The following is a 64,791-nucleotide window of genomic DNA, read 5'->3' as shown; positions in this document are numbered from 1 at the left end:
CAGCCTGGTATGGTAATGTGCATGATTGTGGCAGGAACTTTGTGTCCTGGTCAGTTATTGGATAAGGCAGATGGAGACAGCCTGGTATGGTAATGTGCATGATTGTGGCAGGAACTTTGTGTCCTGGTCAGTTGTTGGATAAGGCAGGTGGAGACAGCCTGGTATGGTAATGTGCATGATTGTGGCAGGAACTTTGTGTCCTGGTCAGTTATTGGATAAGGCAGATGGAGACAGCCTGGTATGGTAATGTGCATGATTGTGGCAGGAACTTTGTGTCCTGGTCAGTTGTTGGATAAGGCAGGTGGAGACAGCCTGGTATGGTAATGTGCATGATTGTGGCAGGAACTTTGTGTCCTGGTCAGTTGTTGGATAAGGCAGGTGGAGACAGCCTGGTATGGTAATGTGCATGATTGTGGGCAGGAACTTTGTGTCCTGGTCAGTTATTGGATAAGGCAGGTGGAGACAGCCTGGTATGGTAATGTGCATGATTGTGGCAGGAACTTTGTATCCTGGTCAGTTATTGGATAAGGCAGATGGAGACAGCCTGGTATGGTAATGTATGTGATTGTGGCAGGAACTTTGTGTCCTGGTCAGTTGTTGGATAAGGCAGATGGAGACAGCCTGGTATGGTAATGTGCATGATTGTGGGCAGAAACTTTGTGTCCTGGTCAGTTATTGGATAAGGCAGGTGGAGACAGCCTGGTATGGTAATGTGCATGATTGTGGCAGGAACTTTGTGTCCTGGTCAGTTATTGGATAAGGCAGATGGAGACAGCCTGGTATGGTAATGTGCATGATTGTGGCAGGAACTTTGTGTCCTGGTCAGTGATTGGATAAGGCAGATGGAGACAGCCTGGTATGGTAATGTGCATGATTGTGGCAGGAACTTTGTGTCCTGGTCAGTGATTGGATAAGGCAGGTGGAGACAGCCTGGTATGGTAATGTGCATGATTGTGGCAGGAACTTTGTGTCCTGGTCAGTTATTGGATAAGGCAGATGGAGACAGCCTGGTATGGTAATGTGCATGATTGTGGCAGGAACTTTGTGTCCTGGTCAGTGATTGGATAAGGCAGATGGAGACAGCCTGGTATGGTAATGTGCATGATTGTGGCAGGAACTTTGTGTCCTGGTCAGTTATTGGATAAGGCAGATGGAGACAGCCTGGTATGGTGATGTGCATGATTGTGGCAGGAACTTTGTGTCCTGGTCAGTGATTGGATAAGGCAGATGGACACAGCCTGGTATGGTAATGTGCATGATTGTGGCAGGAACTTTGTGTCCTGGTCAGTTATTGGATAAGGCAGATGGAGACAGCCTGGTATGGTGATGTGCATGTTTGGCCAGGAACTTTGTGTCCTGGTCAGTGATTGGATAAGGCAGATGGACACAGCCTGGTATGGTAATGTGCATGATTGTGGCAGGAACTTTGTGTCCTGGTCAGTTATTGGATAAGGCAGATGGAGACAGCCTGGTATGGTAATGTGCATGATTGTGGCAGGAACTTTGTGTCCTGGTCAGTGATTGGATAAGGCAGATGGAGACAGCCTGGTATGGTAATGTGCATGATTGTGGTAGGAACTTTGTGTCCTGGTCAGTTACTGGATAAGGCAGATGGAGACAGCCTGGTATGGTAATGTGCATGATTGTGGCAGGAACTTTGTGTCCTGGTCAGTTGTTGGATAAGGCAGATGGAGACAGCCTGGTATGGTAATGTGCATGATTGTGGCAGGAACTTTGTGTCCTGGTCAGTGATTGGATAAGGCAGGTGGACACAGCCTGGTATGGTAATGTGTGTGATTGCGGCGGGAACTTTGTGTCCTGGTCAGTGATTGGATAAGGCAGATGGAGACAGCCTGGTATGGTAATGTATGTGATTGTGGCAGGAACTTTGTGTCCTGGCCAGTTATTGGATAAGGCAGATGGAGACAGCCTAGTATGGTAATGTATGTGATTGTGGCAGGAACTTTGTGTCCTGGTCAGTTGTTGGATAAGACAGATGGAGACAGCCTGGTATGGTGATGTGCATGATTGTGGCAGGAACTTTGTGTCCTGGTCAGTTATTGGATAAGGCAGATGGAGACAGCCTGGTATGGTAATGTGCATGATTGTGGCAGGAACTTTGTGTCCTGGTCAGTTATTGGATAAGGCAGATGGAGACAGCCTGGTATGGTGATGTGCATGTTTGGCCAGGAACTTTGTGTCCTGGTCAGTGATTGGATAAGGCAGATGGACACAGCCTGGTATGGTAATGTGCATGATTGTGGCAGGAACTTTGTGTCCTGGTCAGTTATTGGATAAGGCAGATGGAGACAGCCTGGTATGGTAATGTGCATGATTGTGGCAGGAACTTTGTGTCCTGGTCAGTGATTGGATAAGGCAGATGGAGACAGCCTGGTATGGTAATGTGCATGATTGTGGTAGGAACTTTGTGTCCTGGTCAGTGATTGGATAAGGCAGATGGAGACAGCCTGGTATGGTAATGTGCATGATTGTGGCAGGAACTTTGTGTCCTGGTCAGTTGTTGGATAAGGCAGATGGAGACAGCCTGGTATGGTAATGTGCATGATTGTGGCAGGAACTTTGTGTCCTGGTCAGTGATTGGATAAGGCAGGTGGACACAGCCTGGTATGGTAATGTGTGTGATTGTGGCGGGAACTTTGTGTCCTGGTCAGTGATTGGATAAGGCAGATGGAGACAGCCTGGTATGGTAATGTATGTGATTGTGGCAGGAACTTTGTGTCCTGGCCAGTTATTGGATAAGGCAGATGGAGACAGCCTGGTATGGTAATGTATGTGATTGTGGCAGGAACTTTGTGTCCTGGTCAGTTGTTGGATAAGACAGATGGAGACAGCCTGGTATGGTAATGTGCATGATTGTGGCAGGAACTTTGTGTCCTGGTCAGTTATTGGATAAGGCAGATGGAGACAGCCTCGTATGGTAATGTGTGTGATTGTGGCAGGAACTTTGTGTCCTGGTCAGTTATTGGATAAGGCAGATGGAGACAGCCTGGTATGGTAATGTGCATGATTGTGGCAGGAACTTTGTGTCCTGGTCAGTGATTGGATAAGGCAGATGGAGACAGCCTGGTATGGTAATGTGCATGATTGTGGTAGGAACTTTGTGTCCTGGTCAGTTACTGGATAAGGCAGATGGAGACAGCCTGGTATGGTAATGTGCATGATTGTGGCAGGAACTTTGTGTCCTGGTCAGTTGTTGGATAAGGCAGATGGAGACAGCCTGGTATGGTAATGTGCATGATTGTGGCAGGAACTTTGTGTCCTGGTCAGTGATTGGATAAGGCAGGTGGACACAGCCTGGTATGGTAATGTGTGTGATTGTGGCGGGAACTTTGTGTCCTGGTCAGTGATTGGATAAGGCAGATGGAGACAGCCTGGTATGGTAATGTATGTGATTGTGGCAGGAACTTTGTGTCCTGGCCAGTTATTGGATAAGGCAGATGGAGACAGCCTGGTATGGTAATGTATGTGATTGTGGCAGGAACTTTGTGTCCTGGTCAGTTGTTGGATAAGACAGATGGAGACAGCCTGGTATGGTAATGTGCATGATTGTGGCAGGAACTTTGTGTCCTGGTCAGTTATTGGATAAGGCAGATGGAGACAGCCTCGTATGGTAATGTGTGTGATTGTGGCAGGAACTTTGTGTCCTGGTCAGTTATTGGATAAGGCAGATGGAGACAGCCTGGTATGGTAATGTGCATGATTGTGGCAGGAACTTTGTGTCCTGGTCAGTGATTGGATAAGGCAGATGGAGACAGCCTGGTATGGTAATGTGCATGATTGTGGTAGGAACTTTGTGTCCTGGTCAGTTACTGGATAAGGCAGATGGAGACAGCCTGGTATGGTAATGTGCATGATTGTGGCAGGAACTTTGTGTCCTGGTCAGTTATTGGATAAGGCAGATGGAGACAGCCTCGTATGGTAATGTGCATGATTGTGGCAGGAACTTTGTGTCCTGGTCAGTTACTGGATAAGGCAGATGGAGACAGCCTGGTATGGTAATGTGTGTGATTGTGGCAGGAACTTCATGTCCTGGTCAGTTATTGGATAAGGCAGATGGAGACAGCCTGGTATGGTAATGTGTGTTATTGTGGCAGGAACTTTGTGTCCTGGTCAGTGATTGGATAAGGCAGATGGAGACAGCCTGGTATGGTAATGTGCATGATTGTGGCAGGAACTTTGTGTCCTGGTCAGTGATTGGATAAGGCAGATGGAGACAGCCTGGTATGGTAATGTGTGTGATTGTGGCAGGAACTTTGTGTCCTGGTCAGTGATTGGATAAGGCAGATGGAGACAGCCTGGTATGGTAATGTGTGTGATTGTGGCAGGAACTTCATGTCCTGGTCAGTTATTGGATAAGGCAGGTGGAGACAGCCTGGTATGGTAATGTGTGTGATTGTGGCAGGAACTTCATGTCCTGGTCAGTTGTTGGATAAGGCAGGTGGAGACAGCCTGGTATGGTGATGTGCATGATTGTGGCAGGAACTTTGTGTCCTGGTCAGTGATTGGATAAGACAGATGGAGACAGCCTGGTATGGTAATGTGCATGATTGTGGCAGGAACTTTGTGTCCTGGTCAGTTATTGGATAAGGCAGGTGGAGACAGCCTGGTATGGTAATGTGTGTGATTGTGGCAGGAACTTCATGTCCTGGTCAGTTATTGGATAAGGCAGATGGAGACAGCCTCGTATGGTAATGTGTGTGATTGTGGCAGGAACTTTGTGTCCTGGTCAGTTGTTGGATAAGGCAGATGGAGACAGCCTGGTATGGTAATGTGCATGATTGTGGCAGGAACTTTGGTCAGTTATTGGATAAGGCAGATGGAGACAGCCTGGTATGGTAATGTGTGTGATTGTGGCAGGAACTTTGTGTCCTGGTCAGTGATTGGATAAGGCAGATGGAGACAGCCTGGTATGGTAATGTGTGTGATTGTGGCAGGAACTTTGTGTCCTGGTCAGTTATTGGATAAGGCAGATGGAGACAGCCTGGTATGGTAATGTGCATGATTGTGGCAGGAACTTTGTGTCCTGGTCAGTTGTTGGATAAGGCAGATGGAGACAGCCTGGTATGGTAATGTGCATGATTGTGGCGGGAACTTTATGTCCTGGTCAGTGATTGGATAAGGCAGGTGGACACAGCCTGGTATGGTAATGTGTGTGATTGTGGCGGGAACTTTGTGTCCTGGTCAGTGATTGGATAAGGCAGATGGAGACAGCCTGGTATGGTAATGTATGTGATTGTGGCAGGAACTTTGTGTCCTAGCCAGTTATTGGATAAGGCAGATGGAGACAGCCTGGTATGGTAATGTATGTGATTGTGGCAGGAACTTTGTGTCCTGGTCAGTTGTTGGATAAGACAGATGGAGACAGCCTGGTATGGTGATGTGCATGATTGTGGCAGGAACTTTGTGTCCTGGTCAGTTATTGGATAAGGCAGATGGACACAGCCTGGTATGGTAATGTGCATGATTGTGGCAGGAACTTTGTGTCCTGGTCAGTTATTGGATAAGACAGATGGAGACAGCCTGGTATGGTGATGTGCATGTTTGGCCAGGAACTTTGTGTCCTGGTCAGTGATTGGATAAGGCAGATGGACACAGCCTGGTATGGTAATGTGCATGATTGTGGCAGGAACTTTGTGTCCTGGTCAGTTATTGGATAAGGCAGATGGAGACAGCCTGGTATGGTAATGTGCATGATTGTGGCAGGAACTTTGTGTCCTGGTCAGTGATTGGATAAGGCAGATGGAGACAGCCTGGTATGGTAATGTGCATGATTGTGGTAGGAACTTTGTGTCCTGGTCAGTTACTGGATAAGGCAGATGGAGACAGCCTGGTATGGTAATGTGCATGATTGTGGCAGGAACTTTGTGTCCTGGTCAGTTGTTGGATAAGGCAGATGGAGACAGCCTGGTATGGTAATGTGCATGATTGTGGCAGGAACTTTGTGTCCTGGTCAGTGATTGGATAAGGCAGGTGGACACAGCCTGGTATGGTAATGTGTGTGATTGTGGCGGGAACTTTGTGTCCTGGTCAGTGATTGGATAAGGCAGATGGAGACAGCCTGGTATGGTAATGTATGTGATTGTGGCAGGAACTTTGTGTCCTGGCCAGTTATTGGATAAGGCAGATGGAGACAGCCTGGTATGGTAATGTATGTGATTGTGGCAGGAACTTTGTGTCCTGGTCAGTTGTTGGATAAGACAGATGGAGACAGCCTGGTATGGTAATGTGCATGATTGTGGCAGGAACTTTGTGTCCTGGTCAGTTATTGGATAAGGCAGATGGAGACAGCCTCGTATGGTAATGTGTGTGATTGTGGCAGGAACTTTGTGTCCTGGTCAGTTATTGGATAAGGCAGATGGAGACAGCCTGGTATGGTAATGTGCATGATTGTGGCAGGAACTTTGTGTCCTGGTCAGTGATTGGATAAGGCAGATGGAGACAGCCTGGTATGGTAATGTGCATGATTGTGGTAGGAACTTTGTGTCCTGGTCAGTTACTGGATAAGGCAGATGGAGACAGCCTGGTATGGTAATGTGCATGATTGTGGCAGGAACTTTGTGTCCTGGTCAGTTGTTGGATAAGGCAGATGGAGACAGCCTGGTATGGTAATGTGCATGATTGTGGCAGGAACTTTGTGTCCTGGTCAGTGATTGGATAAGGCAGGTGGACACAGCCTGGTATGGTAATGTGTGTGATTGTGGCGGGAACTTTGTGTCCTGGTCAGTGATTGGATAAGGCAGATGGAGACAGCCTGGTATGGTAATGTATGTGATTGTGGCAGGAACTTTGTGTCCTGGCCAGTTATTGGATAAGGCAGATGGAGACAGCCTGGTATGGTAATGTATGTGATTGTGGCAGGAACTTTGTGTCCTGGTCAGTTGTTGGATAAGACAGATGGAGACAGCCTGGTATGGTAATGTGCATGATTGTGGCAGGAACTTTGTGTCCTGGTCAGTGATTGGATAAGGCAGATGGAGACAGCCTGGTATGGTAATGTGCATGATTGTGGTAGGAACTTTGTGTCCTGGTCAGTTACTGGATAAGGCAGATGGAGACAGCCTGGTATGGTAATGTGCATGATTGTGGTAGGAACTTTGTGTCCTGGTCAGTTACTGGATAAGGCAGATGGAGACAGCCTGGTATGGTAATGTGCATGATTGTGGCAGGAAATTTGTGTCCTGGTCAGTTGTTGGATAAGGCAGATGGAGACAGCCTGGTATGGTAATGTGCATGATTGTGGCAGGAACTTTGTGTCCTGGTCAGTGATTGGATAAGGCAGGTGGACACAGCCTGGTATGGTAATGTGTGTGATTGTGGCGGGAACTTTGTGTCCTGGTCAGTGATTGGATAAGGCAGATGGAGACAGCCTGGTATGGTAATGTATGTGATTGTGGCAGGAACTTTGTGTCCTGGCCAGTTATTGGATAAGGCAGATGGAGACAGCCTGGTATGGTAATGTATGTGATTGTGGCAGGAACTTTGTGTCCTGGTCAGTTGTTGGATAAGACAGATGGAGACAGCCTGGTATGGTAATGTGCATGATTGTGGCAGGAACTTTGTGTCCTGGTCAGTGATTGGATAAGGCAGGTGGACACAGCCTGGTATGGTAATGTGTGTGATTGTGGCGGGAACTTTGTGTCCTGGTCAGTGATTGGATAAGGCAGATGGAGACAGCCTGGTATGGTAATGTATGTGATTGTGGCAGGAACTTTGTGTCCTGGCCAGTTATTGGATAAGGCAGATGGAGACAGCCTGGTATGGTAATGTATGTGATTGTGGCAGGAACTTTGTGTCCTGGTCAGTTGTTGGATAAGACAGATGGAGACAGCCTGGTATGGTAATGTGCATGATTGTGGCAGGAACTTTGTGTCCTGGTCAGTTATTGGATAAGGCGGATGGAGACAGCCTCGTATGGTAATGTGTGTGATTGTGGCAGGAACTTTGTGTCCTGGTCAGTTATTGGATAAGGCAGATGGAGACAGCCTCGTATGGTAATGTGCATGATTGTGGCAGGAACTTTGTGTCCTGGTCAGTGATTGGATAAGGCAGATGGAGACAGCCTGGTATGGTAATGTGCATGATTGTGGTAGGAACTTTGTGTCCTGGTCAGTTACTGGATAAGGCAGATGGAGACAGCCTGGTATGGTAATGTGCATGATTGTGGCAGGAACTTTGTGTCCTGGTCAGTTATTGGATAAGGCAGATGGAGACAGCCTCGTATGGTAATGTGCATGATTGTGGCAGGAACTTTGTGTCCTGGTCAGTGATTGGATAAGGCAGATGGAGACAGCCTGGTATGGTAATGTGCATGATTGTGGTAGGAACTTTGTGTCCTGGTCAGTTACTGGATAAGGCAGATGGAAACAGCCTCGTATGGTAATGTGTGTGATTGTGGCAGGAACTTCATGTCCTGGTCAGTTATTGGATAAGGCAGATGGAGACAGCCTGGTATGGTAATGTGTGTTATTGTGGCAGGAACTTTGTGTCCTGGTCAGTGATTGGATAAGGCAGATGGAGACAGCCTGGTATGGTAATGTGCATGATTGTGGCAGGAACTTTGTGTCCTGGTCAGTGATTGGATAAGGCAGATGGAGACAGCCTGGTATGGTAATGTGTGTGATTGTGGCAGGAACTTTGTGTCCTGGTCAGTGATTGGATAAGGCAGATGGAGACAGCATGGTATGGTAATGTGTTTGATTGTGGCAGGAACTTCATGTCCTGGTCAGTTATTGGATAAGGCAGATGGAGACAGCCTGGTATGGTAATGTGTGTGATTGTGGCAGGAACTTTGTGTCCTGGTCAGTTACTGGATAAGGCAGGTGGACACAGCCTGGTATGGTAATGTGTGTGATTGTGGCAGGAACTTCATGTCCTGGTCAGTTATTGGATAAGGCAGGTGGAGACAGCCTGGTATGGTAATGTGTGTGATTGTGGCAGGAACTTCATGTCCTGGTCAGTTATTGGATAAGGCAGATGGAGACAGCCTCGTATGGTAATGTGTGTGATTGTGGCAGGAACTTTGTGTCCTGGTCAGTGATTGGATAAGGCAGATGGAGACAGCCTGGTATGGTAATGTGCATGATTGTGGCAGGAACTTTGGTCAGTTATTGGATAAGGCAGATGGAGACAGCCTGGTATGGTAATGTGTGTGATTGTGGCAGGAACTTTGTGTCCTGGTCAGTGATTGGATAAGGCAGATGGAGACAGCCTGGTATGGTAATGTGTGTGATTGTGGCAGGAACTTTGTGTCCTGGTCAGTGATTGGATAAGGCAGATGGAGACAGCCTGGTATGGTAATGTGCATGATTGTGGCAGGAACTTTGTGTCCTGGTCAGTTATTGGATAAGGCAGATGGAGACAGCCTGGTATGGTAATGTGCATGATTGTGGCAGGAACTTTGTGTCCTGGTCAGTTATTGGATAAGGCAGATGGAGACAGCCTGGTATGGTAATGTGCATGATTGTGGCAGGAACTTTGTGTCCAGGTCAGTTATTGGATAAGGCAGATGGAGACAGCCTCGTATGGTAATGTGCATGATTGTGGCAGGAACTTTGTGTCCTGGTCAGTGATTGGATAAGGCAGATGGAGACAGCCTGGTATGGTAATGTGTGTGATTGTGGCAGGAACTTTGTGTCCTGGTCAGTGATTGGATAAGGCAGGTGGAGACAGCCTGGTATGGTAATGTGCATGATTGTGGCAGGAACTTTGTGTCCTGGTCAGTGATTGGATAAGGCAGATGGAGACAGCCTGGTATGGTAATGTGCGTGATTGTGGCAGGAACTTTGTGTCCTGGTCAGTTATTGGATAAGGCAGATGGAGACAGCCTGGTATGGTAATGTGTGTGATTGTGGCAGGAACTTTGTGTCCTGGTCAGTTATTGGATAAGGCAGATGGAGACAGCCTGGTATGGTAATGTGCATGATTGTGGCAGGAACTTTGTGTCCTGGTCAGTGATTGGATAAGGCAGATGGAGACAGCCTGGTATGGTAATGTGTGTTATTGTGGCAGGAACTTTGTGTCCTGGTCAGTGATTGGATAAGGCAGATGGAGACAGCCTGGTATGGTAATGTGTGTGATTGTGGCAGGAACTTTGTGTCCTGGTCAGTGATTGGATAAGGCAGATGGAGACAGCCTGGTATGGTAATGTGCATGATTGTGGCAGGAACTTTGTGCCCTGGTCAGTGATTGGATAAGGCAGATGGAGACAGCCTCGTATGGTAATGTGCATGATTGTGGCAGGAACTTTGTGTCCTGGTCAGTTGTTGGATAAGGCAGATGGAGACAGCCTGGTATGGTAATGTGTGTGATTGTGGCAGGAACTTTGTGTCCTGGTCAGTTATTGGATAAGGCAGGTGGAGACAGCCTGGTATGGTAATGTGTGTGATTGTGGCAGGAACTTTGTGTCCTGGTCAGTTATTGGATAAGGCAGGTGGAGACAGCCTGGTATGGTGATGTGCATGATTGTGGCAGGAACTTTGTGTCCTGGTCAGTGATTGGATAAGACAGATGGAGACAGCCTGGTATGGTAATGTGTGTGATTGTGGCAGGAACTTTGTGTCCTGGTCAGTTATTGGATAAGACAGATGGAGACAGCCTGGTATGGTAATGTGCATGATTGTGGCAGGAACTTTGTGTCCTGGTCAGTGATTGGATAAGGCAGATGGAGACAGCCTGGTATGGTAATGTGTGTGATTGTGGCAGGAACTTCATGTCCTGGTCAGTTATTGGATAAGGCAGGTGGAGACAGCCTGGTATGGTGATGTGCATGATTGTGGCAGGAACTTTGTGTCCTGGTCAGTGATTGGATAAGGCAGATGGAGACAGCCTGGTATGGTAATGTGTGTGATTGTGGCAGGAACTTCATGTCCTGGTCAGAGTGCATGATTGAGGCAGGATCTTTTTGTCAGTGAGCATGGTAGTAGGTTTTGAGGTTTAATGCTGTATTTTTCTGTCTTTATTTCAGTCTGCCATATTCAATTTCCAGAGTCTCTTAACAGTTGTCTTGTTGCTGATCTGCACATGTGCATACCTACGGTCAATAGCACCTAGTTTTATTGATAGAAATAAAGAGGGGTAAGTTCATGAAGTTTGTCATTATTTGTCATGTGTTAGAGAAAACACTCTTCATATCATAAAAACTGTCATAATATCTTTGTACATGTGAAGGTTTTCCAGCAACCTGCTGATTGTCAAGCGTTTCCCTGATTTGAGCCCTATTTCCTACTATAATGCTGACAGCCATCATAGAAGTGAAATATATTTCAAACACCAATCAAAAAAATAAATGGGTATGTTTGTAATTCCTGTTTCTACACTTTCACGTCCTTATCTGTTCATTTTTTGTAATTATGAATACTTGCATTGAAATCATAGTGTGGTAAATTTATGAACATTGTTGGGGTCTCTTTAAATTGAAAAAATGATTTATTTTCAGATTACTAGGAATATTTTGGAAATGTGCAAGAATTGGTAGGTATGATAATAAGAGGATAATGTGTATGTCAAGACAAAACTTGTGTGACTAACACACGTAAATTGTAGTTTTACTTCATGTGAAATCTCATTCTGTTTGTTCCATACAATCTTAGTACTTTTCCAGTGCTTATATGCACGTTATGTATTACAATAATATATAGGTTTAATTGTACATTTAAAAGGGGATATCTAATGAAGGTGAAGGAATTAAAGAACGTTAAAATAACGTTTTTAACGATTTTTGCTCACTGTCAAAATGGCAGTTCATTCAGACATATAAACCTTTCTTACACCTAAAATCTCTGAAGTTTGACATTTAATGGTTGATCTCCCACGCCGTTTCTAATTTCAGGAGAGAGAAAAAGCCCCTATGTCGCAGTGTGTTGTATAGCCATGGCATTCAGCATCCTGTTCTGGTCATGACGCATTCTTCACCAAGTGGGTTTTGTACATAAGCTCTCATGTGGCAGTAAGAGCTCACTGTGTGCCCTCACTGAACAAGATTACGACGCTTTTTGCTGCACAAGTGAATATATCCTTGCTTTAAATCGGCGTAATATTATGTATGTTTATATTGTGAACTTTGATGAAGTTCTTTCCAAAACAACACAAAGATTTGTACTCGCGCTACTATCTGCAAAGTTGACAATGCAGGCTTTTAACCTGGCCAGGACCAAGATCGGATTTTCTTCCTGATTTGTCAAGGAGGTGCAAGATGGTTAAGTTATGTCTCCATTGATAGCCTATAGGATACCTAACATAGAATAGGGAATGCACTGTATGGAAGTGTCATACTTCTGTGTAAGCATGTAAATGTATAAGTACATGTATGAAATGTTCAGAGGAACAGTGGCCAGGTGGCAGAAGGCCTGTGTCAAATTACAATTCAGCGATCTCCTTTATAACGCAGTCGTTTTCTCAGTAAATTGTCATCCCTTGAAATTGAATCACCAGTGATTATTTGTCACTTTTACAGGGCAGGATGAGACATTTTGTCAGAAAACAAACAACATGTACATGTAGACTGGCCCCTGATTTTCTGTCTCTACCAAGTGCAAAGGCAGGACACTGATATGTTCGAAGACGTCTAACATTTTATGTATGTCGCACATGTTGTACAGGTTAACTTCCTGTATAGCCATCTGTTTACAGCTGTGTTTCATGTCCCATCACAATGTACTCCATGAAATGTATCATCTTGTTAAATAAAATGGAAAAGGAAAGTTGTACACACAGTGTTTGGAATCTGGATGTAGATGTGGTACAGGGAATGTGACTTACACGTGTAAGTAAAGAAGGATACATGTACATTTTTGTAGTTATTATTGAGTCTGGTCATGTGGTAACATGACAACCCTCCAAATGGAAAACTGTGGAGTTCAGAGTTTTTGAAAAGTAAATTAAGGTGCAGGGTAATTACCATGGCAACACCCTCTTTGGACAACTGGCGATCCCACTGTTTGTCACTCCAATATACTATAGCCCAACCTAATGGTTTTGCCAATCAGAAAAAATGATGATGCCACAGATGGATATGTACCTATGCCCAGCGCCACATATCGAGGAGCTTTAACACTTCAGTTAACTGAAAAATATCAGTAATCCAGTAAATATCCGGTTACTATGGTAACCTTCAAATTACACAGCTGCCTGCCATGAAACATTACCTCACCAATAAGCATCTACATGTAGATATAGTGCTTGTGACCCTAAGAGCTCCTTGTATAAAACAGACTACCAGCTCACAGTGACCCATTGGCATTTGGCAAGTTACTGACGAAGTCTGGTTATACTTATTTATTTTATTTGTTTAACTGATTGGTGTTTTACACATATCCAAGAATATTTCACTTTATGTACAACGTCGACCAGCATTATCGAGAAACACACATCTAGAGGTTGCTGGTAGACCAACTTTGGCTATTTGATGCACAAATGTTTTCCTGCCGAGCAACTGCTCCGCCAAAGTATTTTTGGGAGTACAAAAAGCTGTGAATGCTCGCTGGCCAAATGATCTAGTCTTTTCTGATGGTAGTCCACTAGCCCTGACCTACAATGTAGCAGGCTCACTGGTCTGCCTGCAGTTGTGCATTTATATCCAGTCCAGGTGCAGTGGTTGTATATCCAGTCCAGGTGATGTAGTTTCATATCCAGTCCAGGTGCAGCAGTTTTACATCCAGTCCAGGTGCAATTGGTTTTATATTCAGCCCAGGTGCTATGGCTGTATATTCAGTTCAGGTGCAGTGGTTTTATATCCAGTCCAGGTGCAACGTTTTTATATCCAGTCCAGGAGCGGTGGTTTTATTTCCAGGCCAGGTGCGGTGGTTTTATACAGACAGTGTGGAGGGGTGTCTGAATTTGTACTGTGATCAGTGCAAAGGATATTCCAGGTTAAGTGACAAAAATAAATTTCCTTGGCTTCTCTCCTCGAGACCTTCTTAACATCACACGTAACCTCAGCTTGTCTCCTAGAGAGCCCTTCATACCATGATACTCAAACTCACCTTGTCTCCTGGAGCCCTTCAAACCATGATGCTCAACCTCAGCCTGTCTCCTGGAGCCCTTCAAACCATGACACTCAACCTCAGCTTGTCTCCTGGAGCCCTTCAAACCATGACGCTCAACCTCAGCTTGTCTCCTGGAGCCATTCATACTGTCATGCTCAACCTCAGCTTGACTCCTGGAGCCCTTCATACCATGATGCTCAACCTCAGCCTGTCTCCTGGAGACCTTCATAACACGACACTCACCTCAGCTTGTCTCCCGGAGACCTTCATACTGTCATGCTCAACCTCAGCTTGACTCCTGGAGCCCTTCATACCATGATGCTCAACCTCAGCCTGTCTCCTGGAGACCTTCATAACACGACACTCACCTCAGCTTGTCTCCTGAAGCCCTTCATACTGTGATGCTCAACCTCAGCTTGTCTCCTGGCACCCTTCATACTGTGATGCTCAACCTCAGCTTGTCTCCTGGAGCCCTTCATACTGTGATGCTCAACCTCAGCCTGTCTCCTGGAGACCTTCATAACATGACACTCACCTCAGCTTGTCTCCTGAAGCCCTTCATACTGTGATGCTCAACCTGAGCTTGTCTCCTGGAGCCATTCATACTGTGATGCTCAACCTCAGCTTGTCTCCTGGAGTCCTTCATACTGTGATGCTCAACCTCAGCTTGTCTCCTGGAGCCATTCATACTGTGATGCTCAACCTCAGCTCGACTCCTGGAGATATTCATAACATGACACTCACCACAGCTTATCTCCTGAAACCCTTCATACCGTGACTCCTGGAGCTCTTCATACCACGACGCTCAACCTCAGCTTGTCTCCTGAAGCCCTTCAAACCATGACGCTCAACCTCAGCTTGTCTCCTGAAGCCCTTCAAACCATGACGCTCAACCTCAGCTTGTCTCCTGAAGCCCTTCATACCGTGACTCCTGGAGTCCTTCATACTGTGATGCTCAATCTCATCTTGTCTCCTGGAGCCCTTCATACTGTGATGCTCAACCTCAGCTTGCCTCCTGAAGCCCTTCATTCCACGATTCCATAAGATTGTCTCTTGGAGACCTTCATAACATGACATTCAACCTCAGCTTGTCTTTCTGGAGACCTTCGTAACATGTCCCTCATGCTCAGCTTCTCTTCAAGGGCCCTTCATTATGGGACCCTCATCCCCAGCTCATCTAAAGGGGCCCTTTTCAGAACAATGGCTTGGGTGGGGCAGCTTACTTGCCTTTGGTAAGTCGTCTCAGTTAAGGAGCATTAGATAAAAGAAAGGTGGAAATTCGATCTGCAACAAGGAGGTACATTACACATACATGCACTCTAAGGGACTCCTTTGTTTTTTTCATAAGACAGAAAATTGTTAAGCACGTTAAACCCTAAGCACTCACTCTCACTCACTCTCCCATCCTTAGGTTCTCTTCAGGCGCACTTTATTATGTGATCCTCATTCCCAGCATCTCTTCAGGAGCACTTCATTATGTACCCCTAATTCCCAGCTCCTCTTCAGAAGCACTTAATTATGTACCCCTAATCCCCAGGTCCTCTTCAGGAGCACTTCATTAGACTCTCATTCCCAGCTCCTCTCCATGAGCACTTCATTATGTCAGCCTCATTCAGCATCACTTCAGGAGCACTTCATTATGTACCCTAATCCCCAGCTCCTCTCCATGAGCACTTCATTATGTCAGCTTCATTCCAGCATCTCTTCAGGAGCACTTCATTATGTACCCCTAATCCCCAGGTCCTCTCCATGAGCACTTCATTATGTCAGCCTCATCCCAGCTCCTCTCCATGAGCACTTCATTATGTACTCCTAATCCCCAGCTCCTCTTTGGGAGCACTTAATTATGTACCCCTAATCCCCAGGTCCTCTCCACGAGCACTTCATTATGTCGGCCTCATCCAGCATTTCGTAAGGGAGCACTTCATTATTTACCCCTCATCCCTAGTTCCTCTTCAGGAGCACTTCATTAGGTACCCCTAATATCCAGCTCCTCCTCAGGAGCACTTTATATGAACCTCATCCTTAGCTTCTCTTCAGGATCATTTTAGTATGTGCCCTGTCTCCTCTACACGGGCCCTTCATCATGGAACCCTCATCTTGGGCTCCTTTCCCAGGAGCACTTTTTAATATACCCGTTGTCCTCAGCTCCTCTTCATTATGTGATTTTCATCTCCGTCTCCTCTCAGGAACATTTCAATACCCATCATCTCCTCCTTCTCTTCAGAAGCACTTTATTATGTCAGTCTCATCCAGCATCTCTTAAAAGGGGCACTTCATCATGTCAGCCTCACCCAGCTTCTCTTCAGGAGCACTTCATTATATACGCCAACTCCAGCTTCTCTTCAGGATCACTTCATTATATACGCCAACTCCAGATTCTCTTCAGGATCACTTCATTATGTGACCCATCATCTCCATCTTCTCTTCAGGAGCACTTCATTATGTACCCCCTAATCCCCAGCTCCTCTTCAGGAGCACTTCATTATGTGACCCCTCATCTTCAGCTCCTATTCAGGAGCACTTCATTATGTACCCCTAATTATCTAGCTTCTCTTCAGGAGCACTACATTATAGCCCCTAATATCCAGTTCCTCTTCAGGAGCCACTTCGTTAGGTACCCCTTAACCCCAGCTCCCCATCTTTACTCCTTTTTAGGAGCACTTTCACTATGTACCCGTTGTCCTCAGCCCCTCTTCTGGAGCACTTCGTTATGTACCCTAATATCCAGCTTCTCTTTGGAAGCACTTCATTATGCACCCGTCAAGGCGGTCTGGGTCATTCATCTAATCATCAATGATAAAAACTATACATTTTTTGTAATCATAAAAGCACCATCAATAATGTTTTGACACCCTACAAACGAAGGGAGTTGTGTGGACATTTTCCACACAACGTTATATTGTATCACGGTAAATATTTATATCTGCAGAGATCTTACAGAGTATCAGAACAATGATTACAACAATTTGTGTGGAATTTAAATTTCTGACTTCAATACACCTATAAATCTGCTGATGGGATTATGTATGTCGCACTCACTTCTTCTACTTCATCTGATTTGTGGTCAAGAACTGTTCACGTCTATGATGACAATTATGTTCAAGAGGTAAGGAAACCAAAGTAAACCACTGCTTCTCGTCCAGTTTCTGGCCACTGAGAGTTAGATGTGAACAAGAGTTAGCGTGGCATAAAGAGGCAGTTTAGAAAATATCACATTCAGTTAAACAACCATCAATGCTTTTGAAATGGTAATTATAAATTTTATTGAAGTGATTGTGAGTACACTCAGGTAAATTTAAATATCCATCACTGAGCAAACAGGTATTGGTAAAAATGTGGTATATTACTATCCATACACAATCTCACAACCCAAAGGCCATGATCACATTCATGTACAGTGCTGGTAACAAAGAAACTGATACACTTCATGTTAAGTATTTCATGTACATATTGTCAGTTTGATTACATGCTTACAATGGAACTTGGTAGGGAGACATTTAGAGATATCTATAGTTTTGCTGGATAAATCTTTTAATTCTACTGAAAAGTTTTACAGATCACATGAACATCAATTGGAGATACCAGATATTGAATATTTCAGTTTCATAAACCTTCAGTTTATATTATGTAAATGAAAACAGATGAAAAAAAAATAATGATTTATTCAATTTATTTTGATGTAGAGACAAAATGGCTTTTAAAAAATTCCATGGAACTATTTTTTGTTTTTACAACTGACTAAGAACTAGAGGCTTCAAGTGGCTTCAGGAACTGTATAACTCTATTTCACCCAAAAGTGATTCTGAGTATCAACCTTATATGGCCACTTTTTTTTGGGGTGAAGTTTGATTAAATTCTTATGAGAAACACTTTAGGTTTGTCATCACAGTATTACATTAAGACCATTATGTGCTTCTGAAAGTGCTCCTGTTTACAGGCCCAACATTAGGTGAAATACAGAAGTCACTTGTACATAATACACCTGTCACTCGTACACGATACACCTGTCACTCGTACACGATACACCTGTCACTCGTACATGACCCACCTGTTACTCGTACACGATACACCTGTCACTAGTACATGATACACCTGTCACTGGTACATGATACACCTGTCACTGGTACATGATACACCGGTCACTGGTACATGATACACCTGTCACTCGTACATGATACACCTGTCACTTGTACATGATGCACCTGTCACTCGTACATGATACACCTGTCACTCGTACATGATACACCTGTCACTCATACATGACCCACCTGTTACTCGTACATAATACACCTGTCACTAGTACATGATACACCTGTCACTGGTACATGATACACCTGTCACTGGTACATGATACACCTGTCACTGGTACATGATACACCTGTCACTCATACATGATACACCTGTCACTCGTACACGATGCACCTGTTACTTGTACATGATACACCTGTCAATGGTACATGATACACCTGTCACTCGTACACGATACACCTGTCACTTGTACATGATACACCTGTCACTCGTACATGATACACCTGTCACTCGTACATAACCCACCTGTTACTCGTACACGATACACCTGTTACTCGTACATGATACACCTGTCACTCATACATGATACACCTGTCACTTGTACATGATACACCTGTTACTCATACATGATACACCTGTCACTGGTACATGATACACCTGTTTGTATAGACACAATACGTGGTGAACATGATGAAAGATGTACTCCATAGAAAACAAGACTACAGTTTTACCACTGTATAAAAGAATCTTTATGAGAAAAATTGACATCATTGATTAAAATGGTCTGCAATGTAGAAAACAGGCCTGGGGTAACAGTGTTTGATATTTCAAGCTATTTTAAGTGATGACCTCAACAAAAATTGAGGTCATCCAATATAACATAAAGCTCGGAAATGTTTCAGATCTCATTTATGACATTTCAAAAGAACAAGGATATAATACAACAAACAGTCACCTATGTGTCACAGATTCATCCTGCACATTATATTTCTTGTGACCTGGTTATTTTGAGGTCATCTTAATGACGAAAAAGTGGCTGAAGCGGTTAGAACGCTAGCACGGGGCAATGACCCAGGAGCCTATCACCAATGCGGTTGCCGTGAGTTCAAGTCCAGCTCACACTGGCTTCCTCTCCGGCCATACGTGGGAAGGCGTGTAGGCAAACTGCGGATGGTTGTGGGTTTCCGCTGGGGTCTGCCTGGTTTCCTCCCACCATAATGCTGGCCGCCGTCATATAAGAGTGCAGCGTAAAAGACCAATCAAATAAATAAATAAATAATGACCAAACATTATGACCTATGGAAAGCCATTTAACAGATTTTACTTTTAATGTATCAATCCAATGGCAAGAATCTTAAACATTACAACAATTTCTTGATAATTATGGTGAGACAGGTTGTGTGGTTTACAGGGTCAGGTTGTGTACAATACATGTCAATGCACTTTACTACAAAAATATATTACAAAGGACTTCCATGACGAAAACATGCGACATATGCGAGAAAAAGTGAGAGGGACCTGTACACCCCAGAGTTTTATACTGCACTGCCACATGTATAGCTGATGAGAACAAGAGATATTTGAGAAGATATCAAAAAGACCTGTTCACTCCACTGTTTACTATGTCGCTATTGCACCACTATGGCACCACACTCCTGCAGCATGGGTACCAGTTTACCAGAGCTGTGAAGACTCTTTGTTTCTGAACCTCCGCCAATACATTTCCCTCCAATAAATACTCGTGGAACCTGGAGGTAAAAAAAAAGTAAAATAAAATAGACTGTACTCCCAATATATCTAATATGTTACTGTCACAACTTTCAACAAACACTTTTTTATTATTACATTTGTTACTGATGCTGCAATATCAATGGAAAAGGAGCTGAGCCGAGACAAAATTATCCGTATTGCAAAATGAAAAATAACCTGCTCTTAATGATATCACAGTATTTTGTTTTACTAACAAAATAAAATATACATCACAGATTTTTGACTTGGTTGATAAGTTATGACCCTTTAAATGCAATACCATCCAGAGCCATTAATCTTGGTTAATGGTTAATGTATTATGTGTCTTTTTCATGCATTCATAAAATAATGTATGAAACTCCATATATGTGTAAGTTTAAAGACTACAGCTATGTATTAATAGGCCATTTGTGTATCACTTTACCGTTCGGGCACCAGTAATAGTCAGCAAAATGTCCTGCATATTGCTTCCATCCTCTATTCTGTCTAACTCAATCAGTTCATATTTGGCCCCCACTGAATCAAGAGTCCTCTTGGCCATTGAGCAATATGGGCAAGTCGTTTTTGAGAAAACTACCACACAATTGTCTGATATCTTTGATTTCACAAATTCTGCCTGTGGAGAATTCATGTCTACTTGTGATGACTCAGAGCTACCCATCTGCAGGTAAATATATGTAAGAAGACAACTAATCATAAAGTCATTTTCACAGACAAATATCCTTCATAAAAATATATAGAAACACACTGAATAAAATGCAGATGACACTTATTTCCTGATATTTGCTAGGCTTAAAAAGAATGCAGTCTTTATTCTTCACTAAATATTATACATACATGTATACATATACTGTTTTTGATTTACAAAAGAAAGTATGCAAACTTTATAATATCTTTATGAAACAGTTTTGATGAAGTAAAACTGATAATCAGAGGCAGCAACCTTGGGGAAGTTTGAAACCATAGCAATGTTAAGACTAACATTACAGCAGGAAGTGAAGTTTGTCGAATTGATTCCATTCTGACCACTTTTGGGCTTGATTTATTTATTTGATTGGTGTTTTACACTGTACTGGAGAATATTTCACTTATATGACCTCCGCCGGCATTATGGTGGGAGGGAACCAGGCAGAGCCCAAGGGCAAACCCATGACTATCCACAGGCTGCTGACTGACCTTCCCACCAATACAACCAGAGAGGAAGCCAACATGAGCTGGACCTGAATTCACAGCAACCGCATTGGTGGGAGACTCCTGGGTCTTCCCGCCACTGTGGAATGCTAACCCTCTCGGCCAAGGAGGTCCCCTTTTGAGCTTGAGTGGATATTATGCCATGCAGTGGTGATACAAGGGGTTTGACATATGGAATTGACAGCAGACCTTCTGGGTTGGCCTAAGCATGAACACTTTTCAACAGCCCTAGTATCGATCCATAGTAATCAGTATGGTAAGCACAATAAAATGCTGAAATAATGAGTCCAAAATGGTTTCGATTACTGGATAACACTACTTTTGACCTTGTTTTTTTGTAAACACATGTCCACGTGTGACATGATTTTTAAAGAGATACCAAGCAAAGCCACGTACAGTCACACAATTTCACATGCCTCCGCTAAAAAAACTAACGCGTGCAGACAGAAAGAATCAACGCTGGTCACATCGAATTTTGTCAAAGTGGCGTCATGGACGTCGTATGCTAAAGTGACACTATATCACAGACCTTTTAACTCGTTTTCAGAAAGAAAAAAAAAACTACTGAACCCAATTTAGTTCTGTAAATTAATTTGGGAAGTACAAGATATAGTGTTTAATACTGTGTAATATTTTCGCCCTATACAGGAAATTTGAAAATCGACTGAAACCCCTATACAGTATGACGTTGTTGTTGTAAGGTATATCCAGTAGCAGTACGATTTTCAGAGATACCGATCAAAGCCACGTACAAAGTCACGCAACGAATTCCTTTTGAGCGTATGACTATGTTAAATGGCTTACTTATGGAATTTGACTTGCTGACAACGTATCGTATATTCCTAATTTCACTTCCCAATTTTCAATTTTGACAGTCACAGATCTTAGCAGTCGAATTCTCAGTCGCGTTTATGTCACGTGATCTTATATCTTACTGACGTGATCTCATATCTTGCTGTCATATAAGGATGACAGGTCATATAGTATTTAACCTTGAGAGTCTGTGACAAGCTGGATGTTCAGTAGCTCTATTCCAGGCCGTCGATTTCAGAAGTGGTCGAAATTAAACCCACATGTTACTGCGGGACGCCGACGTCCTTCACCTTGACAGCCACGTGACACGAGATGTTGACGAGATGTAAATATGGAAGACACAGATGTGATTTGGCAGCTCTAGCTATCCATCAAGAAGATCGTTAGTTCAGTTATATTTTTCGGGAAGTCACAGCAATGTGGGTTCGCCCAGAAGAAATACTATTAGCGAATGCACTATGGTAAGACGTTTAAAAGCTTGTCTTTGTGAATAGCACCTAGGGAAGAAAGTGACAGAAGCTCGATTGAGTGGTGATGCAGATGGGTTACAACCCTTTGCCTGGCCCTGCTAATAGGGCGACGAAGACTCCGGCACTGATACTCATAATTATTTTTCTAAATACTTTTTTTAATGTACGCAGAACAAGTCATAATCTAGAATTATGATGAAATGTGATTTTATGTATGTTGTGTCATTTTTAGGAGTTAATCATGTCGGAGAAAACTTTAAAGAAAAGACAACAAAAAAGTTATTGGAGAAGAGGGGTTCATACAGACCTAAATGGATATAGACATTTTTTTTTTATTATATCCTTAGTAACTCACCTATAAATCAGCTTTTAATGTGTAGGCCCTAATGCTTATGAGGCCATGGCTGTGAAGTGTATCAAAATTGTCTCATAAACAGAAATAAAACAGATAATTTAAGTAGGAATAAACTAGGAATATTTGAAGTCACAGCGGAACAGATGCCTTCTCCGGCGGTAGAAATAGCTCACCCTCGATTAGTTAAAATTGAGAGCATGGTGACCCGTTTGATTTTCCCCACATGGGCGTTTTCGCTAAATTTGAACTGCTATATCTTGGTTATCCTACATCACAAAAATAATAGGCTACGTTTTTTTTAATGTGAAGCTTTATCAAAACATATATACATTTGGTCCAGTGTTGTTTTTTCTGTTAACATGAAGGATAGAGACGCCCTTTGTAACACTGTACAAAAAGATTTTCTACCCAAACTAACAGTGACATGTGGATACTACTGATCAGTTTTGGAAGTCAAATCGTAGGTTAATGAAAAATGCTACATTCAACAACATTGAGTATGAGCTCAGTGAATCTTTTCTTTCCACTATAACAGAAAGCAAAAAATGTTATTACAGATTAAGTTATTATCTGAGAATTGTGTATATATCATGGTAATGTCATAGCTCATTGTGATACTTGAGTGAAAATTCAAGGTCGGTACAGATGAAACCCTAGTAATTTGAGTGGATGTGAAAGTGAAGTGAAATGAGAAAATTTCAGTTTCTCTTGACAATTAACAGAAGTTGTTTGGTGTCGTGAATTAAAGGGGAAAACAAAATCTGGCTATGCAAAAAAAAAAAAAGGCAGCCTTGAAATGGACGGAAAGAATGAAAAATCTCTTCAAAAATAATTCTCTTCTGTATCTTGCCACTGTGGGGTCATCAGCATGTTGTTCAGATTAATACTGACCCACTGTTTTAGTACAGTATTTCACTTAAAGTTAAGCTTTTTTTAAGTGACACATTTTGCTTGATTCTAAGTAATTTATCCACATACCCGGTAATTAGGAGTTTTGATTAAAGTTTGATTAATTTCTTATCAGAAAAATTTAATTGTTGCCATCAGTAATGTGTAGGGTATTAGTTTAAGGCCTGTATGTGCTTTTGAAAGTGCATTTTCATGGGCCAAACATTAGGTAAAATACAATCATGATAGGCAACTTTGTTGAAGAAAAAGTATATTGAAAAGGTTGAACTCCATGTGAAGAAACAAATGTTTTGTGCTGATTATTAATGAAAAACATAACTTAAAGCTTTTTTTCTTTTTTTTTTTTCCCTTTTTTTAGCTTGCCTGTACTTTAACTTATGTTGGACCTTAAGCGTCGGTATCAGCATCAGCATTGGCATCGAATAACAGGGAAAGCAATGTTGAACAAAATGTTGGTATCTACAAAAGTATAGCATGTATTGACCTGAGGTTTTACAAACATAAAGACACAAGAGGGATGCTCCATTGCTGATGCTCTGTGTGCATATTAATTACTGTAAATTACCAAGTTCATGATTTCAGTACTTTATTTATTGAGCTGAAGTTCTGCATTTATGTGTCTTTTACAGGTGAGATTTCGTTTGCTACCAAATCTAAGTTTGGTTTCCACAGACTAAGTAAAATGTTGTGTTACTTTTTTTTTTTGGAGAACTGCATGATAGTGTTGACTACCCTAATTCCTCTACCATTTCACATATGAAAGATCAACTTTCATTGCAATTTATGTACATTTTTAATATGATTTTGGAGACAAAAGTACAATTTTTTGGATTGGCCAGTTTCAGAAAAAGTATAATTTTATCAGTCAATAAAGAATGTTATGCTTGAATAAACACCTTGCAAAAATGTGAACAAGTTGAAGAATTAGAGTAGTACCTGTACATGTTATGCTGACCTCTCTTAGCTGACCTATATTAACGGCAGATACCTAAGTGTAGTATTATATACAGTTGGACTTTGTACTTGAATGTGTAATGTTTTAACTGTCACACATACATTGTACAAGATTCACATTGCTGCACAGAGAAATGTTTTACACATACACCAGTAGATGTAGAAAGTGCTGACAGCTATTAGCATGATCACATGTTATACATGACGTATAATCATTAATGTTCATGTCTACTTCTAATATGGTACATCTCTAATATATACATTATGATAGATGTATACCATACACGGTGAAACCTCCCACCCTGATAGTGTATGTACATTAGTATTGATCATTTAACGGGTAAACAGGTGTTTAGATTTGAATAGCTCCTTTTGCGTTGTTATAAGTATAAAATAACAGCTGAGAGCGAAGTAGGTTAATTGTTACTAAAAGCAGATCTGAAAATAGCAGCGAGATGAATGGAGGAAAAACCCTCTAACATCTAGGTAAAATTGAGCTAAATAATACGTTCATTTAAACACTTGAAAAGTGCTGTTAGACCCAATGGCATTCCCCAAACATAGTCTAAACATTCTTGAGCCTGGCATTATTAGCGATAGTCAGATAAATACCCCAAGCATGAGTGATGACAGTTAAAGGAAAGGTAAATGCTAAGGTTGGCACTGCTAGCTCAAAAAGTCCAGCATGTATTAATCTTAGGTGTTGACTGCGTGTAAAGATATTTCATCAGTGATGAGCTGCATGGGTGTTAATTACCATAAATTACAAAGTTTCGTGACTGTCTCTTTTGTGTATTAAAATCCATTCAAAGGTAAATGTTAAGGGTGGTAACTCAAGAGTACTTTGTAATGAGTTGAGCTAAAGTTTTGAATTCCTTTGTTTCCTACCTGTGGGCAAGTGCTGGTAATTGTGTATACAATGAAAACTAGTAAACAGGTGATTAGCACCAGGCCCACAGGATCAGATAAAATTGTGGGTAGAAATGAATATAGAGAGGAGATAAAGGTGCTGATTTTCTTACATACAAGTACATGCACAGTAACATGTAGGTTTAAGTTTGAAATATTTGTGAGTAGATTTCATTGTTATGATTACATGATTCTTGTGTATATTAATTACATATTTTATATTTGCAATTGGTGCAAGTTATTCCCAGCATCCCAGATGAATACACACATGTTGCGACCACTGATCTGTTATTACTGGTGTTGTAGGGTGCAGGAGCGAGCCAACCCCTTCTTCCTGCTCCAGAAGCGGAAGGGCTACGGGGGAGGAGGGCTAACAGGGCTGTTGGTGGGGACACTGGATACAGTCTTAGATAATAAGGTAAAAGGAAAACCATTTGTGTGATCCAAAACAGATCAATGTTTACCGGTGAAAAGCGGTAAATGTGTGTAGCAGTGAGGCCTACTGTATGCTGTACATGTCTCACTGAAAGCTGGTAGAGCAAGCTGCACACCTGTACAGTTTAGAAGTGACAGGCTCTGAAAACTACATGTACATGTGTATAAATGTACAAGATGCCACAGCTTTTGTGTAACGGTAGATAACTCCAAGTATGACCTGTTTAGCATGATGAACATCATGGTTGTTTATAAATGGTAGTAGTTATATTTTGAAATTATGTGAAAGTGTAATACTGACATGGTACATGTTTATGCTGATGTGTATTTAACATGAATTAATTAAATTTTTGTCTTACAGACTTTTCCATATCGAATCCTTCATCAAACCCCAAGTTCTGAAGTTTACTACAGTAAGTAACATTGTTTAGTACCATCATATATTACTATATTTAAAGAGCAATTGCAGATTTAATTTCAGCTCTCTTTGGTGGATTGTACATGTTGTAATTGTTAACGTGTTAAGTATAAACCTCTCATTTACTGTGGTCCTGCAATGTTGCTATCTATACTCACAGGATAACTGTGTGGCTAGATCGGCATACAGCCTTACTCAGTGTGACAACTGTGGCAGTGGCGTGTGGCTAGATCGGCACACAACCTTACTCAGTGTGACAACTGTGGCAGTGGCACTGTCATGCTGTTAAGTGTACTGATAGATAAATCTTCAATTCTTGGATTCATAGACATTAATTCAACAAGCGTTGATTTTAGACTGAACTGTGAAACACAAAGACTGCCTTGTAGAACAGGTAGCAGTTGTGCATAACATTTGAGTTTGAAATGATATGTTCCATTCATCTCTAGAGGTGATCTCTCAGCTTCAGTGTAAATGTGTAAATTTATGTGGGATCCTGGCATCACTTTACTTGATGGTTTCATTTTTCAGCTGTATCTGTGTCCAGTAACAGAAGAGACATACTGAAGGACTGGGAATGGCTGGAGCAGAATTTGCTCCAAACATTAGGTCAGACGGATATGTTTATGTTTATACACTGTAATACCCTGTGATAAAAACATTGTATTGTAACAAACTTTACAGATTGTAATTCACGTTTTTAGTGAGGATTAATTGTTTCATGTGTGCAGCTGATAGAAATAGATAAGCTTAATGACTTTTGGTACTGATTTCAGACACTTGTTGCAGTACATTTAATCATCCATTATTTCTTCTCCTGTCACTCTACTCTATGTGGGCAGTAGAATAAATCTGCTGATGATAGATCTTGCAGGTGGTTTACTTTCTACAGAAATAGAAAAGATGAAATGACTGCTTCAGACACTGATTGCTACAGTTATCCATTATTTCTACAGTCTGTCATCAATAGTCTCTGGTGATTAACTCTTAGCTTTATATCCCTAGGAGCCTTTGACAGTGAAGAAGATGCAACAGAGTTTGTTAGGTGTAAAATAGAGAGTCTGTGCGCTAACAAGGAGGTGCCTAAAGAAGGTGACTTTACAAGCTACATGTAACTTGTTTTTACCTAAGACTATACTACAGCATTTAAAAGCTTTTTTGTACTCATCATTGTGATAGTGTCTTTGAAGAAAAATTTTGGAATATTATGGCTGAAAACCAAGATTACAAAATAATGTGTAAAAGAGCATGTTTTCTTTTTTTCCATTCTCAATTAACCAAGCAAGCTCTAATACTCAAATGTTAGTCAAATCATTTTAGACAAATTGCCGGAAATTATCATGAGGTATTATAGAAAAGTCATGTATTGTATATCTAATGTGATTTGAATTTTGAATTTGTTCCAGTTGATGATGAAACAGAGAGATTTAAAACAGCAACACGGAAATTTTACAAATTATTTAATATGCCAAAAGAGGAGAAATTGGTTAACTGTGAGTATACACATACATACATGTGTTGCACATTTGTTTGTTTGTGTCTCTTCACATGGAGCTTGTAATGGATGTATGGGCACAAGTTAAGTCTTTGCTTGGATTTCTGTGAAATTGTATATGATAACAGTTATTGGGATACGAACAAGAAATTGAACTCTCCCTTATGAATAACCTCATAATTTAATCACAGCGTTTATATTCAGGTGCTGGCATCAGTATGAAGTGATTGACATCGTACATACTAGGTTATATTAGCTTGCCTGTACAAAGCCAGGAGAGGCATTGTGAGGTGTTGGTGTCTGTTTTTGTTTTTTTTTAACTCTTGTATAATAGGCTCTCATACATGGATTGAAAGTTAAGCTTTTTTAGCCCCGTAATCCAAGGTGTGGTGTACAAATGTACATGCTCGAATGGAAGGTTGAGCTTTTTTTTTCACAGCTCTTGCATGCTTGTCTCTCATACATGGATTGAAGGTTAAGCTTTTTTGTTTTAGCTCCCTAATCTAAGGTATGGTGTGTAAATGTACATACTTGGATGGAAGGTTAGGCTGTTTTTTTAAGCTCCTGTATAATGGGCACTCATATATGGATTGAAAGTGTAATAACCCTTGTTTTACAGTAATAGAATTTTTGTTTCTTTTATACTGATATCCCCCTCCCCCTCAACAAGTTATACTGGAATCACCCAATCTGTGCCCCGTCAGTCTGTTTGTCTGTTTATGCAGTCCATGTGTCTCCTTCCAAACTACTGCACTGATTTTGATGAAACTTACCATACATCTTTCCTATCATCTGATCTTGCTTATGTTTAATGGCATTTGGGTAATTATTTTCGTAATTACCCCCATTTAGGACTTTGTGTAATGGTGCTTTTCCACGTATTCAGATTTTGTCCGTGCAGCTCTTCTGAAGATACTGAAGCTATTTCTATGAAACTTAGTATACATCTTTCCTATCATCTTAACTTGTACATGTGTAAGTTTAATTACAAACAAGTAATTATTTTCGTAATTTCTCCCGTTTGGGTACTTTAGTAGTGCAGTAATGGATTTTTATGTACACAGATTTCTGTCGCTGTGAGTTCAAGTCCAGCTCATGCTGGCTTCCTCTCCGGCCGTAAGGGAGAAAGGTGTGTCAGCAACCTGCAGATGGTTGACGGTTTCTTCCGCCCACCATAATGCTGGCCGCCGTTGTATAAGTGAATATTCTTGAGTACGGCGTAAAACACCAATCAAAAAAAAAAAAAAGAAAAAAAAAATGTACACAGATTTTGTCCATGCAACTCCTGCTAAAGTATTACACCAATTTTCCTGAAACTTTATGTACATCTTATATATCATCTATACATCTACATGCTTAATCATAATGACAGTCTGATCATTATTTTTATTTTCATAGTTATCGCCATTCAGTTACATGTGTACTCAAAGTTCTATATTTCATATGGATGATATGTGTGAATATCTAAGAATAATATCTTACATTTGTAAGACAATGTCATTCTACTTTGTCTTTGTTTAGAGGTCAGGATTTAAACATATCACCTGACTTGAGCGTTATACAATTTTACGAAATGTTCAATCAGGCGTTACCGTTACCGTTGTTCTCTGAATGCCTTGTTGTATTGTGTAACTTTAGTTGAGAGCATAGGATTTTTCAAAAATGTGAAATCAAACAAAAGCAAAAATGTTTTGTTTTATGAAAGACATACTTCTTTATGTACATGCAAGTTGCTCTTTAGGGTTTGTGTTGTGGATTAGTCATGTAGTTTCTGGCACGGTAATGGACCTTATCAGGGCTGGGTGTACTAGTTAGTTGTTAATGGTTGTTTATGTTGTAGACTACTTTTGTAGTTTCTGGAAGGGTAAGGTATTCCGTCAGGGCTGGGTGTACTATTTAATTTCTGATGGTTGTTTGTGTTGTAGACTACTCGTGTAGTTTCTGGTAGGGTAAGGTATCCCGTCAGGACTGGGTGTGCTATTTAATTTCTGATGGTTATTTGTGTTGTAGACTACTCATGTAGTTTCTGATAGGGTAAGGTATCCCGTGTGGGCTGTGTGTACTATTTAATTTCTGATGGTTGTTTGTGTTATAGACTACTCGTGTAGTTTCTGGAAGGGTAAGGTATTCCGTGTGGGCTGTGTGTACTATTTAATTTCTGATGGTTGTTTGTGTTATAGACTACTCGTGAAGTTTCTGGTAGGGTAAGGTATCCCGTGTGGGCTGTGTGTACTATTTAATTTCTGATGGTTGTTTGTGTTGTAGACTACTCTTGTAGTTTCTGGTAGGGTAAGGTATCCCGTCAGGACTGGGTGTACTATTTAATTTCTGATGGTTGTTTGTGTTGTAGACTACTCGTGTAGTTTCTGGTAGGGTAAGGTATCCCGTCAGGACTGGGTGTACTATTTAATTTCTGATGGTTGTTTGTGTTATAGACTACTCGTGTAGTTTCTGGAAGGGCAAGGTATTCCGTCAGGACTGGGTGTACTGTTTAATTTCTGATGGTTGTTTGTGTTGTAGACAACTCATGTAGTTTCTGGAAGGGCAAGGTGTCCCGTAAGGTATTCCGTCAGGACTGGGTGTGCTATTTAATTTCTGATGGTTGTTTGTGTTGTAGACTACTCATGTAGTTTCTGGAAGGGTAAGGTATTCCGTCAGGGCTGGGTGTACTATTTAATTTCTGATGGTTGTTTGTGTTATAGACTACTCGTGTAGTTTCTGGAAGGGCAAGGTATCCCGTCAGGACTGGGTGTACTATTTAATTTCTGATGGTTGTTTGTGTTGTAGACTACTCGTGTAGTTTCTGGAAGGGCAAGGTATCCCGTCAGGACTGGGTGTACTATTTAATTTCTGATGGTTGTTTGTGTTGTAGACTACTCGTGTAGTTTCTGATAGGGTAAGGTATCCCATGTGGGCTGGGTGTACTATTTAATTTCTGATGGTTGTTTGTGTTATAGACTACTCGTGTAGTTTCTGGAAGGGTAAGGTATCCCGTGTGGGCTGTGTGTGCTATTTAATTTCTGATGGTTGTTTGTGTTGTAGACTACTCGTGTAGTTTCTGGAAGGGCAAGGTATCCCGTCAGGGCTGGGGGTACTGTTTAATTTCTGATGGTTGTTTGTGTTGTAGACTACTCGTGTAGTTTCTGGAAGGGTAAGGTATTCCGTCAAGACTGAGTGTACTATTTAATTTCTGATGGTTGTTTGTGTTGTAGACTACTCGTGTAGTTTCTGGTAGGGTAAGGTATTCTGTCAGGACTGGGTGTACTATTCAATTTCTGATGGTTGTTTGTGTTATAGACTACTCATGTAGTTTCTGGAAGGGTAAGGTATCCCATGTGGGCTGGGTGCACTAATTAATTTCTGATGGTTGTTTGTGTTATAGACTACTCGTGTAGTTTCTGGAAGGGCAAGGTATCCCGTCAAGACTGGGTGTACTATTTAATTTCTGATGGTTGTTTGTGTTGTAGACTACTCGTGTAGTTTCTGATAGGGTAAGGTATCCCGTGTGGGCTGGGGGTACTATTTAATTTCTGATGGTTGTTTGTGTTGTAGACTACTCGTGTAGTTTCTGGAAGGGCAAGGTATTCCGTCAGGACTGGGTGTACTGTTTAATTTCTGATGGTTGTTTGTGTTGTAGACTACTCATGTAGTTTCTGGAAGGGCAAGGTGTCCCGTGTGGGCTGGGTGTACTATTTAATTTCTGATGGTTGTTTGTGTTGTAGACTACTCGTGTAGTTTCTGGAAGGGTAAGGTATTCCGTCAGGACTGGGTGTACTATTCAATTTCTGATGGTTGTTTGTGTTGTAGACTACTCGTGTAGTTTCTGATAGGGTAAGGTATCCCGTGTGGGCTGGGGGTACTATTTAATTTCTGATGGTTGTTTGTGTTGTAGACTACTCGTGTAGTTTCTGGAAGGGTAAGGTATCCCGTGTGGGCTGGGGGTACTATTTAATTTCTGATGGTTGTTTGTGTTATAGACTACTCATGTAGTTTCTGGAAGGGTAAGGTATCCCATGTGGGCTGGGTGTACTATTTAATTTCTGATGGTTGTTTGTGTTGTAGACTACTCATGTAGTTTTTGGAAGGGTAAGGTATCCCATGTGAGCTGGGGGTACTATTTAATTTCTGATGGTTGTTTGTGTTATAGACTACTCGTGTAGTTTCTGGAAGGGCAAGGTGCCCCGGCAGGGCTGGATGTACCTAAGTGTCAATCACCTCTGTTTCTACTCATTCCTAATGGGCAAGGAGGCCAAAATTGTGCTGAGATGGACAGATATAACGGTGAGTACCTGTACATGTGTATATTTGTGTCAGTGGTGTGTATGTGTGTGTCCAGGAGTGTGGTACAAGGCATGAGAATACATGTCCCAGTCCAGGAGTGTGGAACAAGGCATGAGAATACATGTCCCAGTCCAGGAGTGTGGTACAAGGCATGAGAATACATGTCCCAGGCCAGGAGTGTGGTACAAGGCATGAGAATACATGTCCCAGGCCAGGAGTGTGGTACATTGAGTGAGGATACATGTCTCAAGCCAGGAATGTGGTACAAGGCGTGAGGATACATGTCCCAGTCCAGGAGTGTGGTACAAGGCATGAGAATACATGTCCCAGTCCAGGAGTGTGGTACAAGGCATGAGAATACATGTCCCAGGCCAGGAGTGTGGTAGATTGAGTGAGGATACATGTCTCAAGCCAGGAATGTGGTACAAGGCGTGAGGATACATGTCCCAGTCCAGGAGTGTGGTACAAGGCATGAGGATACATGTCCCAGTCCAGGAGTGTGGTACAAGGTGTGAGGATACATGGCCTAGGCCAGGATTGTGGTACAAGGCACGAGGTTACACGTCCCAGGCCACAAGTGTGGTACAAGGCATGCGGATACATGTCCCAGTCCAGGAGTGTGGTACAAGGTGTGAGGATACATGGCCTAGGCCAGGATTGTGGTACAAGGCATGCGGATACATGTCCCAGTCCAGGAATGTAGTACAAAGCATGAGGCCCCTACTTTAACAGTTTATGGCTCCCCTGAGCATGTGGCATATTTTATGTATTTTACTATTACAGGATAATAACAAGGAAGAGCTTGGAGTATGTAACTCCATAGTATGATATATCACACCACAAATGTGATAGGTTGGGCGGGACAGTTTGTGAATGTTTCATAAGGTAAACACAGAGTACTCAGCTGGAGTAAACACTGAGCGAGCTGGAGAAGTGTTTTAATGATTGCCATTTGCCTTATCCTTTAAGACTCTAGGATTATCATTTTTTTGTCGTGTGATTCCCACATTGATCTGAGGAAGGTCACAGGACCATGATCCTATCTGAGGAAGGTCACAGGACCATGATCCTATCTGAGGAAGGTCACAGGACCATGATCCTATCTGAGGAAGGTCACAGGACCATGATCCTATCAGTAATACTGTGGAATACAGACTTCATATTGACCGTGTCTCGTGGAACAGCTAGTGTAGACCTCACCTGTTGAGGTGAGAAACTGTGTTGTCATGACACACAGGCTGTCTCATGTGGGACAGTTAGTGTAGACCTCACCTGTTGAGGTGAGAAACTGTGTTGTCATGACACACAGGCTGTCTCATGTGGGACAGTTAGTGTAGACCTCACCTGTTGAGGTGAGAAACTGTGTTGTCATGGCACACAGGCTGTCTCATGTGGGACAGTTAGTGTAGACCTCACCTGTTGAGGTGAGAAACTGTGTTGTCATGACACACAGGCTGTCTCATGTGGGACAGTTAGTGTAGACCTCACCTGTGGAGGTGAGAAACTGTGTTGTCATGACACACAGGCTGTCTCATGTCGTCATGACACACAGTCTATCTCATGTGGAACAGTTAGTGTGGACTTCACCTGTTGAGATGAAAAACTCAATTTTCATGACACACCTGTCCATTTTTTCTCATCTTTACCTTGTATCCTCTTTCAGAAACTGGAAAGAGGCAATAATATGCTATTCCCAGACAGTATCAAAGTATCGACTAGAGATACTGAGGTAAGCAGATTTCACGCTGTTTGAATTTCATTTACAGTAAACCATACGTGTCCTCATTGACTGTAAAAAAATCTTTGTACATTTAATATACTGTTTCACTCTTGACTACTAATTCCAAATCTCATACTAAGAGAATTTCAACTATTGATTCTAAGAACATTTGGACCTTGCTGATCAATAGTCGTCTAATGACTTCATTTGGAGGATAATGTCTTCATATCCCGCTGCAGCTAGTTTGGCTGTGGGTTTTTGTCTGGCAAGATGTGGTGGTTTCTCACTGGACTCTGCTGGATTTCCTGAACCTGTAAACTTGACTGCCATCTTATTAGGACATAAAACCATCAGTGAAAATATGTAAATCTGAGCAAATATTTTGTTTTTGTTTACTGTTATGCACATTGTAGGTTATTGTTTGTTCTGTTTTATTTCACCAGTTTGCTTACATTTCATGGAAGACAATTCTTCTTCTGTTTTGCAGTACTTTTATTCCATGTTCTTCAACAGTGCAGATACGTACAAGTTGATGGAGCAGTTAGCCAATATGGCCATGAAACAGTAAGGCAGCATTGATCAGAGTTGCACAGTACACGTAGTTTCCACATTCCACATACTCAGTTGTCAGCAGACAAATTTCATCTAAATCAGTGTGAAAATTAACGCAATATTTTTCAGCTTGTTGCTTAATATCTCTCGGATTGATTTGGGTTATGATAGAGCTGGACTGTATATGTAATGGAAGCATGTACTTTGTTATATGAAGTAGGCCTACATCGTAAAAAGTTCTATCATTTGTCATGGCATGCACTGAAGTGTTGGTTGGCTCCTGATAAGTTCACGTGTATTCTGTGACCGTCTTGAAATACCGTCTTTCAAGTGTTATCAGTTGTAAACTGAATTACATCGAGTGCATGTGAAGTAATCCTGATCATGATGTAAACTGCCTTTGTAGGATCAGATACATTTCCAACATGAAAATGTACCTTGAATTGCTTTCTGTCTTCCTTGTCACAGGCTCATTTCTGAAGAGGGCTTTGAGCAAGATCATTCTATACGATTTATGTCCAGGTATGTCTAATTAACATTAGTAATGTGTGAAATTTATAATAAAATATGTGCTTGTATTTTGAAACACTACCTATTGTGCCTTGTTTTTTGGTATTCTGTGTTGTAACAAAATATTATCAGTGATTGATATATATCTTGGATATGTGCTGTCTTACCCTTAAATCAAAAACAGCAGTTAAATCACCCCCCCCCCACCCCCCAAAAAACACAAAAAACAAAAAAATCCTGTGTTTCCAAATTGATTTTTTTGAGTAAAGTTGAAATTTCAGGTTTTTTTTTTTATATGTGTTTGAGATATAATGAGAATAAGTGCATTGTTGTATATGTTTTCATTGTTATCTGATTTTAGGAAAAAAAAGAAAATATCATCTTTAAAAAGAGACCTGGATGCCAGAGCAAGGAGTGAAATATTTAGGTTTGTATTAAAAACATAACATTCTTAAAAGATTGTAAAATATCAGAAGGTGAAAATCATTTAAATCTGTCTTTTATCCATGATAGTTGTAGAGTTGACCTTTATTTATCTGAAGTGCATGAGGGAAATGACCACGTAATGCTCCATTCCTTACAATTAACGAGGCAGAAGCTCCGAAGGGGCATAGGCTCCATTATTATAAGGAATGGGACGTTCCACAACTTAGAACCCACCCTGCTGACACTTGTGCGTTACGTGCATAAAAACACATTTGTGCAGTTAGGTCTGCATGCTAAATGACACAGATTTGTTACTTAGTAATGTAACAATAGTTTGACGTCATAATTGGGGTTTTATTGCATATACATGTACATTTGAGATATTTTTAATAAAAGAGCCTCATTATTGAACACCAAATGTAAGGCCTGCTTTGATTGGACATCTTATCTTTATGTAACATTGGTTTTGGTTGGCAGGTCAGCTTTCAGATTACCACAGGAGGAGAAGTTAGATGGTGACTCTGAATGCACTCTATGGACACCCTACAACAAGCAGCATGTCTGGGGCAGGATGTACCTCTCTGTCAACTACCTCTGTTTTACCAGCAGAGTTAGTCCACATTTCTTACTGATGCATTCATCTGATCATTGTTTAAAAAAACTTTTCCTGGGATTAATATGTGAATTAAAATTTCACTATTCACCTAGAATAATACCTTATTAACTCAGTCATTTTGGCATCATTGTAAAGGCTGCTGAAGGGCTGGTGCACGTGTAATGCAGTTTGGGTATCTCAGTGTTCTGTCAGCGGTATCGTTGTAAAGGCTGCTGAAGGGCTGGTCCATGTGTAATGCAGTTGGGGTATCTCAGTGTTCTGTCAGTGGTATCATTTGGCTGCCGAAGGGCTGGTCCACGTGTACTGCAGTTGGGGTATCTCAGTGTTCTGTCAGCGGTATCATTGTAAAGGCTGCTGAAGGGCTGGTCCGTGTGTAGTGCAGTTGGGGTATCTCAGTGTTCTGTCAGTGGTATCATTTGGCTGCCGAAGGGCTGGTCCACGTGTACTGCAGTTGGGATATCGCAGTGTTCTGTCAGCGGTATCATTGTAAAGGCTGCTGAAGGGCTGGTCCACGTGTACTGCAGTTGGGGTATCTCAGTGTTCGGTCAGCGGTATCATTGTAAAGGCTGCTGAAGGGCTGGTCCACGTGTACTGCAGTTGGGGGTATCTCAGTGTTCTGTCAACTGTATCATTGTAAAGGCTGCTGAAGGGCTGGTCCACGTGTACTGCAGTTCAGGTATCTCAGTGTTCGGTCAGCGGTATCGTTGTAAAGGCTGATGAAGGGCTGGTCCACGTGTACTGCAGTTAGTGTATCTACTGCTTTTGTAGGTGAGGCACTTAGTGACTGTGATGATTCCCCTGAGGGATGTACGACTGGTTTTGTAAGGGAGAGGTTTAGTGACTGTGATGATACCCCTGAGGGATGTACAACTGGTTTTGTAAGGGAGAGGGTTAGTGACTGTGATGATACCCCTGAGGGATGTACAACTGGTTTTGTAAGGGAGAGGTTTAGTGACTGTGATGATACCCCTGAAGGATATACAACTGGTTTTGTAAGGGAGAGGGATATACAACTGGTTTTGTAAGGGAGAGGTTTAGTGACTGTGATGATACCCCTGAGGGATGTACAACTGGTTTTGTAAGGGAGAGGTTTAGTGACTGTGATGATACCCCTGAGGGATGTACAGCTGGTTTTGTAAGGGAGAGGTTTAGTGACTGTGATGATACCCCTGAGGGATGTACAGCTGGTTTTGTAAGGGAGAGGTTTAGTGACTGTGATGATACCCCTGAGGGATGTACAACTGGTTTTGTAAGGGAGAGGTTTAGTGACTGTGATGACACCCCTGAGGGATATACAACTGGTTTTGTAAGGGAGAGGTTTAGTGACTGTGATAATACCCCTGAGGGATGTACAACTGGTTTTGTAAGGGAGAGGTTTAGTGACTGTGATGATACCCCTGAGGGATATACTACTGGTTTTGCCTGCGGATGGTCTTGGGTTTCCCCCTGGCTCTGCCCGGTTTCCTCCAACCATAATGCTGGCAGCTGTCAGCATATGCGAATTATTCTTGAGTATGGCGTAAAACACCAATCAAAAATGAATAAATAAATAATTACTACTGGTTTTGAAGGTGAGGCGTTTAGTGACTGTGATGATACCCTTGGGGGATATACTACTGGTTTTGTAGGCGAGGGGTTTAGTGACGGTGATGATACCCATGAGCAATATACTGCTGGTTGTGTAGGTGAGGCGTTTAGTGACTGTGATGATACCCCTGAGGGATATACTACTGGTTTTGTAGGCGAGAGGTTTAGTGATTGTGATGATACCCCTGAGGGATATACTGCTGGTTTTGTAGGTTACGGGTTTAGTCTCTGTGATGATGCCCTTGAGGGATACACTACTGGTTTTGTAGGTGAGGCGTTTAGTGACTGTGATGATGCCCCTGAGGAATATACTACTGGTTTTGTAGGTAAGGCGTTTAGTGACTGTGATTATACCCCTGAGGGATATACTTCTGGTGGAGAAGGTGGACAACGCTTCCACAGGGAACATCATGAATAACGCTCTGGTTATAACCACCAAAGGAAAGGTAAGCCAGGGAACTCTTGTGTTGGATTAAACATGTCCCTAGACTGACTGCAGTGTGAATAAAGTTAAAGCATATTAGCATATTAATTTGAAAAAAAAAAAAAAAACAATAGAATAATTATAATAGGCTTTTGTTTTTCAAGTGTGTTTATAATCTAAATCATTTACTTCCTGTTCTAGATCCCTTAGCATGTTACCAACCTGTGCGCCTTTTGTACCTTGGGCTCCTGCGTGGCCTAGTAGTTATTGTACCAGTGCAATACAATGACCCAAGAGCGTCTCACCCATGTGATCACTGGCTTCCTTTCCGGTTGTATGTGGGAAAGTCTGCCAGCAACCTGCAGATGGTTGTTGGTTTCCCCAGGGCTCTGCCCGATTTCCTCTCAATGTAAAGCTGGCCATTATCATATAGGTGAAATATTTTTCAGTGTGGCGTAAAACACTGGTAAATAAATGAATCTTATATCTGTTTACGGCTGAAGTTATCCACTTATCCTGAAGTACAGGACAATGTGGCATATTTCCAACTTTAATAATCAGTGTATGTGGTTTTCTTCATTGTGCGTTTGTTTGCAATGTATAATAGTATGTGCGTTCCCTTTCTTTGCAGATGAACTTTGTGTTCACACAGTTTAAAGACAGGAACATGATATTAGAGAGGATATCAGATTTCCTGTCCAAACAGTCTGTAAATAAAAAATACCCGTAAGTGAATACATTTGACTGTGATGGATAAATTATGTCTGTGTAGATATAAAATACTATGCATCCCATGTGGCTTTACTGATAAATTTGGATTCCCAGATTGATTCTTATTTTCAAGTAATCAGTTTTGTATTGTTGTCTTAATGGGCTTCTTATTGGATTTGATGGACTTTCACAAAAGACCTATTTTTGTTGTAGTTCTGAATATTAACAAAAACTGACTTTCAGGTTGTTGTTTATTTTTTTTTGTTGTTTTTTTTTTTTCAAGTGAAAATTCAACCAAAGAAGACAACAGTTCAAACTCATCATTAGAGCAATCCAAGGACATTGCAGGTAAAACATTTTAAAATTGGGCATATAGTGATAATATGAAAATGGTAAAGTGTGTTTTCTACATTTTTCTTATCTTGTGTATTATATTTAATAATGCCATTTATGGCCAAAAGATCTGTTAAGATCTGCTAAAATTTTCAAATACAGCTTGTTGCCCTGACAGTTGTCAGTTATCCCATTCCTTATACCTGTCAGGTGACATAGAGGGTAATGGGGAGTTTCAGCCAGCGCTAATCAGCTTGTTCTGCCGTCGAAACTCAGATGAGCTCTCAGCTAAGGAGTCCGTCAAACAACACTTGTGGGATGTCCACTTTGCGGAGTATGGCAGGTAAGTCTCTATGACCATTGCTTACCAAATCTTGTATGTACTGACATTTGCATGTACTAGCTTGTACTGGAAAATTTCATGGGTTTTTCAGATCTCAGAGTTGTCTACCCTAAATTGTACAGTAAACTTTATGACAGGATTTCCTCTGTACAAGTACTCCTATCATTTTATACACGTCTTATTTTGGTAGAATTTCATTGCTCTAGTGTAAAAATAATATAGACGTTATTTAAGACCATTTATGGTTAAATTAGTTAAAAGTAAAAGTTAGTTTTCTTCCAACTTGAACGTAACACAGTCAATGTTACAATGCAGGCTAATATTTAGTTTTGATGTCAAAGGTGTAAATACAGTACAGTCTTCAGTATAGTCTGTGTGGGTGTGTATTCTAATTTGCCACTTCTGAAATACGCTGAGTGTTTCTCTTTTTGTCTTGTCCTCAGGGGCATGTGTATGTACAGGACCCACAGGACTCATGAGCTGGTGCTAAAGGGAATACCAGATAAGCTGAGGGGAGAGATGTGGATGCTCTTCTCAGGAGCAGTCAATGAGGTCAGAGGTCATGCACATGGTGCTGTGACAAGATAGTTGAGAAACAAAGCACTTGAACTAAATTCTCAGCTTATGAACAACAGCAGTTTTGATGTATTTGATTTGTCTTTGGGATGCATAAAACAGGTACTTGTTTCCTTACACGTCGGTATGATAACTGTTATCGTACATTTCATCTATGCCAATAAATTTTACACGTACATGTTGTCATCATGTAAACACTCGCTTGAGCTGATATATCTTACAACTGAGATTTTGAAAGAATTTCACAGAGAAATATGAATGTGATTAATTTCAGATGGAGACTAACCCAGGCTATTACAAGCACATTGTGAAGGAGAGCTGTAAGAAGTACACATTTGCTGCGGAGGAGATTGAGAGAGATCTCCACAGGTAGTAACATCTCTACTACACCTAACAACTCTGGTACACCTAACATCTCTACTACATCTACCAACTCTGCCACACCTAACATCTCTGCTACACCTATCATCTCTGGTACACCTGTTAACTGTGCTACACCTAACACCTCTCGTACACCTAACATCTCCGCTACCCCTAACAACTCCGCTACCCCTAACAACTCCGCTACCCCTAACAACTCTGCTACACCTAACAAATGTGCTACACCTAACATCTCTGCTACACCTAACATCTGTGTTACAACTCCGCTACCCCTAACAACTCTGCTACCACTAACAACTCTGCTACACCTAATATCTCTGCTACACCTAACAAATGTGCTACACCTAACATCTCTGCTACACCTAACATCTGTGTTACAATTAACATCTCTGCCTCACTTAACATCTCTGGTAATCTAACATCTCTGCTACACCTAACATCTCTGCTACACTTAGCATCTCTGCACCTAACATCTCTGCTACACCTAACATCTATGTTACAAGTAACATCTCATGTAATATCTCCGTACATGTATGTCTCATGTTGTTACATTTAAGTGAAGATTGTCAAGAGAATGTAAAATGCAATAAACATTGATTAGGCCTTGAAAATCCTGAAGGACAAGGTTGTGAAAAAGTGTTTTCTATCATTGTGAGGATTGGTTTAATTTCACCTACATCTACTCACACAGAATTGAATGGACTTATATTAACAAGCATGGAGAAGTTCTTTCTTGTAAAATTTTATTTAATATGCTGCACATGCAGGTAAGGCCATGTTTTTGTCCTAATTGGATTATAAATGTTCATTTGTTACTCGTGGTCTTACTTCCAACCACTGCATATACTGTACAATGGTCAGGTATTTGACTGCCTGTTTGTTTTCTCCTCAATAGGAGATTTAATGATCCTGTGTTGTGTTTATCAGATCCCTACCTGAGCACCCAGCCTTCCAGTCTCAGCTAGGCATTGATGCCCTCAGGAGAGTCCTTACCAGCTATGCCTGGAGAAATCCCAATATAGGTCAACTATTACATTTCTGCTCTCACTCTATTTCCTCAAATGGTTTCATTTGTATTTAGTATTATTTTTGACTATTTTGGTAATATTATACTAGAAATTGCTCATACAAAATTGTCTGAAAATTGGATTGGCCAACTGTTTAGTAGTATCAGAATATAAAAGTTCAACCCTGTGTAAGGCCATAGTATTATTGTGGAATACTGGCCATACCAATGTTTCTAAAGGCTTCAGCCTGGAGGGCAGTCATTTTCACAGGCAGGAAATGGTTCCACAGCCCTTGGGGCAGAGAGAAACCAGAGCAGAACACGTCTTGTTGTGTCTGGTTTGTCAGTCAGGTTGTAAAGTACTTGTTACATACCTGTACATGAATGTTGTTGCATATTGAGCAGAATTATGTGGCCGTAGTTATGTCTTATTCATTTTCTTTCTGATCACAGGCTACTGTCAAGCCATGAACATTGTCACCAGTGTCCTGCTGCTATATGCAAATGAGGAGAATGCATTTTGGTTGTTGACTGCCTTGTGTGAACGACTTCTCCCTGATTACTACAACACCAAAGTAGTGGGCGCTCTCATTGACCAAGGTAGAGCTGTTTGTGGCTCATTACTTGATCAAGTGATTAAAGACAACGTTTGACAAATGAAGGCCGAATTTTTTCCATGTCTTGATAGAATACAAGTGATTGTGTTGACATACAGGTGTGTTTGTTTTGACATGCAGGTGTGCTTGTGGTGACATACAAGTGTGTTGATATACAGGGGATTGTGTTGACATACAAGTGTGTTTGTGTTGACATACAATGCACAAGTGCCTGTTTTGACATACAGGTATGTTTGTGGTGACATACAGGTGTGTTTGTGTTGACATACAAGTGTGTCTGTTGACACACAGGTGTGTTGACATGCAGGTGATTGAGTTTACAGACAAACTTGCGTGTTTGAATTGACATGCAGGCATGTTTGTGTTGACACAGAGGCATGTTTGTGTTGACACAGAGGTGTGTTTGTGTTGTCATAAAGGTGTGTTGACAGAGAGGTACGTTTGTGTTGACATGCAGGTGTGTTTGTGTTGGCATGCAGATGGATTTGTGTTGACATGCAGGTGGGTTTGTGTTGACATGCAGGTGGGTTTGTGTTGACATACAAGTGTGTTTGTATTGACACCAGTGTGTGTTTATGTTGACTCCAGGGTGTACTTGTGTTGACATCAAGGTGTGTTGACACACAGGTGTGTTTGTGTTGACAGGTGTATTTGAAGACCTGATACAGGATAACCTGCCCAGCCTGTTTCAGAAGCTGGAGACACTGGGTTTACTGAGTATGATATCACTGTCCTGGTTCCTCACCATATTTCTCAGGTAAGAAAGATGGTTGTCTGTTTTGACAGCATTGCAATGCAGTAGCTGACTCTGTTAGTTTACACATTGTTCACACCACAGGTGATCAGCCCACGAATTGGTCATGATGTTTGTCAGGTACCTCTGTTCTCCATCACTGGTCATGATTTCAGTCAGGTACCTCTGGTCTCCACCACTGGTCATGAGGTCTGTCAGGTACCTGTGATCTTCACCACCGGTCATGATAGGTGTAAGGGACCTCTGGTCTCCACCACAGGTGATGATGTTTTTCAGGTACCTCTGGTCTCCACCATCGGTCATGAGGCCTGTTAGGTACCTCTTGTCTCCACCACTGGTCATGATGTCTGTCAGGTACCTCTGGTCTCCACCACCGGTCATGATGTTTGTCAGGTACTTCTGGTCTCCACCACAGGTCATGATGTTTGTAAGGTACCTCTGGTTTCCACCACAGGTCATGATGTTTGTCAGGTACCTCTGGTCTCCACCACTGGTCATGATGTCTGTCAGGTACCTCTGGTCTCCACCACAGGTCATGATGTTTGTCAGGTATGTCTAGTCTCCACCACAGGTCATGATGTTTGTCAGGTACCCCTGGTCTCCATCATTGGTCATGAGGTCTGTCAGGTACCTCTGGACTCCATCATTGATCATGAGGTCTGTCAGGTACCTCTGGTATCCACCACAGATCTTGGTGTTTGTCAGGTACCTCTGGTCTCCACCACAGGTCTTGATGTTTGTCAGGTACCTCTGGTCTCCACCATTGGTCATGATGTTTGTCAAGTACCTTTTGTCAGGTACCTCTGGTCTCCACCACTGGTCATGATGTTTGTCAGATAGCTATGGTCTCCACCATTGGTCATGATGTTTGTCAGGTACCTCTGGTCTCCACCATTGGTCTTGATGTTTGTCAGGTACCCATCCAAACTGAAACTATAATAGATTGTATGGTGTGTTAGACTCATTCTCCCATTCTCTGCCATCCCTGTCTGTTACTGTGTGATGACGTTGTGTAAGTGACTCATTCTCCCATTCTCGGCCATCCCTGTCTGTTACAGGGTGATGCCATTGTGTTAGTGACTCATTCTCCCATTCTCTGCCATCCCTGTCTGTTACAGTGTGATGCTATTGTGTAAGTGACTCATTCTCCCATTCTCTGCCATCCCTGTCTGTTACAGGGTGATGCCATTGTGTAAGTGACTCATTCTCCCATCCCATTCTCTGCCATCCCTGTCTGTTACGGTGTGATGCTGTTGTGTAAGTGACTCATTCTCCCATTCTCTGCCATCCCTGTCTGTCACGTTGTGATGCTGTTGTGTAAGTGAATCATTTCCCATTCTCTCCCATCTCTGTCTGTTACGGTGTGATGCCGTTGTGTAAGTGACTCATTCTCCCATTCTCTGCCATCCCTGTCTGTTATGGTGTGATGCCGTTGTGTATTTGACTCATTCTCCCATTCTCTGCCATCTCTGTCTGTTACAATGTGATGCCGTTGTGTAAGTGACTCATTCTCCCATTCTCTGCTATCCCTGTCTGTTACAGGATGATACCGTTGTGTAATTGACTCATTCTCTCATTCTCTGCCATCCCTGTCTGTTACAATGTGATGCCGTTGTGTAAGTGACTCATTCTCCCATCCCATTCTCTGCCATCCCTGTCTGTTACAGTGTGATGCCGTTGTGTTAGTGACTCATTCTCCCATTCTCTGCCATCCCTGTCTGTTACAGGGTGATACCATTGTGTATTTGACTCATTCTCCCATTCTCTGCCATCCCTGTCTGTTACAGGGTGATGCCGTTGTGTAATTGACTCATTCTCCCATTCTCTGCCATCCCTGTCTGTTACGCTGTGATGTCGTTGTGTATTTGACTCATTCTCCCATTCTCTGCCATCTCTGTCTGTTACAGGGTGATGCCGTTGTGTAATTGACTCATTCTCCCATTCTCTGCCATCCCTGTCTTTTACAATGTGATGCCGTTGTGTAATTGACTCATTCTCCCATTCTCTGCCATCCCTGTCTGTTACGGTGTGATGCCGTTGTGTAATTGACTCATTCTCCCATTCTCTGCCATCCCTGTCTTTTACAATGTGATGCCGTTGTGTAAGTGACTCATTCTCCCATTCTCTGCCATCCCTGTCTGTTACGGTGTGATGCCGTTGTGTAATTGACTCATTCTCCCATTCTCTGCCATCCCTGTCTGTTACAGGGTGATGCCATTGTGTTAGTGACTCATTCTCCCATTCTCTGCCATCCCTGTCTGTTACGGTGTGATGCTGTTGTGTAAGTGACTCATTCTCCCATTCTCTGCCATCCCTGTCTGTTACAGGGTGATGCCATTGTGTAAGTGACTCATTCTCCCATCCCATTCTCTGCCATCCCTGTCTGTTACGGTGTGATGCCGTTGTGTAAGTGACTCATTCTCCCATTCTCTGCCATCCCTGTCTGTCACGTTGTGATGCTGTTGTGTAAGTGAATCATTTCCCATTCTCTCCCATCTCTGTCTGTTACGGTGTGATGCCGTTGTGTAAGTGACTCATTCTCCCATTCTCTGCCATCCCTGTCTGTTATGGTGTGATGCCGTTGTGTAAGTGACTCATTCTCCCATTCTCTGCCATCTCTGTCTGTTACAATGTGATGCCGTTGTGTAAGTGACTCATTCTCCCATTCTCTGCTATCCCTGTCTGTTACAGGATGATACCGTTGTGTAATTGACTCATTCTCCCATTCTCTGCCATCCCTGTCTGTTACAATGTGATGCCGTTGTGTAAGTGACTCATTCTCCCATCCCATTCTCTGCCATCCCTGTCTGTTACAGTGTGATGCAGTTGTGTTAGTGACTCATTCTCCCATTCTCTGCCATCCCTGTCTGTTACAGGGTGATACCATTGTGTATTTGACTCATTCTCCCATTCTCTGCCATCCCTGTCTGTTACAGGGTGATGCCGTTGTGTAATTGACTCATTCTCCCATTCTCTGCCATCCCTGTCTGTTACGTTGTGATGCCGTTGTGTAAGTGACTCATTCTCCCATTCTCTGCCATCTCTGTCTGTTACAGGGTGATGCCGTTGTGTAATTGACTCATTCTCCCATTCTCTGCCATCCCTGTCTGTTACAGGGTGATACCATTGTGTATTTGACTCATTCTCCCATTCTCTGCCATCCCTGTCTGTTACGTTGTGATGCCATTGTGTAAGTGACTCATTCTCCCATTCTCTGCCATCTCTGTCTGTTACGGTGTGATGCCGTTGTGTAAGTGACTCATTCTCCCATTCTCTGCCATCCCTGTCTGTTACGGTGTGATGCCGTTGTGTAAGTGACTCATTCTCCCATTCTCTGCCATCTCTGTCTGTTACGGTGTGATGCCGTTGTGTAAGTGACTCATTCTCCCATTCTCTGCCATCCCTGTCTGTTACGGTGTGATGCAGTTGTATAAGTGACTCATTCTCCCATTCTCTGCCATCCCTGTCTGTTACGCTGTGATGTCGTTGTGTATTTGACTCATTCTCCCATTCTCTGCCATCCCTGTCTTTTACGGAGTGATGCCGTTGTGTAAGTGACTCATTCTCCCATTCTCTGCCATCCCTGTCTTTTACGGTGTGATGCCGTTGTGTAATTGACTCATTCTCCCATTCTCTGCCATCTCTGTCTGTTACGGTGTGATGCCGTTGTGTAAGTGACTCATTCTCCCATTCTCTGCCATCCCTGTCTGTTACAGTGTGATGCCGTTGTGTAAGTGACTCATTCTCCCATTCTCTGCCATCCCTGTCTGTTACAGTGTGATGCCGTTGTGTAAGTGACTCATTCTCCCATTCTCTGCCATCCCTGTCTGTTACGGTGTGATGCCGTTGTGTAAGTGACTCATTCTCCCATTCTCTGCCATCCCTGTCTGTTACGGTGTGATGCCGTTGTGTAAGTGACTCATTCTCCCATTCTCTGCCATCTCTGTCTGTTACGGTGTGATGCCGTTGTGTAAGTGACTCATTCTCCCATTCTCTGCCATCCCTGTCTGTTACCGTGTGATGCCGTTGTGTAAGTGACTCATTCTCCCATTCTCTGCCATCTCTGTCTGTTACGGTGTGATGCCGTTGTGTAAGTGACTCATTCTCCCATTCTCTGCCATCCCTGTCTGTTACGGTGTGATGCAGTTGTATAAGTGACTCATTCTCCCATTCTCTGCCATCCCTGTCTGTTACGCTGTGATGTCGTTGTGTATTTGACTCATTCTCCCATTCTCTGCCATCCCTGTCTTTTACGGAGTGATGCAGTTGTGGAAGTGACTCATTCTCCCATTCTCTGCCATCCCTGTCTTTTACGGAGTGATGTCGTTGTGGAAGTGACTCATTCTAGGCCATCCCTGTCTGTTATGGTGTGATGCCGTTGTGTTAGTGACTTATTTCAATCCCTATCTGTTACAGTGTGATGCCATTCAACTGTGCCGTCAATATCCTTGATGTGTTCTTCTACGATGGAGCTAAGGTAACTTCCTTTCCCAAATCCGCTCAGGGTAAAATTCTGCCAAACGGTGTCGCCTCACTATAGCGCACTGGTTTAGGGAACAGGTTCCTGAGCACGTTATAGCCTACCTCACGCTATAAGAAAATGACCTTGATATCCAGTATATAAGCCTACAGTCTGTCATTCAAATTTTTGGAACAAAGTGTTATAGATGCAAGATGTGTTTTTGTGAAAGGCTTTCTCATTGTATACTTTACTATCAACACATGAGATTTTTGTTACCTAAGGTTTCATCAAGTGTTCTAGGGAACAAATACATCTCCGCACAGTTCTGCGAGTCATACTTGTATTGTGTGAATCTAGTCTGGTGTTGTGTAGTCAGAGGCCTGAACTGATTAACGGAACTTGGTGCATGCATTCCACAAATTCACTTAGTTTCATCTACTATATATTTAAATAAAAAAAACGACAATGCATTTGGTATCCGCTTCATTCATGTGTGCTCATATCAGAAGTGACTCATGGTTTGAAGTAGACACCTCACATTCCAAATGGAGCGAATGATGCCCCATTATTTACACATATATACATTTAGTCATGGTGAAAAACCGGAGTTCATTTGCAGTTTTAGCTGTTGTCATTGGAAATGTTAGCCTTCTAACATGAAAGTACACCACAGATTTTTGGAGGACAAGATTTGCGTCGTGTGATATCTGATTGCGTGCTATATCGAGACGTCTTATATGGAGGCTACACTGTATATACGTGTGTATAGCAGCTTCTCTGTTATACAAGTACAGTGTTCATTTGTATGTTTATACTCTAGAAGTGAACATTATACAATCTGCAGATAGCTGTTCAGGATTACCCTACAGGTACCTAGGACAAAATCAGCTGTACCTGGAGAATCATCAGGTATACAGTCAGCTGTAACACCATTCATTTAAGTAGATACATGTAATATTTATTTACATGAGGATGTTTGTCTTGTGATTAGATATATGTATGTATACATGTACATATATGTATATTTTGTGCACCGACAGGCTATCTTCCAAATTGCCCTGACAATTCTGGACAGTAAGAAAGAGAAGCTGTTGAAGTGCAATGATGACGGCGAGGCCATGACGATCCTAGCAGAGTACCTGGAGAATGTGACGAATAGAGACTCTACCATGCCTCTGGTCCTACACACTTCTTCCTTCTCCAATAACCCACAGCCCAGAAAAGGGGTATGTTATCACGCACACTACAGGTGTCACACAGTCTGTGACATGGTGCGACAGAGACTCCACCATGCCTCTGGTCCTGCACACTTCTTCCTTCTCCAATAACCCGCAGGCCAGAAAAGGGGTATGTTATCACGCACACTACAGGTGTCATACAGTCTGTGACATGGTGCGACAGAGACTCCACCATGCCTCTGGTCCTGCACACTTCTTCCTTCTCCAATAACCCACAGCCCAGAAAAGGGGTATGTTATCACGCACACTACAGGTGTCACACAGTCTGTGACATGGTGCGACAGACACTCTACCATGCCTCTGGTCCTGCACACTTCTTCCTTCTCCAATAACCCACAGCCCAGAAAAGGGGTATGTTATCACGCACACTACAGGTGTCACACAGTCTGTGACATGGTGCGACAGACTCCACCTTGCCTCTGGTCCTGCACACTTCTTCCTTCTCCAATAACCCACAGCCCAGAAAAGGGGTATGTTATCACGCACACTACAAGAGTCACACAGTCTGTGACATGGTGCGACAGACTCCACCTTGCCTCTGGTCCTACACACTTCCTTCTCCAATAACCCACAGCTCAGAAAAGGGGTATCTTGTCTTGTAACTTTTTAAGAAACTGTCACCAAATTTCTGATGACCTAGAAATGCACTGTCCCTCAATTTGCAATATTGACACCTATTTTTTAAAGATAATCATCTAAAACTGGAAGGCTGTTATGTACTGTTGTGTTTATTAACACATGACCTGTCTTTATGTGTTAGTATTTTGTGTTTTGTTCCTTCCAGCCTACCGTAGATGTGACTGATCTGATTGAGGAGAGCTACACAAAGTTTGGACACATCACAAACCAGGATATAGACAAGCTGAGACTGAAGTACAGACTAAGGGTTGTTCAGGTATGGGTCATGTACTCAGGTGTAGTATTGTATTGTAATGAATGGATGCAGAGAACATTGGTCTATATTAAGGGTTGATCAGGTATGGGTTCTATATACAGGTGTAATATTGTAATGAATGGATGCAGAGAACATTGGTACAGACTATATAAAGGGTTGTTCAGGTATGGACTCTATATACACGTGTAGTATTGTAATGAGTGGATACAGAGAACATTGGTACAGGCGGAGAGTTGTTCAGGTATAGGTTCTATGTACATGTGTAGTATTGTAATGAGTGGATACAGAGGACATTGGTACAAATGTTCAGGTATGGGTTCTATACACAGGTGTAGTATTGTAATGAGTGGATACAGAGAACATTGGTACAAATGTTCAGGTATGGGTTCTGTGTACAGGTGTAGTATTGTAATGAGTGGATACAGAGGACATTGGTACAAATGTTCAGGTATGGGTTCTATACACAGGTGTAGTATTGTAATGAGTGGATACAGAGAACATTGGTACAAATGTTCAGGTATGGGTTCTGTGTACAGGTGTAGTATTGTAATGAGTGGATACAGAGGACATTGGTACAAATGTTCAGGTATGGGTTCTATACACAGGTGTGGTATTGTAATGAGTGGGTACAGAGGACATTGGTACAAATGTTCAGGTATGGGTTCTGTGTACAGGTGTAGTATTGTAATGAGTGGATACAGAGGACATTGGTACAAACGTTCAGGTATGGGTTCTATACACAGGTGTAATATTGTATTGAGTGGATACAGAGGACATTGGTACAAATGTTCAGGTATGGGTTTTATGTGCAGGTGTAGTATTGTAATGAGTGGATACAGAGGACATTGGTACAGATGTTCAGGTATGGGTTCTGTGTACAGGTGTAGTATTGTAATGAGTGGACACAGAGGACATTGGTACAGATGTTCAGGTATGGGTTCTATACACAGGTGTAGTATTGTAATGAGTGGATACAGAGGACATTGGTACAGATGTTCAGGTATGGGTTCTATATACATGTGTAGTATTGTAATGAGCGGATACAGAGAACATTGGTACAAATATTCAAGTATGGGTTCTGTACACAGGTGTAATATTGTATTGAGTGGATACTGAGGGTATTGGTGTAGTTTAAGGGTTGTTCAGGTATGGGCTGTATATACAGGTGTAGTGTTGTAATGAGTGGATACAGAAGAGACTGGCACAGGCTAAAGGTTGCTCAGGTACATATATAGGTTCTGTACAGTATTGTAACAAAATGATAGAGTGAACCCGCATAAAAGATGCAAGTACTGTAGATAAATTTCACAAATAGGACAGTATGAAGGCACCACCATGATGTACATGTCTATACCTGTTGTAATACCACATGTACATGTGCAGTGTACTTGTGGTTAGAGTACATGTACACGTTTACTGGTTGTTGGACCACATGTACATGTGCAGTGTACTTGTGGTTAGAGTACATGTACACATTTACTGGTTGTTAGACCACATGTACATGTGCAGTGTACTTGTGGCTAGAGTACATGTACGCATTTACTGGTTGTTAGAACACGTGTACATGTGCAGTGTACTTGTGGTTAGAGTACATGTACACGTTTACTGGTTTTTAGACCACATGTACATGTGCAGTGTACATGTACTTGTGGTTAGAGTACATGTACACGTTTACTGGTCGTTAGATCATATATACATATGCATGGTAATATACCCATTGTTAAGCTCTTCCAATGATGACATGTGTTTTGTTGAATCCCTTGTGCCTGCACCATAGACCTGACAAATTTATTAAGTCACCTACATGTTTTTTACTCATGTACTGAACATGTAAAGTAGATCTACTTGTATTGTATGATTGATTAGTCTGGACGCTTGCATACAGTTTGATGTGCTTCATGCTGAATTCTGTCTGGTTGTAGAATATTGAGGATGTGATGACAAAGAATATCTTGAGGAGTGTGTCATCCGAGACCCTGTTACAGGGGAAGGAGCTGGAAGAGCTCTTTGTCGTCTTCAAGGTACTGTTCCTGGTCTGCAGATTTGTGAACACTTATGTATGCCAGTGATTCTGAGAGTTTTCTCAAACTTACGAAGAAGGTGTTTTCAGGTTGTTTGAAAGGTGGGATGACACTGGGAAAATGTTTCACTGCCAAAAAAAGAAGATATGACGTGTATTGGCCTCTAATAAAATGTTTGAATTGTTGTGTCATTTACCATACTTATACTATGTGAAGCATGATGATCTCCCCCTGTGTAAACTAGACAACAATCGCATTTAAGGCGCATGTGTAATTGATCTGAAAACCACAACAGTAATGTGAACCAGGCAATCTTTGACCATCTATGATACACGTCTAGCACATGTATGCAGTGTACCTGTAGATATCAGCTAGATTCCGGGTTGATGCATGGTTTGTATGTTTGCACAGGAGGAGTACTTGACGTCATGTTACTGGCGGACCTCCCAGCCTCCCCCAACGGATCCGGATAAGTATGACCCGTCACGGCCCTACTATGAGCAGTACAAAGTGGACCAGGACCAGTTCTGTACCATGTTCCTAAGCCTGTCCCCATGGGCACGGGGAGACTGTGCTGACACCCTCTCCCTCAGGGCTTTCAGAGTGAGAAACATTGTTTGTTTCATTTTTTGTTGGTTCCCTGACTAAAGAATTTGTCACCTATACAATTTCAGTCACTTTTTATGTAGTAGAAAAAGTATGAGTAACAGGACTTTCTTAAAAAAGAACCGACGAGGCATGATAACGCCAAGTTCTGTTGGGAAAGTACTGTTATGAGTGCTTTCTCCATCTTAAATGACAGTCATTAACAATATTCATGTACGTGAGTGACTTTCTACACTACAGAAATGATTGTTGGAGTAAACATTTGACATCAGTTGTCCTATTTTATGCAGTGGATTTGAACTATAGATATTTACAAGGCTGAAAACTTTGTTATTGTCCATTGTCTAACACGTTCGTGAATTTACAACCTTTTGGGGGCCCAGTTAAATTGGGTTGGATATCTGCATGCATGTGTCTTGGATCTTTGAACACATGCGTGAAATTGAACAGGACAGCATCACGGTAGAACACGCTATGGCATCTGCACGGCAGGTAGTGGTTTGCATGGGTTTGCAAGGTTGGGGTGGCACACTGGTCCAGGCCACATAGCGCTGTACATTTTTTCACCATGTAATGCTGTTTTTGGTGTCTCTACACTAAGTTCTCCGTGGTATTGTACTTGCCTGAATAAGAATGTACACTATCTGTAGTTTACTTAAAAAGAAACTACAGTTTGACAATAGAGTGACTTCACAACTATTGGTTAAGGGTGTAAGAAACTAGAGGGCTGGCATAAACCACCTAACTTAGGCAAGGTGCTGACATACTTTCCCAGATGTGACACACAGATGCGGACCACTATATTGATGGAAGAGCACTGTGGACAAGCAGTAAGAGAGGGTGAATGTACAAATTCCCTGTTAAAGCCTGGATTTGAACTAGCAGCTTGTGCCTCCTACATGTAGCTCTAGAAACACAAGGGCCCCTATAAATCACTACATCTTTGCCCCCTCCCGTAATAGACAGAGGAAGCCAGAATTATACACCTGCGTTTTAATTTATGTAGTTAACATCAGATATAGTTTTACATGCTGTACTGAAGACTAAGTAAGGGAGCGTCCCCATATAGCCTTCGTTTTTCTTCACTTTTCACGAATGGAAATCCTGAATACAAAAACGAATGGTGTAAGCTTCATTCGTTTTAGCCTCAAGAAAAACGAACCAAAACTGATCATTTGAAATGGCTCATTCGCGATTTCTTCAAAAGTAGTCTGTGTGGGCTTAAACAACACAGACAAATGGACAGCAGGAGAGAGCTTATAACAGTGGTGAGTGTGCGGGAGAGGAAGGGGTTCAGGGGAGGGGGTATCAGGTGTATTAGGCTTGATCCACGCCGATTGCTGCTACAAAAGCAACAGCAGCATGTAGGCCAACATGTACATGGACAGCTTTCTGAGAAACAGAGCAAAGATTAAGTAAGACTGGGTGTTGCATTATCTTGATAAACATGATTGCTACACAGATGTATAAGATATGTACGGACAGGTGTTAAAAAGAGTCCCGTGGGTCACACGTGCCTGCCCATCACCATAACATTTAGGCTTGTTCAAAGTGGACTGGATCAAAGTGTTTCGCATGCAAAATCTTGATAAATGTCACACAACCAGAGAATCCAATAACGAGTGTATTTAGGTATTTAGCGAAGAAAAAAACAGGGCCATAGTAAGGAGTGCATTTCGGTTTATGGTTATTCACAACAAATAAAATTAGGCCTACAGGTAATCCCGAGTCTAAATCCACTTGCTACCGCTGTATTTGGGTTTGCACACGGTTTGTACATTGCATCTTTTACGTAGTCAAATTTCACGTTTGAAAGTCGAATGTAAATATAAACCACCAGCTATAAAGGGCAGTGTGAAGTATTAAATAAAATCATATGGTAGCACCTAAGTGGGGAGTATACATTGCATGTGAGCACAGTTCATCAGGACATGTGGGTTTAAACTTGCTGAACAAACTTAAGAGCTATCTGCTGCACATATGTTCCCTCTCGGTATATTTTTATAAGCAATTAATAAAACACATCATCATGTTCACTCCGACGTTTGCAGCTCTTAACCTTGAAACAAAAATGAAAACATTTGACCGGTGTCATAAAACAAAAAGTCCCCGGGGCTCGGTCAGTTTGCTTCTACCATAGTGCCGGCTGTCATAAAATATGAAATCGTGAAATATTCTGGAATATGGCATAAAACACCAATCAAACTGTACACAGGTTACAATACTGGGACTTTGTGAGAAATCTTTATTCCTGTCCGCCTCATTCGTCTGCTCACATGACCTTTTATCATATTGACATCATCTTGTCCTCTCGGCTGGAACAGAGACCAAAACACCTGGGCTCCACTGCACAGAATTTTAACACCTGCAAATACTGTCACAAATTCTGACAGAAATTTACACATGGTTTCTTCGGACAACTTTCTCTTGGTTCATGGACTGAAAATGTGTAAGGTTTTCATCACAGATTTGTGAGTGTTGTAGGCCTAGTGTCAGTAGATGCCCCACCCCACAAGTGCTACACTCTTCTCTGTGAATCTGAAACTGATGTACGACTACACCAAAAACAGCAACGTCCGTGAATCAATATGATCATCTCGTGTAGCATACTAGTGTCTTTGACCCTGCAAAGAAAGGTATGCAGATAGAGTATAAAACTTAATCGTGTTAGTGGGAAAACCGATTAGTGTAGATCAAGTCCGGCATTTTTGGTTGGTTTTTCATGAATGGACAGAAATGGATTCTCCCTAAGACCACACTACCCTTTTACATGTACCTGTCAGTAACTTAATCTGATAAAAAGGTCAGGTAACCATTAGTTTTTTCTTTGTTTTCAGTTTTTGGATGAGGATAACGACCACATGATCAATTTTAAGGAGTTTGCTTACCTGATGGGGATCATTTGTAAGGCTAGCCTGACACAGAAGCTGAAGCTATTGTACATGCTACACCAGCCTCCATCCCTGCTGCCCTCAGACCTAGAGAGAGTGGACACACCCAAGTCAGGTAAAGGTGGAGAAGGTTTGTGACAGTTGTCTGTACACTGAATGTACTGTACATGCTACACCAGCCTCCATCCCTGCTGCCCTCAGACCTAGAGAGAGTGGACACACCTAAGTCAGGTAAAGGTGGAGAAGGTTTGTGACAGTTGTCTGTACACTGAATGTACTGTACATGCTACACCAGCCTCCATCCCTGCTGCCCTTAGACCTGGAGAGAGTGGACACACCTAAGTCAGGTAAAGGTGGAGAAGGTTTGTGACAGTTGTCTGTACACTGAATGTACTGTACATGCTACACCAGCCTCCATCCCTGCTGCCCTCAGACCTAGAGAGAGTGGACACACCTAAGTCAGGTAAAGGTGGAGAAGGTTTGTGACAGTTGTCTGTACACTGAATGTACTGTACATGCTACACCAGCCTCCATCCCTGCTGCCCTTAGACCTGGAGAGAGTGGACACACCTAAGTCAGGTAAAGGTGGAGAAGGTTTGTGACAGTTGTCTGTACACTGAATGTACTGTACATGCTACACCAGCCTCCATCCCTGCTGCCCTCAGACCTAGAGAGAGTGGACACACCTAAGTCAGGTAAAGGTGGAGAAGGTTTGTGACAGTTGTCTGTACACTGAATGTACTGTACATGCTACACCAGCCTCCATCCCTGCTGCCCTCAGACCTAGAGAGAGTGGACACACCTAAGTCAGGTAAAGGTGGAGAAGGTTTGTGACAGTTGTCTGTACACTGAATGTACTGTACATGTTACACCAGCCTCCATCCCTGCTGCCCTCAGACCTAGAGAGAGTGGACACACCTAAGTCAGGTAAAGGTGGAGAAGGTTTGTGACAGTTGTCTGTACACTGAATGTACTGTACATGTTACACCAGCCTCCATCCCTGCTGCCCTCAGACCTAGATAGAGTGGACACACCTAAGTCAGGTAAAGGTGGAGAAGGTTTGTGACAGTTGTCTGTACACTGAATGTACTGTACATGTTACATCCAATACATGTACGTGTATCCCTGTATGGCTACTTGGGAATTCCAAAGCAAGATGTTATATTTTTAAAATGCTTGTTAGTCTATTAATTGATTCAAAAGCTCAGTGTGTAGTCCTCTCGCATTTGTTATTCTCTTCCTATTACAGAAGCAACAGAAGATGCTGTTGAGGCTGCAGAGTTCTTCGATGATGATGAGGATGGGAAATCTTCCAGCACTGACCCACAGGATGGTTAGTAATGAGACAGACAGTCACCATGGTTAGACATTCCTCAGACAGTGTGTGGTTAACACAAAGTAAATCCAGTAAAACATCCATTCCGGTTTGGGCTATTAAGGTTGGTGACATTCTGAATGGATACATGGTGCTGAGGATTTCAGAGGCTTTAATATACTTTGTGCTACAAGGTATATTTAGGGATCCACGCAAGTAGTCCTGCACGACACCCATTGAAATTGTTAGGATTATTATTAGGGATCCCGTTCTTCCGGAACGGGATCCCTATTGTAATCGTTCTGTTTTTTCTTATTATTATTTTTTTTTTTCACAGAGTTTGTTAGCAAGGAAACTTTTTCACCGTTCAACATACAGGTCCCAAATTTTGCACACATTGTCTGGCGGTGAATATCTCGGGACAAATTCTCCACTTTTTTGCTATGTCACGTGGTTCGGCCGCCATTTTGGATTTTGTGTAAAATCTTTAAAAATCTTCTTCTCCAGAACCACTGAACCGATTGTTTTCAAATTTGATATGCAGCTAGTAGGTCACGAGTTCTTTAAAGTTTGCGAAAATGGTTCACTTCTGGTCAAAACTCTGGAAGTTCGTCATTGGTCGAAGTTGTGACGTCACAAAAAGTTCTCAAAGTTCAAATGTTCTCAACGGATTCTGATGTATCTCGAGCTGCTGATTCCGAATCTGGTTTTATTTTTTGCATATCTGTGTAACTTTTTGAGATATGAGCAAAAAACTAAAAAAATTACGTAATTTCAATGGCGTTTTAATCGAGAACTATGGCAGCTAGAAATGTGCAACCTGCATGAAATTGTAGTTCAAGACACGCTCTTTCGATCACTCGTCAACGGTTTTGAGCTCCGATCAATAGTTTTCTCGCTACAAGCGTTTAAAAAACAACACCGTTTTTTGTTTAGAAAAAGATGGGAATCCCATTGCTTTAACATGGAGTTAGATGGGGAATGGACTGGGTTTGTAGTATTTGACCTTATGCTTTTGGTTACACTGTCCGTGATCTCCAGAAACGGTTGTAGGATGACATTGATTCCAGTTCCCATCTAACTCCAGTACTCTATTAGAAGGCGTAGAGATCTATCTACAACAGCAACATGTATCTACAACTCACATGACTGACGCCTGTCAGTCATGTCAGAGTTCGATCCCAGCTTAGCCAATTTGGACGGCAATGAAAATGTTGTCAATTTTAACATTTTAAGTAGGCTGCTATGCGTAGTTTGATGTTCTGATCACGAGTGTGGTATTTTTTTTTCTTCGACGCACGGTTTTGTCGCCAATTGCTATGAAAGTGCGAAAAAGTGTAATTTTCGCCCGTGTTTGGAGGTCACGTGACACAAAACTGCTGTAGTTGTGGAGCTGAAAATGACTGAGTGCTAAGGGCTATATAGGCGCAGTAGGCGTGCGGAAAATCGTTGAACTGTCATAATAAATGTGGGAGTTGGAGGTCTTGAAAAATTGTCGAATGGCCGATTGGCTATGTTTGGCACTTTGACGTCCCCATGTTATATGATGCATTTTAAATGCATTTGCGACTAAGATGAACACACGAACATTGTGAGCATGCTACCGGAAGTAGTTTGACGTCCTGATCATGAATTTGGGAATATTTCTTGATGGCGACGTACAGTTTTTCCGCATATTGCCATCAAATAGCCAAAAAACGCAATTTTTCACCATATTTGGAGGTCTGGTGAGAGATAACCGTTACAGCTGTAAAGCTGAAAATCACTGAGTGCAAAGCGTTACACATGTAGTCTATGTGTGCTAAAACTCTTTGATCTACGTCAACAAACACAGGACATGCACGTTTTCAAAGAATTCCTAAGGCAGATTTATCACATTCGGCACATTTACATAAACTTGCTGTTACAAGAGCCGTGTATTATTGGTTGGGGAAAACGTCATGAATCCGATCCGGGATCCCGGCCTAGGATCTGCTATTCGCAGATCCATTCTAGTTATTATTGTTATTATTATCATTTATTCGATTTTGTGTGCCACCTACAGCCTAGACCACTTGACTGATTGAATTGAAATTTTACCGTCTTATTCCTCGATGGCTGAAGTTGTGCACCAGGGAGACTGATTTTTTTTATGTCACATGGTTTGGCTGCCATATTGCGTTTTATATGAAATCGTTTAAACACCATCTCAAGAACCACTGAACCGATTGTTTTGAAATCTGATATGCAGATATGTAGACCATTGGTAGTTACAATAAGTTTGAGAAAATCGTTGACTTCCAGTAAAACTTTGGAAGCTCGCCATTGGTCGAAGTTGTGACGTCACAGTTAGTTTTGAAAGTTCAACTTTTTTTTAACATATTATGGTGTATTTTGAGCCACTGATTCCGAATCTGCTTTTACTTTTTGCCTATCTTAGTAACTTTTTGAAACATTGTTAAAAAACTAAAATTTTGTTATGTAATTTCAATGACCTGTAAGTCGAGAACTATGGGAGCTGCAAATGTAAAACTTACACCAAATTGTAGACCAAGACATGCTCCTTCCATGGTATGCCAATGGATTTGAATGGATACAATAAATAAATTTCTGAGTAGAAACATTTAATTGACATCATTTTTTGTGTAGAAATAGATGTTAATCGTATTGCTTAACATGGAGTTAGATGGAAACTGATAGTGTGGATTGATAACTACAACAACAAATGACGCGGACCTCGACCAAAGGTGCTTTGCAGTTTTATTTTTACACTGAAATGCTTTGAGACATATGTCCATATTGTATCAGGCCAGACTTGGCTAAAGTATCATAAATATATGTAGTCCTGTTGTAACTTTGCAGACCTGGAACTTCCTAGTACAGGTATATCCCCACCTATTCCCCCCACAGAAGGGAATGGACCAGCCTCCTCACCCCCCAAAACCCTGGAACTAAGCACAGAGCAGAGTGCACCTGAGTTGACCAACAATGTGGCAGATAGTGCCCAAGAGTTAGTAGGGAGTGTCAGCTTGGAATCTGAGTTGACTCTCAGTGTAGACACAACAAGCCCAGGCACTCCTTCTGACTCCTTACAAGGTTAGTGTATTAGTTGTATGACCATAGTATGAAGAATGAGTGCAAAGGGATATAAATCTTACACGTTTGCTCGTTTGTGTACATTGTATTTGTTTTATATCTTTGTTATATATCATTTCATGATGCGAAGAATGAGTGCAAAGGGATATAAATCTTACACGTTTGCTCGTTTGTGTACATTGTATTTGTTTTATATCTTTGTTATATATCATTTCATGATGTGAAGAATGAGTGCAAAGGGATATAAATCTTACACCTTTGCTCGTTTGTGTACATTGTATTTGTTTTATATCTTTGTTATATATCATTTCATGATGTGAAGATTCCCGCGGGCTCTGCCCCTTTTCTCCCACATTAATGCTGGCCACCATCGTATAACTGAAATATTCTTGAGTATGCCATAAAACACCAATCAAATAAATAAATAAGTAAATGAATCAAATGATGTGAAGAATGAGTGCAAGGGGAAATAAATCTTGCATGCTTGTTTTGTAAGTAACTTCAGAGTACAGGAAGGGGCTATATTTTCAAAATGCATATATATTTACCATATTACATTGCTGCTGTAGTTTTATGTTTCTTTCAAGTTCAGCTAATTTTTTAAGTTTGGTTTTAAGCGACAAAGTGAAATGTGCCGAAGGTAAGATTGTTTTTGTTCAGATCCTACTATGCTGATCCTTGTGTATATTTGACCTGTTCATGTAGAGAGCCTTTTGGCCAGTGGTCACTCCATGGGCAGTTTCAAGAGGTCAGAGCTGCTGTTACAGAGGTCAGATTCTAAAGCTGAGTTCCTGAACATTCCTAAACTTAACCAGGTCAGTAAACACATTGGTTACAAAATCTCAGTAAATCTACAAAATATGGATGTGGACAGATGTCACAAATAGAAACATTCACCACTGTAACTGGTTGAAAATTTGTGGTTTTCTTTGGGTACGTTAGTTACCTGCATAAATGATAAATTGTTTTGAGTATGGCATTAAATGGTGAATTGCTTCAGGTGAGTGTGGCATTAAGTGGTAAATTGCTTCAGGTGAGTATGGCATTAAATGAGAAATTGCTTCAGGTGAGTATGGCACTAAATGAGAAATTGCTTCAGGTGAGTATGGCATTAAATGAGAAATTGTTTCAGGTGAGTATGGCATTAAATGAGAAATTTGCTTCAGGTGAGTATGGCATTAAATGAGAAATTGCTTCAGGTGAGTATGGCATTATACAACAATCAGAGTTTACCTGCAGTACCCAAGATATGGCACTTTATAATTACCTACACATGATACTAATTGACATCATATTAATTTTGAAGAAAAGTTTTTTCATGTCCAGAAATTGTAAATGTATGATTGGTGTTTAATGCCCCTTTGCTGGATTTGTGAAGAGATCACTGGAGCCAGTTGGCTTGTTATCATCACAACCAGTAGATGGGGCTGTGTACAAAGTTATGGAGGGACAAGTTGTGTTTTTTTCACTGCTCAGCTTAGTGTGTTTGTCACATTCCAAACTAGTGTGATTCTCACATCCCAAGCTAGTGCGCTTGTAACATCCCAGACTACTTTGCTTCTCACATCCCAAGTTAGTGTGCTTATAACATCCCAAACTACTGCACTTGTCACATCCCAAACTAGTGCACTTGTCACATCCCAAACTACTGTGCTTGTCACATCCCAAGCTAGTGTGCCTGTAACATCCCAAACTACTGTGCTTGTCACATTCCAAGCTAGTGTGCTCATAACATCCCAAACTACTGCTCTTGTCACATCCCAAACTACTGCTATTGTCGCATCCCAAACTACTGTGCTTGTCACGTCCCAAGCTAGTGTGCTTGTCACATCCCTAACTACTGCATTTGTCACATCCCAAGCTAGTGTACTTGTCATATTCCAAACTAGTGTACTTCTCACATCCCATGTTAGGGTGCTTGTCACATCCCAAACCACTGTGCTTCTCACATCCCAAACTACTGTGTTTGTCACATTCCAAGCTAGTGTGCTCATAACATCCCAAACTACCGCTCTTGTCACATCCCAAACTACTGCTATTGTCGCATCCCAAACTACTGTGCTTGTCACATCCCAAACTAGTGTGCTTGTCACATCCCTAACTACTGCATTTGTCACATCCCAAGCTAGTGTACTTGTCATATTCCAAACTACTGTGCTTGTCACATCCCAAGCTAGTGTGCCTGTAACATCCCAAACTACTGTGCTTGTCACATTCCAAGCTATTGTGTTTGTCACATCCCAAACTACTGCACTTGTCGCATCCCAAACTACTGTGCTTGTCACATCCCAAGCTAGCGTGCTTGTTACATCCCTAACTACTGCATTTGTCACATCCCAAGCTAGTGTGCTTGTCATATTCCAAACTCGTGTGCTTCTCACATCCCATGTTAGGGTGCTTGTCACATTCCAAACCACTGTGCTTGTCACATCCCAAGCTAGTGTGCTTGTCACATCCCTAAATACTGCATTTGTCACATCCCAAGCTAGTGTGCTTGTCATATTCCAAACTAGTGTACTTCTCACATCCCATGTTATGGTGCTTGTCACATCCCAAACTCATGTGTTTGTCACATCCCAAGCTATTGTGCTTGTCATATCCCAAACTACTGTGCTTGTCACATCCCAGGCTGGTGGGTGGGTCTCCCCTCCCCCATGTTCTATGCAGTATAACTGACTTGTCTCCTCTGTCTTACCCCAGGAGCAGTTTATCCAGCTGTGGAAGACGCTGTATAACCTGTTTGCTGACCACCCCGAGGAGCAACAGCTGTATCACTCCATCGCCACAGTGGGTATGCTGCTTCAGGAGATCGGAGAGGCAGGAAAGAAGATCCAGATGATGAGACAACTGTCAGAGGAGAACCCCAGGACACCTGAATCAGAGCTCATGCTTTCGCTGGACGGCATCACAGAGGTGGACGCACAAATTGCCTCCACTCTGGAAAAGAGCCTGAAGATAGAGGGCACTGCTGCAGATTCTGATGCCATAACAACTAAAGCCGAGGGGACAGGAGACAGCAGCGAGCAGGATGGGCCTGGAGATGGTGTTGGGGACCAGGGGACGAATGAGGCGAGTGACAGAGCTGGCGGTGGGGATCTCTCCAATCCTATCCCCTCCAGCCTGAGTCAGCCATCTTTGGCAGAGTCAGGGAGCAGCAATTCGACCAAGTATGATGTGGACTGGTCCGTCACTTTTGAGCAGTATTTAGCCTCCATGTTAATTGAGGAGCCAATTGTGCGATTCTTTGAAAAAGAGGCGAAGATTATTGCTGTGATAGAGCGTATGAGGAGTCAGAAACTTTACACCCGTCAGACAAGCACCTCATTCTCTGAGAAATAAGACAAGTTCTGTAACTAATTAGAGGTAGTCATTATATTTTATCCTGTAGATTGACGTATTGTATCGTATATACTGCTTTAGACTCATAGCCACAAGGAAAGTTATTGATAATAGTGAAGAAGTTGAGGTATCACCATGTAAGTGGAAAGAGTTCCACTGCGGTTGGCGAGATCTTTGACACACATCCCAGCAAGAGGGTGAGGAGGTTTTGTGAAACGTTTCACATTTAGTTGGTGATGGCTGGACTTGTTCATTGTTGCTTGTATCATGTACAAAGATGTGAGACAAAGATTGAACACAAACTGTAACATAATAAATACCTTATTTTTGCTGCTATAATAAGTTTTGCTCTGCTGAAGTATTAAATTTTGTATTGTGAGCTTATCAGTTTTTTGCCAAAAGCTGATTTGAGGACCTCCTTTGACTGTATAGAACAAAGAGCACTGATGTCATTATTTGTTTATTGGAGGTACATGCATCAAGTGAGCAAGAAATACATGTATGTGTTTGAATTATAATGGATATATGATGATGGACGATTTAAAACGTATGGTTCATTACTATGAAAATGGACTTTGTTAATCAAACAGTTTGATGAAATGGTTGAAAGATTTAGTTTGCATATCATGAAATACATAAATTGCTTAAAGCTGGATCTTGTGTTGAGATATTTTCATGAAATATGTCCGCTAAAGGATAACAGTACTTACATGAAGATTGACTGGTAATTTCCTACATTTACATTCATGTCAGCGCATATTGTGTTTTTTTGGGTGAACAAATTTGTAGTTTATATAATACTTGTATTTATAAATTTTTCACTCATTTTTTTTTTCAGTATGGCTAGAAATTTTTAGATTAAATTGATAATGAAGTTTTATCAAATTGCAGCCATAGTGTGTATTTAAATCACCATCATTTTCAACAGTGTTTTTCTTTGAAGTATTTTTCATGGGTTTCTTTGATCACAAGTAGGTGTGCTGTTTCCTGGAGCTGCTGTCTGTAAGCTTGTTTCCATGGGTAACTACAACTCACTGACACCGGTTGAGAAGAATCACCTCCAAATGACTAGGTTGTCTGTTCATGCACATTGGACACAGATAGTAAGGTAACAGTTGTGGTCATTGTATTGTGCAGGTAATTTATCGGTCAGTGTCATATACAGGTACCTGTACTGCCAGAGCTGAACTGTGCTTCCTTCCGTGCTCAGCATACAAGAAGTGACACGTGACAGTAGTATACTAGAGCGTATGTTCAACTGTGATCAGTTTTGGAAAGGACATGTAAAGACACGCATAGCTAATTGTTGACAACATTCTGGAGCTTCTATTGCTGCTGTTAGGATTTCCAAGAGGCCAGTCGATTCCTGCAGTCATTATACGTGTATCCCGGGATGTATGAATACAGGAGCATATCATGTGTAATCATAGGTTGTACAGAGAACAGGGTGGTAGTAAAGACACCTCATACATATATTGTTATGTGACATTTCACAAAGGTATCCAGCCATAGTGCACAGGGAATTCAAAGTGATAGCACTCTTATTATACACTGTTCACGCTTCATAGATCACTGCATTTCAGTATATGAGGTCCTCATTATGTTGTACCCTAGAGATAAACTGTTACATGATGGAATAACATTTGTTGTTACCAAAGTACAGTGCGTGTTTATATACTTTAGTATGGCAGGTGTCCTGGAACAAAATGAAAATAGGACAGGCGGTTTGTGTACAGTTGCAGCCCGAAGTTCGGATGTAATAGTTTGAAATTTGTACCTTTCCCAGTATGCGTGCATGACCATAATAACCAGCTCATTCACCAGATTTATTTTATTTGAATGTTGTGTATACAGTCCATTGAAGTTCAGGTGGTTAACACCTATTATATAGTTGTGCCATGTATGTTTATCTCTTTGTTAAATTGGCTGAAGTCCTGTGTCAGGCGCTCAAAACAGTCTGAATCCTGTGTCATGGGCCCAACTGTCTGAAATCCTGTGTCACGGGTTCAAAAAAGTCTGAATCCTCTCTCACGGGCTCAAAACAGTTTGTGTCATGGACTCAAAACTTAGCATACAGACAGATCTACAAGTCCCAGACGTATTCCCATGCAGAGAATACTTCCATCAAGCTAAGCATACAGACAGGCCTACAATTCCCAGACCTGTTCCTGTGCAGAGAATGCTCCCATCAAGCTAAGCATACAGACAGGTCTACAAGTCCCAGACGTATTCGTGTGCAGAGAATGCTCCCATCAAGCTAAGCATACAGACAGATCTACAAGTCCCAGACGTATTCCTGTGTTGTGAATACTTCCATCAAGCTAAGCATACAGACAGATCTACAAGTCCCAGACATATTCGTGTGCAGAGAATACTTCC

General features: G+C 42.0%; 2 protein-coding genes across 3 annotated transcripts; one reads left to right on the top strand and one right to left on the bottom strand.

The window, feature by feature from the left end:
• Positions 1-17,263: 17,263 nt before the first annotated feature.
• Positions 17,264-21,886, bottom strand: LOC135467806 (uncharacterized). Its single transcript, XM_064745668.1, has 3 exons — positions 21,780-21,886; positions 20,209-20,445; positions 17,264-19,783 (listed from the first exon to the last, which is right to left on the bottom strand). Exons 2-3 carry the CDS (start codon positions 20,443-20,445, stop codon positions 19,664-19,666), a joined length of 357 nt encoding a protein of 118 aa, XP_064601738.1. The 5' UTR covers positions 21,780-21,886; the 3' UTR covers positions 17,264-19,663.
• A 227-nt stretch (positions 21,887-22,113) lies between these two features.
• Positions 22,114-64,565, top strand: LOC135467815 (TBC1 domain family member 9B-like). 2 transcript variants are annotated; one of them, XM_064745683.1, is made up of 32 exons: positions 22,114-22,249; positions 25,692-25,803; positions 26,182-26,233; positions 26,770-26,847; positions 27,244-27,330; positions 27,645-27,731; positions 31,371-31,399; positions 31,910-32,014; positions 33,678-33,743; positions 34,222-34,298; positions 34,755-34,808; positions 35,158-35,223; positions 35,700-35,832; positions 37,752-37,871; positions 38,481-38,575; positions 38,844-38,908; positions 39,104-39,236; positions 39,680-39,788; positions 40,087-40,181; positions 41,121-41,215; positions 41,653-41,799; positions 42,462-42,573; positions 46,987-47,047; positions 48,073-48,258; positions 49,055-49,165; positions 51,088-51,186; positions 51,598-51,789; positions 54,630-54,798; positions 55,933-56,016; positions 58,840-59,073; positions 59,779-59,888; positions 61,774-64,565. In XM_064745683.1, exons 1-32 carry the CDS (start codon positions 22,206-22,208, stop codon positions 62,410-62,412), a joined length of 3,846 nt encoding a protein of 1,281 aa, XP_064601753.1. In that variant the 5' UTR covers positions 22,114-22,205; the 3' UTR covers positions 62,413-64,565. The 2 variants fall into 2 exon arrangements, with proteins under 2 accessions (XP_064601753.1, XP_064601750.1); XM_064745680.1 differs by lacking the exon at positions 31,371-31,399 and having other exon boundaries at positions 31,881-32,014.
• Positions 64,566-64,791: the final 226 nt, after the last annotated feature.

Source organism: Liolophura sinensis, chromosome 6 (assembly GCF_032854445.1).
Source record: "Liolophura sinensis isolate JHLJ2023 chromosome 6, CUHK_Ljap_v2, whole genome shotgun sequence".
Taxonomy (NCBI): Eukaryota; Metazoa; Mollusca; class Polyplacophora; order Chitonida; family Chitonidae; genus Liolophura; species Liolophura sinensis.
Note: the sequence above shows the minus strand (reverse complement) of the source record. Positions and strands in the feature narration are given on the sequence as shown.

What these genes read in the sequence shown, in the direction of transcription:
- LOC135467815 (XM_064745680.1), top strand. Translation starts at nt 22,206, where the DNA reads ATGTGGGTTCGCCCAGAAGAAATACTATTAGCGAATGCACTATG. An exon ending in GCCAATATGGCCATGAAACA is followed by an intron (nt 34,299 to 34,754) that starts GTAAGGCAGCAT and finishes TCCTTGTCACAG; the next exon opens with GCTCATTTCTGAAGAGGGCT. An exon ending in ACATTCCTAAACTTAACCAG is followed by an intron (nt 59,889 to 61,773) that starts GTCAGTAAACAC and finishes GTCTTACCCCAG; the next exon opens with GAGCAGTTTATCCAGCTGTG.
- LOC135467806 (XM_064745668.1), bottom strand. Translation starts at nt 20,445, where the DNA reads ATGGGTAGCTCTGAGTCATCACAAGTAGACATGAATTCTCCACAGGCA. An exon ending in CTATTACTGGTGCCCGAACG is followed by an intron (nt 19,784 to 20,208) that starts GTAAAGTGATAC and finishes TTTTACCTCCAG; the next exon opens with GTTCCACGAGTATTTATTGG.